This window comes from Phyllobates terribilis, unplaced genomic scaffold (assembly GCF_046119375.1).
Source record: "Phyllobates terribilis strain yellow unplaced genomic scaffold, ASM4611937v1 Scaffold_11__3_contigs__length_659146591, whole genome shotgun sequence".
In the NCBI taxonomy this organism is placed as follows: Eukaryota; Metazoa; Chordata; class Amphibia; order Anura; family Dendrobatidae; genus Phyllobates; species Phyllobates terribilis.
In genome coordinates, this window is record NW_027362771.1 from 409288060 (window position 1) to 409360148 (window position 72089).

The window sequence follows — 72089 nt, forward strand, 5'->3', positions numbered from 1 at the left end:
GAGTAAAGGCCCTGGACTGCATCACTGACTCCGTGTCGTTACTGCTGCTGCCCTGCACCATCACCCCCATCCTCCGCATACACTGCCCTGAGGCTATACTCCTCCCGTGGGGAGTTATGCTACGCTCTGCTGCACCCACAACACCAGACTCAGAGGTCTGCCCTGCAGCGGCGGTTCACTCTGACCGCAATCCACGGGTGGCGTAGTCGGACATTTAAACATCAAAACCACATAAATAGTTCCGCCACTGGTTTGACCACCCTGAGCCATGGAACCGGGTCGCTGCCACGAAGACTACAACCACCAGCATCCACCAAAAAGGGTCCGGCTCCGGGTGTCCCAAGGCCCAGGGGGTGCATCAGAACATTTTCATCACCTTTCACAATCACCAATGGGACAAGGCAGGGATGTCCTCTGTCCCCTCTCTTATACATCCTAGTGACGGAGCACCTGCTCTCATCAATTCGCCATAACCCCAATATTAGGTGGATTGAGGTGGGAGGCACCGAGTACAAGTGCTCTCTATTTGCTGATGATGTCCTAGTATATATCACTCAATCACATATATCCATCCCTGCTGTTATGGCTGAAATAGATCACTTTGTTACATGGTCAAATTTTAAAATCAATGCAGCGAAGTCTGAGGCCCTCGATGTCTCCCTCCCCAAATCCATATAGGATTCCATCCAGTCCAACTTTCCCTTTGCCTGGCCCTCACAGGGTATCAAATACTTAGGAATTCCTATTCATAGAGACCTCTCCCATCTATGTTATCTTAATTTTGGGCCCTTTATTGAACAACTCCATACAGACCACGGTTGGCAAGTTAGAACTGTAAGATTCACTACGTGAACCACTGGTGTTTTGTGGAAAAGCACATGTACACTGTGTTCCAAATTATTATGCAAAAAGTGTTTAGGAGTGATAAGGGAAGAATTTGTTTGTTTGTCAGTTAAACTCATTGATGGTGATGTGTGTCAGGGCTCTTTATATCACTGTAAGCAATTGCAGACACCTGTGCTAATTAGTTTGTCAGGTGTGTCCAATGAAAGGCAAGACTACTTAAGAAGGCTGTCTCACATTATTAAGCAGCCTACATTTTCTGCCAAAATGGGAAAGAAAAAGGATGTGTCGGCTGCTGAGAAGCAACAAATTGTGGAGTGTTTAGGTCAAGGCATGACTACAATCAACATTGTGCGATGATCAGGATGAAGTGTCTTGGCAATCAAGAAGTATGTAGCTGATTCACAGTACACACGTGTGCGTGCTGATAAGGGCAAATTGAGGACTCTTTCCTACAGGCAATTACGTCAGGTTAAAAGAGCAGCGGCAAAAAAGCCTTGTCATAGCAGCAGACAAGTTTTTGAAGCTGCTGGTGCCTCCAACGTCCCCCGAACAACAAGATGCAGGGTCCTTCAGAGGTTTGCAGCTGTGCATACGCCATCCTGTCGACCTCCTCTATCCACTTCACACAAGCAGAAACGGCTCCAGTGGGCCAAACATTACATGAAGACTGATTTCAAAACTGTTTTGTTCACGGATGAGTGCCGTGCAGCGCTCGATGGTCCAGATGGATGGAGTGGAGGATGGCTGGTTGATGGACACCCCACGCAAACACGGCTACAGCGCCAACAAGGAGGAGGTGGAGTAATGTTTTGGGCTGGAATCATGGGGAGAGAGATTGTCGGCCCCTTTAGGATCCCTGAAGGCGCTAAAGATGAACTCCATAATGTATGTGGATTTTCTCAAACAGCACTTCCTGCCATGGTTCAAGAAGAAGAACCGTGTATTTCACAGCAAGATCATTTTTTTGCATGATAATGCACCATCTTATGCTGCACATAAAACATCTGCATCTCTGGCTGATATGGGCATAAAAGGGGACAAACTTATGGTGTGACCCCCATGCTCCCCTGACCTCTACCCCATTCAGAACCTCTGGAGCATCATCAAAAGGAGTGTCTATGATGGCGGGAGGCAGTTCACATCTAAGCAACAGCTCTGGGAGGGTATTCTGTCCTCATGCAAAACAATTGAAGCAGAAACCATCCAAAACCTGACAAATTCAATGGACGAGAGAGTTCAGAAGCTCCTTTCGAACAAGGGGTCCTATGTGAAAATGTAACATCACCTAGAATAAAGTTTTGAGTTGAAAACTGTTTGATTTCAGTTTCTAATAACCTGCTAATGCTTATAATTTCAAAAATGACCATTTTTTTGGTCTTTATTAAAATGAAAAGGTTGATCGAAAAGTTTGGGGGATCTAAGAGTGTGGCAACCCAGTAGTCATGATTACTTCGAATTCTGACAATATGAGGGTCATGTTGCAGGTAGTGCAGCAAGAAGGCACTTATGTGTCTTGCGCATCTCGGAGCCCCAAAATTATTTTCCGGGCTAGATGCAGCTAAAAATTATTATTAATTTTAAATCTGGTGGAGCTTAGTATAGATGGCCTAATAGGATCAGTGCTGCACACTGCTACAAAACCCAAATTATTTTCCAGTCAAGATACAGATAAACATGATTAGTAATTTTAAATCTGGTGGAGCTTATTATAGATGGCCTAATAGAATCAGTGCTGCACACTGCTACAAAGCCCAAATTATTTTCCAGCCAAGATACAGATAAACATGATTAGTAATTTGAAAGCTTAAAACGGTTGGTAGGGTGATTTTAACCAATCATCAAGCTTTTACTCTCCCCAGGATGACACAGGGGTAGAAAAGTCGTTTCGGATCCATGATTTGTTCATCTTTATGAACGTGAGTCTGTCTACATTATCAGTGGAGAGCCGCGTGCGCTTATCTGTCAGCACACCACCAGCAGCGCTGAACACACGTTCAGACAGAACGCTGGCTGCGGGGCATGACAAGATCTCCAAGGCGTAAGTGGCTAGCTCCGGCCATTTATCCAGATTGGAAGCCCAAAAAGAGCAAGGGTCCAGTGACACAGTCATGGCTTCAATGTTTACTTGGAGATACTCCTGTACCATCGTCTCTAGGCGTTGACTATGTGTCAGACTTCTTGTCTCCTGTGGCCTTGCAAAGGATGGGCTAAAAAAGTGGTGAAATGATTCCGCAAAATTGATGTTACCAGCAGATACTGTGGTTCTGTTACGGTTTGAGTGCTGAACACTTGACGGTCCCACGGTTGGCAAGTTGGAACTGTGAGATTCACTACGTGCACCACTGGTGTTTTGTGGAAAAGCACATGTAAGATTCTGCAACAGTCTCTGCTGATACTCCTGCATGCGTGCATCCCTTTCTATGGCAGGAATAATTTCTGCAAATTTACTTTTGTACCGGGGATCTAACAGTGTGGCAACCCAGTAGTCAGGATTATCTCTAATTCTCACAATTCGAGGGTCATGTTGCAGGTAGTGCAGCAAGAAGGCACTCATGTGTGTTCCGCATCCAGGAGCACCAAGTCCCTGTTGTGTTGGTGGCGAGGTAACAATCATGCTTCCTTCCTCTGTCCTCTCCCCCCAACCTCGCACAACAGAAATGTGATCAAGGTCTCCCTCATCTTATGAGTCTTCCATCAGTTCGTCCTCCACTTCTTCCTGGGCTCCTGCACCTTCCTCACTAGTTTGGCTGCTACCATGCGCCCTGGTAAAACCATCTCCCCCACCCTCACATGCCTGCCGCCTTGGTGCTGCCGACCGTCTGGACCTTGCAGATGTTAGCCCTTCCGCATACAACTCCTCCTCCTCTACTTCCTCCACCTCCTCTTGTGCCACCACCTGACTCCGAATTCTGTTTAACATGTGCTCCAGCATGTAAATCACCGGAATAGTCATGCTGATAATGGCATCGTCAGCACTAAACATCTTCGTCGCCATTTCAAAACTGTGCAGAAGGGTGCATAGGTCCCTGATCTGAGACCACTCCTCCAGCGTGATTTGCCCCACCTCTGGATCTCGTTGGCCCAGGCTATACGTCAGAACGTATTGCACCAGGGCTTGTCGGTGCTGCCACAGTCGCTGCAACATGTGCAGAGTTGAATTCCACCGGGTAGGCACATCGCATTTTAGCCGGTGAAGTGGCAGGCCCAACGACTTCTGTAGAGATGTAAGTCGCTGAGCTGCGGGATGCGAACGGCGGAAGTGAGCACACAGCGACCGTGCCCTCTGCAGAAGGCCATCTATTCTGGGATAGTGGGCTAAAAATTGCTGGACAACCAGGTTCAACACGTGAGCCATACAAGGCACGTGTGTGACATTGCCCCGGCGAAGGGCCGCACCCAGGTTTGCAGCATTGTCGCACACGGCCTTCCCTGGTTTCAGGTCCAGTGGAGACAACCATTCATGAAATTGGTTCTCCAGAGCTGACCACAACTCCTCAGCTGTGTGACTCACATTTCCCAGACATTTCAAAGTAAAAACCGCCTGATGACGTTGAGCCCTACTGCCAGCATAGTAAGGAGGTGTGCAGGATCCCTTCTGCGCAGTTAGAAAGCTTGTGGCATGACCAGACAGGCTTTGGGTGCAGGTGGAAGACCGAGAGGAGGTTGAGGAGGCAGAAGCAGTGGAGGAACTTTGACATAAAGAGGATTGACGCACAACTCGTGGGGACGGCAATACTTGGACAGCAGCCCCTTGTCCTGCTGTCACCATAGTTACCCAGTGCCCAGTCAGCGACATGTAACGCCCCTGTCCATGCCTACTCGTCCAAGTGTCTGTGGTGAAATGCACCCTGTCACACACAGTGTTTCTCAAAGAAGCGGTGATGTTGTGTGCGACATGCTGGTGGAGCACAGGCACACCTTTTTTTGAGAAGTAGTGCCGACTGGGCATCTGGTACTGGGGCACTGAGACGGACATAAGGTCTCGAAAATCCTCTGTGTCCACCAGGCGGAAAGGCAGCATTTCTGTAGTCAAGAGCTTGCAGATGGTGAAATTCAACCTCTTAGCTTTCTCATGGCTAGGAGGAAATGGTCTTTTACTTGTCCACATCTGAGGGACCGAGGGCTGGCTATTGTGCTTAGACGGGGTTGATAAGGGTGTCCCCGGCAAACTGCCGGTCTGTGAGGAAGATGCAGGCGGACATGTTAGGTTGCCTTGATCCAAAGGTGGTGCTATTGATGTCGGACAGCGCTCAACACCAGCTGGTGTTACCACCTCCAAAGAAAATGATGACCTGCCAATCACGCTGGCTGTTGCGGGTAAAGAGGTGGCAGGTCTGCGCCCCAAAACAGGTGTGACTGCTGTCCCCCCAGTCACAGAGGATGAAGAGGCCGCGGATACACAAGATATGGCAGACGGTGGTTGGCCCGGCCGGCTAGGCCGCATTGTAGCACACTGAGCTTCCCACTGCAACTTATGCTTCATGTCCATGTGCCGGTTCATGCATGAAGTACTCAAACTATGTATTTTTTGGCCTCTACTTAGCTTTTGCTGACAAATGTTACAGATAACACGAGTTGGGTCATCTTTATCGATCTGAAAAAATGCCCAGGCTATGCAAGGCTTAGCACCCATGCGACCTGAAGAGCCACCACGACTTGTGGTGAGAGGCAGAGTTGTGTTAGAGGATGCAGTTGTTGACGTGCTTCCAGTACTACGTCTCTGTCCAGGAAGGCGCAACCTGACCTCGTCGTCACTAGCATCTTCCTCCACCTCCTCTGCTGACCTCATCTCTTGGCTGACTGTGGGTTGACAGTAAGTGGGATCTCCAACCTCATCATCATCACCCTGTGCGTTATCACACCCGTCGTCCTCAGAGCCAACCTGTTCCTGCCCTGACAAAAAACTAAAGTTGTCGCTCCAATCAGGTATTTGAGTCTCATCATCGTCTTCCTCATTGTCTCCATCAACAGGAGTTACAGTTTGGGAATGAGGGTCTACATTATGGTCAGAACCTTCTGCGTCTGGTCCTGGATCCGACTCATAAAGATTCTGGGCATCAGTGCAGATCATTTCCTCGTCTGGATTCACAGAAGCGCTGGAGTCGACCTCTGATTCCCAGGCTATAGTATGAGTAAACAGCTCTGCAGACTCAACCATCTGTTCTACCTCATACTCAGACGGGCAGCTGGAGATTTGGGAGCTGTGAGGAAGCAAGCGCGATTGGGGTGACACCTTTGAGGACTGGAGTATTTGTGATGTTGAAGTTGATGTGGAGGAGAGCCCACTTAAAGGAGCACTTGATATCCGTTGAAGCACCTGCTGTTTTTGTGCCTCATCTGGAATTTGTAGCGATTGGCGTGGCCGTAAGAAAGGGATCTTATCACATTGTCCGCTAAAAGAAGTAGACATTTTAGTTTGGCTGGAAGATGGTCTTTCTTCTGCAGATGTTACTGTTGCTTTAACACCTACCCCACGGACACAACCTTTTTTCCCCTTCCCAACACGCCTATTCCCCTTTCCACCAGCAGCAGGCCTTTTTCCACTCATTTTGGTGGTTAACTAATTCACAACTCTGGAGTTGTTTGCACAAAAAAACAATGGATGGGAACCGAGCAGAGCTGAGTGGCCAAACTGTGGTTTTAGGCCAAAACTATTGGCTGGGTTAGATGCAGAAAAAAATTATATTGAATTTGCAACCTGATGGAGGTCAGTATAGATGGACTAATAGAACAAGTCCCACACACAGCTAGAAGCCCAAATATTTTTTCAGAGGTAGATGCAGAAAAAAATTGTATTCAGTTTGCAACCTGATGGAGGTCAGTATAGATGGACTAATAGAACAAGTCCTACACACAGCTAGAAGCCCAAATATTTTTTCAGAGGTAGATGCAGAAAAAAAATATATTCAGTTTGCAACCTGATGGAGGTCAGTATAGATGGACTAATAGAGAAAGTCCCACACACTGCTAGAAGGCCAAATATTTTTTCAGAGCTAGATGCAGACAAAAAATTATTTTGAATTTGCAACCTGATGGAGGTCAGTATAGATGGACTAATAGAGAAAGTCCCACACACTGCTAGAAGGTCAAATATTTTTTCAGAGCTAAATGCAGACAAAAAATTATTTTTAATTTGCAACCTGATGGAGGTCAGTATAGATGGACTAATAGAGAAAGTCCCACACACTGCTAGAAGGCCAAATATTTTTTCAGAGCTAGATGCAGATAAAAATTATTTTTAATTTGCAACCTGATGGAGGTCAGTATAGATCGACTAATAGAGAAAGTCCCACACACTGCTAGAAGGACAAATATTTTTTCAGAGCTAGATGCAGACAAAAAATTATTTTGAATTTGCAGCGTGATGGAGGTCAGTATAGATGGACTAATAGAACAAGTCCCACACACTGCTAGAAGGCCAAATATTTTTTCAGAGCTAGATGCAGAAAAAAATTATATTCAGTTTGCAACCTGATGGAGGTCAGTATAGATGGACTAATACAACAAGTCCCACACACTGCTAGAAGCCCAAATATTTTTTCAGAGCTAGATGCAGAAAAAAATTATATTCAATTTGCAACCTGATGGAGGTCAGTATAGATGGACTAATAGAATGATGCTATGCCCAAAAGATTTTACTTCACTAGGTGCAGTAAAAAAATTGGTATTCTATACACAGGTGGTATATCTTGCAACACAGATAGGCTACTCCACTGACTAACACACTCTGCAATAGGCCAAAAAGGATTAGCTTTGCTAGATTCAGCCAAATGCTGTGAAAAAAACTTGCACAGCACTGGCACAGACCTGCCTGGCAAAAACTGATAGGGACTGATGTAACCTAGTCCTGAAAAGGACTGCAATTACAATTAGTCTTTACTCCCACAATCTATCTATTTAAGAGCACAGACCTGCCTGATAAAAGTCGTAGGAAATGCTGTAACCTAGTCCTTAAAAGGACTGCAATCACAACTATTCCCTACTCCCAAGCTATCTGTAGATTTGTGCGAAAATTGGCTTGAAATTAACAAGGTATAGCGCACACAGCAACAGCGGTGCCGTCTAACACGCAGCTGCAGCAGTGAGAAAATGGTGGCGACGGGGAAAATGGCTTGGTCTTATAGGGCAAGGACATGTGACATACACTGCCAATGACACATGCCCTTGCTTGTGTGAAAAAAAGCACTTCGCTCCGTGTGTGCGCTGCTGATAGGCTGACAGATTGCACCTCCCCACTGTAAATGCGGGAAAGAGAAAAAAAAATGGAGATCTTCATTATTCCTGCAGAGATCCATCCCCTGCCCCTCCCCCCACCCCGCTGTACACTCAAACTGCGTATTAACATTAATTTTCATCATTACTGAGAAAAAATCCAGTTATGATTTTGGTGCACGAACAGTTATCGAACATAACCTCGAACAGCCGAATTTTTCTCAAATCGTTCGTGTTCGCCGAACGGCTCGAACACCGCCCAAAACAGCTCGAATTTGAGATTGGCGAACAGTTCGAGTCGAACAACGCTCATCTCTACTCATGATCCAAAGCATACCACATCATCTGTAAAACACGGTGGAGGCAGTGTGATGGCTTGGGCATGCATGGCTGCCAGTGGCACTGGGTCACTAGTGTTTATTGATGATGTGACACAGGACAGAAGCAGCCGAATGAATTCTGATGTATTCAGCGCCATACTGTGTGCTCAGATCCAGCCAAATGCAGCCAAACTGATTGGTCGTTGTTTCATACTACAGATGGACAATGACCCAAAACATAAAGCCAAAGCAACCCAGGAGTTTATTAAAGCAAAGAAGTGGATTATTCTTGAATGGCCAAGTCAGTCACCTGATCTCAACCAAATTGAGCATGCATTTCACTTGTTAAAGACTAAACTTCAGACAGAAAGGCCCACAAACAAACAGCAACTGAAAACCACCACAGTGAAGGCCTGACAGAGCATCAAAAAGGAGGAAACACAGCGTCTGGTGATGTCCATGAGTTCAAGACTTCAGGCAGTCTTTGCCAACAAAGGGTTTTCAACCAAGTACTAGAAATGAACATTTTATTTACAATTATTTAATCTGTCCATTTACTTTTGGTCCCTTTAAAAACAGGGTGGCACATGTTAAGGAGCTGAAACTCCTAAACCCTTCATCCAATTTTAATGTGGATACCCTCAAATGAAAGCTGAAAGTCTGAACTTCAACTGCATCTGAATTGTTTTCTTTAAAATTCATTGTGGTAATGTCTAGAACCAAAATTAGAAAAATGTTGTCTCTGTCCAAATATATATGGACCTAACTGTAAATAAACTATTAAACACTTCACTTTTTAAAGCATTCTGACATTGCAGCATTTTTTCCACACCTGCCTAAAACTTTTGCACAGTACTGTATATAATCAGCTTTGTTCTGATACCATATTCATGTACTGAGTATTTTTTCCATGTAGCTGAAGGATGGGTCCCATTTCTCTTAGTACTTCAGTCCAACCCGTTAAGACTTTATAAGGCACACAGGGTTATATCATTCATGAATCAACTTTCAGTGGGGAAAAAAAGCATTTGATACACTGCTGATTTTGCAAGTGTCCCCACCTAGCCTGGTGTCCTTAGACAGCTCTTTGGTCTTGGCCATTGTGGAGCAGTTCGTTTGAGATTGTTAGAACCCTCCTGTTTGTTTTTGTTGTTATCTTGTGTTTTGCGGTCACGTGACCATCTTGCTATATATTCCAGCTCCGCCCTTCTGGCCTTGCTGGACTTCAGTGTTGTTTTGACTGTCTCTCTAGCCAGGTGCTTTTGTGCCTATCTATCTCTAGTTTGCTTGGTCCTCTGGACCTCTAGTACTTTTGCCACTTTATCTTTTACTCTGCAACAACTTCTGTTAGGAGTCCTTAGTTCTGTCCCAGTCCTTAGTTCTTTTAGGGACCCCTCCCTTTCTCTATAGGTCTCCGTTCAGACTAGCCAAGGACGAAGGCGGGTCTGTTCACAAGGAACAGGTCGCCCGCTACAACGTAGGGACTCAGCTTAGTCTTACTGTAGGGACAGCTCTCCCCTTCTTTCCCTAGTTTATGTTGCAGATCATTACAGTAAGTCCAGCCCAAACAAAAATAAAAAAACTTTAAGGAAAGAAATCCGGGAATCAGTATGGTTTCTGTTCAAGATTTGGCTCAACGCCTGCAGGGATTGTCTCTGGAGGTGTCCGAGCTCCGGCAACACGTGAGTAGCTGTTCTGGAGTGCATTTTGTCGAACCCAAGGTAGGACTCCCTGATATTTTTTATGGTAAACAACAAGATTTTTTTTCCTTTAAAAATGCTTGTTTATTATATTTTCGTTTGAGACCAAGGTCCTCTGGGAATGAATCACAGCGCATTGGGTTTATCATGTCACTTTTGCGCAAGGAACCACAGGGGTGGGCCTTTTCTCTCCAACCTAATGATCCATGTTTTAGGTCAGAGGAGGATTTTTTTTCTGCCATGGGGCTATTGTATGATGATCCTGATCGAGTCTCATCTGATGAGGCAGAACTGAGGCGTTTGAATCAGGGGTCAGGTGATGTTGAAAATTATTGTACACACTTCAGAAGGTGATCCTCAGAAGTGAAATGGAATGATTCGGCGTTAAAATGTTTTTTTCTTGCTGGTCTAAGTGAAAGGGTTAAGGATCTGCTGATTGCATTTCCTGCACCAGAGTCCTTGCAATAAGCCATGCCATTAGCTATACGTGTGGACAGGAGACTGCGTGCCAGGGTTAATGATGAAAAAATTCCTGCAATGGCAGCTCCTAGTCCCCAGAGGGTCTGCTCGGACGGCGGAGAACCGATGGAGGTTGAAGCGATGTCACTCCGCTCTCAGGAAAGAGACCGCAGGTTTTCCAAGGGATTGTGTTTTTATTGTGGTAAACCTGACCATTTGATTAAGAACTGTGAGCTTCGTTTAAGTAAAGAAAAAAAAAAGATCAGTTACGCCCGTATTGCTTGTTTGAACTCTAAGGGAGTATTTCTTTCAGGGAGTACCTCTTTGCAGGAAGATTTGATTGAATTTCAGGTATTTGTGGATTGTGGTTCAACTCTTAATGTGATTGATAAGGGGTTTTTGGAAAAACTTAAATTGGAATCCAAACCTTTGTCATCACCTATTTCTGTGATTGCAATTGATAACACTCCTTTGAAATGTTAAGTCGCTGACCGATCTCACCAGGAAAGGTGCGAATAAGGTCCAGTGGACTACTGAGGCCATTGAAGCTTTTGTGTATCTCAAGGAGAGGTTCAGTTCTGCCCCTATCCTTATGCAAAACCTACAAAAGACAAAAAATATATCTCATACCCTACCATCATTATATATAAATGTAAAGCAAAGTTCCATATTAAATATAGGGTACTTAGTGAACTATTTTTGATCAAAAAAAGTATACAAGCCGTCCCACCAGCGACAAGGTGACCCTAAATTGGGACGATACCTACACTGTCTATATTAAAAACCTTACTGTATATCAAAGTTGAAGTAATGCATATAAAAGGGTAGACAAATAGGACCGGGTCCCAACTTCTAACCACCTAGGCCCGTGGTAAGCTACATATATACTAATCAGCTCAACAAAGGGGATGCCACACCCTTAATTTGCACAGAATGCAAACAAGACAAAAAAACAAGCAATGTGAACTGAGGTCTAAGATGGTACACATGCAAGAAATAGGAGCATGTTCACAGTAGCAAAAAGAAGCAAAACCTACAAAAGACAAAAAATATATCTCATACCCTACCATCATTATATATAAATATAAAGCAAAGTTGGGATGGTACCTACATTTTCTATATTGTCTTTGATATACAGTAAGGTTTTTAATATAGACAGTGTAGGTACCGTCCCAATTTAGGGTCACCTTGTCGCTGGTGGGACGGCTTGTATACTTTTTTGGATCAAAAATAGTTCACTAAGTACCCTATATTTAATATGCAACTTTGCTTTACATTTATATATAATGATGGTAGGGTATGAGATATATTTTTTGTCTTTTGTAGGTTTTGCTTCTTTTTGCTAGTGTGAACATGCTCCTATTTCTTGCATGTGTACCATCTTAGACCTCAGTTCACATTGCTTGGTTTTTTGTCTTGTTTGCATTCTGTGCAAATTAAGGGTGTGGCATCCCCTTTGTTGAGCTGATTAGTATATATGTAGCTTACCACGGGCCTAGGTAGTCTGAAGTTGGGACCCGGTCCTATTTGTCTACCCTTTTATATGCATTACTTCAACTTTGATATACAGTAAGGTTTTTAATATAGACCGTGTAGGTACCGTCCCAATTTAGGGTCACCTTGTCGCTGGTGGGACGGCTTGTATACTTTTTTTGATCAAAAATAGTTCACTAAGTAACCTATATTTAATATGCAACTTTGCTTTACATTTATATATAATGATGGTATGCTATGAGATATATTTTTTGTCTTTTGTAGGTCTTGCTTCTTTTTGCTAGTGTGAACATGCTCCTATTTCTTGCATGTGTACCCTATCCTTATGCAGCCTGATGAGACCAAGCCTTTTTTGGTCGAGGTTGATGCTTCTTTGGTGGGGGTTGGTGCAGTTTTGTCTCAGGAGAACAAGGATGGAGTACATCCCTGTGCTTTTTTTTCGAAAAAATTTTCAGAAACCGAACTTAATTACGATGTTGGTAATCGGGAATTGCTGGCTATTAAACTTGCGTTTGAACATTGGCGTCATTTCTTGGAAGGTGCTAAATTTCCTGTTCAGGTTTTCACAGATCATAAGAATTTGATCTATCTGGATGCTGCCAAACGCTTGAATGCCCGTCAAGCTAGGTGGGCACTTTTTTTTTTTATCGGTTTAATTTTTTTGTTACCTATATCCCTGGTACTAAGAATGTTAAAGCCGATGCTTTATCTCGCAGCTTTTCTCCCACGGTTGGTACCGAGGAGGAGGAGAGCATTTTACAGGAAGGAGTTGTGGTAGCAGCATTGGAATCCATTTTGGAAGATGGGATTCTGAAAGCCCAAGAGGATACCCCATCTAACACTCCTCATGGGAGGTTGTTTGTGCCTAGAACCTCTAGGAGAGATTTGTTTGTGGAGTATCATGAGTCTCAGTTAGCAGGTCATCCAGGAATTTCTGAGACTAAGAGACTTATCAGTCGCAGTTTTTGGTGGCCTGGGTGGCAGAAGGAAGTCATCAAGTGGGTGCGTCAATGTACGGTGTGTGCTAGGTAAAAGGCTTCCCATACCCCTGCTGCGGGGTTGCTTTGCCCTCTGGAGGTTCCTAGTGCGCCTTGGACGCATCTGGCAATGGATTTTATTACTGACCTTCCTGTGTCCGAGGGTTTCACTGTCATCTGGGTGGTTGTGGACCGTTTTAGCAAGATGTGTCATTTGGTTCCATTCATTAAGCTACCCTGCGCTAAGACACTCGCTAAGGCGTTTGTTAAGGAAATTGTCAGGCTCCATGGCGTTCCCACCGACATTGTTTCTGATAGAGGACCTCAGTTTGTGGCTCGCTTTGGGCGTGCTTTTTGTGACAGGTTGGGAGTCCATTTTTCATTTTCGTCTGGTTATCATCCTGAGTCTAATGGACAGACTGAAAGAAAGAACAAGGATGTTGAACAGTTTTTGCGTTGTTTTGTGGCAGACAATCAAGAGGGGTGGTCAGAGTTTCCGCCACTCGCAGAATTTGCTCTCAACAACCATACATCCTCCTCTGCTGGGTGTTCTCCTTTTTTTGTTGTACTGGGAGGCATCCATCTTTTCGTTCGTTCTCCAAATTGGGGTTGGCGGTGCCGGAGGGGGAGAATTTTTCCGGTGATTTGGAGAGAGTTTGGACTAATGTACGTTGTAACCTTCAAGAGGCTAACAAAAAGTCCAAGAAGTATTTTAACAGGAAAAGTAAAGAGGTTTTGTTTACTGTGGGTGACATGGTTTGGTTGTCCTCAAAGAATCTGCGGTTGAGGATTCCCTCTAAAAAATTGGGTCCGAAGTTTGTGGGGCCATTTAAGGTGGTTAACCAGTCTGCTGTTAGGTTGGAGGTTCCCTCCTCCTGGTAGATTAATCCTGTGTTTCATGTTTCCTTGTTAAAAAAGGCTGATGTATCGGATAGGGAAACCACTGTCACAGTTCCTCCGGTGGTGGAAGACGGCGAATATGAAATTTCTCGTATCTTGAATTCCAGAGAGCATAGAGGGAGATTGCAGTATCTCGTCGCTTGGAAAGGTTTTGGTCCCGAGGAGAACTCCTGGGTTAAGGCGGATGATGTCTCTGCCCCTAGACTTGTCAGAGCTTTCCACAGGAGACATCCGGATAGGCCTGGGCCTGGAGGATCCGGAGGATCCTCATAAAAGAGGGGGTACTGTTAGAGCCCTCCTGTTTGTTTTTGTTTCTATCTTGTGTTTTGCGGTCACGTGACCATCTTCCTATATATTCCAGCTCCGCCCTTCTGGCCTTGCTGGACTTCAGTGTTGTTTTGACTGTCTCTCTAGCCAGGTGATTTTGTGCCTATCTATCTCTAGTTTGCTTGGTCCTCTGGACCTCTAGTACTTTTGTCAGTTTATCTTTTGCTCTACAACAACTTCTGTTAGGAGGTGTCCCATTTTTGTCCCAGTCCTTAGTTCTTTTAGGGACCTCTCTATAGGTCTCTGTTCAGACTAGCCGAGGACGAAGGCGGGTCTGTTCACAAGGAACAGGTCGCCCGCTACAACGTAGGGACTCAGCTTAGTCTTACTGTAGGGACAGCTCTCCCCTTCTTTCCCTAGTTTATGTTGCAGATCATTACAGAGATTGAGTGTGTGAACAGTTGTCTTTTATACAGGTAATGAGTTCAAACAGGTGGAATTAATACAGGTAATGAGTGCAGAGTAGGAGGGCTTCTTACAGGTCTGTGAGAGCCAGAATTCTTGCTGGTTGGTAGGTGATGAAATACTTATTTCATGCATTAAAATGCAATTTAAAAATTTAAAAATCATACAATATGATTTTTGTTTAGATTCAGTTGAAGTGTACCTACTTTAAAAATTACAGACCTCTCCATTCTTTGTAGGTTGGAAAACTTGCAAAATTGGCAGTGTATCAAATACTTATTTTCCCCACTGTATGTACTTCCTTTGAAATGAGCCTTCAGGGTTGCGATATCCATGAGGATATGTAAAAACTTTTCCTACAATAATTTTACTCTGACTGTAGGAAATCCTTATATACTCTTAATTTTAGTTTTTACGTTTTTGTTGGCATTGTTTATTACAGACAATCGGTCCACTTATGGCCACAGTTACTTTGTTTCTATCCTAACATTCAAATTTGTTTTTAAATTCAGACACGATTAGATTCCAATTGCATTATGAAATCTAATAAAAGCAGAAAAATGTAAGGCTTCTAGATTAGGAAGTAATAAATGATTTATGACAGCTATTATTAGATCTTACCAATATCTGTACAAAACTGGCATTTCTTCTCCAGTCAATACAGTCACAGGATTAAGAGAGAAATACAGATTTTACTTAGGAATCTTAGGTCTTTCAGCCTCACCTGTCAGAAGTCCAAGTTCCATGATTTATCTAGCTGGTCAGAGGTTATAGTACATCGAAATGTAATTTCTTCCTCACCCAGGCTTCATTCTTCTTTAGCAACTTAAAATGTCATAACCAATATTCTGCATGCAACAAATGCGTCTTTCTGGAGTAATATTGAATAGTCAGTCCTTCTTTTGGAGACAGATCTACCAATCAAGACAGAGAATTGTTGTATTCAGTTGAGAAATGTAAAAGCTAAGAGGTAATAATATATGTAATACAATATAAAAAATTTTTTTATTGATACCAAGTGGGATATAAAAAATGTTATGCTCAAAAATATATCTATATTCTAAGAGTAACTTTCCACAGATTTCTGAATTTACCATTTTTACAGAATTAGGACTATTCATGGGGAACACAAACTAAGAAGTATTTAACTATTTAGTATTTTGCATCTCAGTTTATGCAAATATTAATTTATTATAGTAAATTCACCAATAAATCCAGTTAAAATGGGTTTTCATATGCAGTCCTTTTCTAGTAAAAGGAAACAAATGTTTCAGGGGACATAAATGAAAGTAAGATTACCAGTTTTTGTCATGTAGAATTAAATACGTGAAAAATCAGAACATTTAGACAAAAAAAAAATGTAGATATAATTCTTATATTTCATTGAAGCCAGACATTAAGCCAAACGGATAGTTGTCTTGGATTATAAATACACTGAAGGGTAACAATGCTTTGAACTTTTGATTTTCAGGCTCCATATCTCACCATCCAATACTGCTTGGAACATGAGACTACCATCATTTTATAGATAATCATCTTGGTTATCTCATACATAAATTTGACTTACAACTATTTAGCATATGATTAGTTATGCAAGAGTCTTGTCATGTCACTGCATTATTTCTGTTTGCCCCTGGTGGTGGAAAAATCTTTTTCTTCCTATATACTAAAATAAACTATTAAAAATTGAAAATATTGTTACCCTTTTGCTTTTTAGTGTATATTTTTTAAAATGTTGAGATATATAGGCGTTTGTTCTGTGTACTTAGGGTGTCTCATAAAAATCCAAAGAATATAGAGAAAAAAAGAGAGACCAAACTTTAAAGGGAATTTGTTACCAGGTTTGTGATATTCCATCTGAGAACAGCATGATGCAGCATGATGCAGGGATGGAGACCCTGATTCCAGTGATGTATCACTTACTGCGCTGTTGGCTGCAGTTTTACTATATTTTACCTGAAGTAGATCCACATAGAGCTAGATTCTGCAAAGCTGTAAGCAAACTCTCATCAGTCACATAAAGTTCCTGTTACTATATGAGACAGATGAGTAATAAGGTGTGTGTAACTTTAAGACCATACAGAGATTATTCTGAGATTATTTTTAGCCTGGATGCTCCAGACTTAATTATTTCTACTTGCATGGTTGTTTGTCTTCTGAGAAACAAGGCTTGTGTCACCTTGAGGATATACTTGAGATGCCTTTAATATCATGTTTTAAAAATCAACCTGGTAAAGTTCCCCAGGTATTATTCTCTGATCCTAAATTGACTACCCACATCAAAACAATATGAATATGTGGATATATGGTGGTCATTAGCCTGAATAGAATGGATCAGGAACTTAGGGGTTAACTATCTCCCACAGCATTATGAATAATGCGTTCCACGTTGGAACGCTTTGGAGCTTCATTTTCCGGCATATACATGTCTATATTGCGCAACGGGAAGTGACCACCGAGACCATGTGACCGGAAATGACGTTACGAGTATGCGTTCCATGATGAAACGCAAGCATCAGGAGATAGAGATGGGAGATTGAACATGTGATCGGAAGTCACATGATCAGAGGTGCGCTCCAAGGTGGAACATAATAAAGGGGTGGCGGAGAAACTGGAAATGATGTCACCTGCCATACACACATTGCAAGCATGGTGGCGGGGAAGATTAAGGGGAAACTACTGCGTTTTAAGGTAATTACAACTGATCTGAATAGACATTTGACACACATGCTGGTGATAATATTGCATATAAGTAGCCCCAGGCAGTGGTTGATAATAGAAGCACTAAAACAGATACTGGACTGGTGTATAGGAGATTCCTTCTTTGTTATCCCCTATGGACTAATCAAGACATGCATGCTATACCCCTGAGGAACCTATGGTGGAGGAAACGCGTCGGGAGGCGCATAGGGAATATCAGGATATGGAATAACTACTAAGGGTCAGCTGTGGACTGCCCCTGTAAGGGCGGGAGTTTATGGAGTATAGGGTCAGACAGCATGAAAACTATCCTTGTTTGAAGCCATTCACAAGAAACTTCTGTCTCCCTTATCTGTGAAAGTATCAGCTAATAAGGTGAGATCTTTCCATTTTTATGAGTCACCAAAATTGAGCTGGCATAAATGTAATTTACTTGTCTCACAGATGGTATTCTAATTTTGATATGCACGCTCGTGAGAACAGATACACGTGCAATATTTAAGGAATGTCTTTTGTGTGATGATGTGTAGCGTTGTATTTGAATACATAGACCTAATAGTTTAATCTGTCCTTCTGACCACTGTTGAGGTGGACATTTAAATGAATCAATGTTATCCCATTCCCCATTGTTAATGTGGTACCTTTTTGCAGGACGGGCATATGTATGGACCACTGTTTGTATATATCTACACACCTGTGTGATTATTTTTGTTGATTAGTTTATGATCTAAAACCGGACACCTCTGATTTTGATATTTGTGAAGGAGATACTTGATAGAAGTTTATAGCTCAGTCTGTATTTCTTATTGTAGTGATTAGATTGACAGTATTGTTTGCTAGCAACCTTCAATATAAGGGTGAGTGGATTTACAAGGATTCATCACCCTTTTCTTTGTCTGTCTAGGTTTTCACAGATTTTTAATGAGTATTATAATTAAAGGTTGTTTATAAATTCTCACATAATTGCTATGATAATTAACTCCAGTTTCCTCCCACACTCCAAAGACATACTGATAGGGAATTTAGATTGTGAACCCCAATGGGGACAGTGATGATGATGTCTGTAAAGTGCCGTGGAATATGATGGTGCTATATAAGCAAAGCATAATAAATTAACAAAAAATAAACAATGCAAACACATGGAGAACAGACAAGCTTCATGCAGATGTTTCCCTAGTTTGGATTTCAACCTAGAACCCCAGTCCTGTAAAACAACAGTGCTGACCACTCGCATCATCGGGGTTACTTTTTAAGACTATATACAATACAGGGTGTCAGTATTGTACATAGTCTTAAAAAGTAACCTCAATGGTGTTGTGTAATCAAGATGGCCTTGATTCATTATGAGGTGCGTGGCTCCTAATGACTTTGGGGCATAATTCAGCTACTGTGCGCCAGCATAAGAAATAAGCTCACATTTCTGTAGAAATTTATGCCACTTTCATGGTGTAAATGATGATGAGCTTTCCAGCTGCTCTCGGAAATACCCCCTCCAGTGAATCTCCACCCACTTAGAAAAAATTGCTGAAGATGGGACTGGTGCAAAATTTTAAAAGATGTGCATTTTTAACACAACTACAAGTTGCTTAAAAAGTTCATGCAATTCAAATAGTTTTACGCCAGAATTCTGCAGGTTGCAGTAACCATTTATATACAGTAGAATACCAAACTTTTGCAGTAAATAGTACAAGAGTTTAAACAATTGGAAGTTTAACTCCCCTAGGTAGACTAAAAAAAATTTGTAAAAGTTAATAAAAACATTTTTAAAAAGTAATAAAAATGTAATCATCCCCATTTCTCAAAAGCAAAAAACTATATTTGATATTACTGTGTCCAAAAAAGTCAAAAAAAAGTCAGATCTATGAAATTATAAAACAAATTAATCTGTACAGGAAGGTCAAGTGCACACATTGAGTATTTGGTCAGTATTTTACATCAGTATTTCTAAGCCAAAATCAGGAGAGGAACAATCAGAGGAAAAGTATATAGAAACATGTTCAACACTTCTGCATTTTTCACCCACTCTTGGCTCCTGGTTTTGTCTTACAAATACTGAGGTAAAAAACTCACCAAATACTGAATGTGTAAAAGTGGCCTAACCATTATACAGAAACAAGATATCAAAATCATCTCATGTACCCAAAACTAGATGAAAAGCATTCAAAACCTCAGTTTGTACACCAAAATGGTACCAATAGAATATACAGCTCACCACACAAAAAATATGTTGGCAACACAATCCACATTTTCTGTAAAGTTGGAATAAAAAACAAATGTGTGTGTATATATGTATGTGTATATATATTATACAGTGGGGAAAATAAATATTTGACATACTGCCAATTTTGCAAGTTTTCCCACCTACAATGAATGGAGAGGTCTGTAATTTTTATCGTAGGTATACTTCAAATGTGAGAGACAGAATCTTAAAATAAAAAAAAAACTGAAAATCACATTGTATGATTTTTACATAATTAAGTTGCATTTTATTGCATGAAAAAAGTATTTGATCACATACCAACCAGAAAGAATTCTGGCTCTCACAGACCTGTTAGTTTTTCTTTAAGAAACCCTCCTACTCTGCACTCATTACCTGTATTAATTGCACCTGTTTGAACTCGTTACCTGTCTAAAAGACACCTGTTCACACAATCAATCAATCAATCATACAACAAACTCTCCACCATGGCCAAGACAAAAGAGCTGTCTAAGGACACCAGGGACAAAATTGTAGACCTTCACAAGGCTGGGATGAGCTAAAGGACGATAGGCAAGCAGCTTGGTGAGAAGGCAACAACTGTTGGCACAATTATTAGAAAATGGAAGAAACCTAAGATGACTGTCAATCTTCCTTAGTTTTTGGCTCCATGTCTCGTGGGGTAAGGATGATTCTGAGAAAGGTAAGGAATTAGCCCAGAACTACATAAGACCTGCTCGGTGACGTGTAGAGAATGTTAAAACATTCTCTCTCACCCATTATTCTGGCATTTGGCAAATATTAAAAATTTTTGGTAATCCTAATTGACCTAAAGCGGGAAAGGTTTATTCTGATTTCATGTCAGATATTGACATTGTCTTTTTATATAATGTATGTAAACTTCTGGTTTAAATTGTATATAGATATCTATATAGATATATAGAAATATAGCTATAAATACAGTTCTGGCAAAAATTAAGAGACCACTGCAAAATTTTCATTTTCTCTGATTTTTCTCTTTATAGGTATATTTTTTAGTAAAATGTACATTGTTGTTTTATTCTATAAACTACTGACAACATGTCTCTGAAATTCAAAGCTAAAAATTTTGTATTTATTTGCAGCAAATGAGAAATCGTCAAAAGACTAAAAAAGAAACAGTGCTTTCAGACCTCAAATAATGCAAAGAAAACAAGTTCTTATTCATTATTTCACTTTCTGACTCCGGAGGGTGTGGACATGCCTGTCTGCCTCTGTGCTAGATCGTGGAGACAATACGGCGCCGGACTACTGGCAGCCCATTGCAGCAGCAGAAGCTTCTACTTTATTTCAGTTACAGTTTTGTTACAGTTATTTTATTTTATTACCTTCTTTGGATTGCAACGTTCCTGTATACTCGTCTATTGGGGATGGAAGATAAAACACTTCCCACACTATCAACTGCTGCTGGGCACACAGCACGAGATCTGCACCTGGATCTTCTTCCACCACTTACAAGTCTCCTGCTGGTACAAACACTCTGGGGCACGCAATACGGACCATCTCAGCTAATGCTACTGAAGGATGCATGCTGCTACCCACAGCCTGTGACAGGGATACAGCCATATGTGAGCGGTGGAGGTCACTGCATACGATCTGCCATGGAGAGGACTGGTGTGACGGGTGGAAACAATGACGGGATGGTGGACCCTAGGTCTGTGGCTAAACGAGCAGTGTATTCTAGGGATCGTCTTCTGGAACTGCGCAGGATAAAGTCTTCTCCAGCAGTGGCAATACTGAATGTTCCACGGGAAATAAGGAGACCTTTCAGAGGCTGCAGAGCAGGCAAGAAGATCAAGTCCTGGAGGAGAAGGTTTAAACTAGTGGTCCCATCCATTATCATGGGTAACGTACGATCGCTGGGAAATAAGTCGGATGAACTGCTGGCTCTGAGTAAGACCCAGAAGGAGTTTAGGGAATGCAGTCTCATGTGCTTTACAGAAACCTGGCTGCATGAGGAGGTCCCAGATTCATGTGTCTCGGTACCAGGGTTTCAAATGGTTCGGGCTGATAAGAGAGTTAGATGCGGCAAGAAAAAAGGTGGAGGAGTGATACTCTACATTAACAACAGATGGTGCAATCAGGGGCATGTAACTGTTAAGGAGAAACATTGCTGTCCAAATATTGAACTGTTAGCAGTGGGCCTCAGGCCTTACTATCTGCCTAGAGAATTCACTCTTGTTATTGTAGTTGTGATGTATATACCACCATGTGCGAACCCAGAGGCTGCTGGGGATGTGTTGTCAGGGGTGATGGCCCGGCTTCAGACTAAACACCCAAACTCTCTAACTGTAATTTCTGGGGATTTCAATCGAGTAAAGATCTCATCTGCAATACCAAAGTTCTATCAATATGTCAAATGTCCTACACGGGACAACAACACACTGGATCTCCTCTTTGCTAATGTTAAGAATGCTTATTCATCGGCTGCATTACCCCCCCTGGGGAAATCTGACCACAACCTCATACTATTGTCTCCTGCTTACCAACCAGACGTCCGCAAACAACCAGTGACAATTAAAAAGATAAGGAAGTGGTGTCCAGCAGCAGAGGAGGCATTACAAGACTGCTTTAATTGTACAGACTGGGAGGTGTTGTGTACCATGAAAGAGAATTGTGATGTTAATGAGATTACTGGCAGAGTTACTGATTACATCAACTTCTGTATGGACATTGTAGTACCTGTTCAAGAGATTCGGTGTTATGCAAACAATAAGCCATGGATTACAAAAGAGTTGAAACATTTACTAAACATGAAAAAACTGGCTTTTAAAAGGAAGGACAAGGAGTCATTGAAAATTATACAGCGAGACCTAAAGGGGAAAATTAAGATTGCCCGTGAGGCATTCAGAGTTAAATTAGAAAATCAATTTGCACAAAAAAGCTCCAGAGAGGTGTGGGCTGGAATGAAGCTAGTGACTGGGTTTAAGGCAAGGTCGGAGCAGGGGGGTGGTGGACTTAAGGCCCTGTCACACATAACGAGATCGCTAGCGAGATCGTTACTACGTCACAGTTTTGAGATCGCTGGAGAGATCGTTCGGGAGCCGTCAAACATGTAAACTTGCCAACGATTTCGGCCGCCCCAGCGATCTAACTAACGATCTCGTTGGTCGCTGGGACGCTGTCACACAGCAGCTATTTCAACGATCCACACTCAACGATACACACTTTGAGGGACTGTACTGTGACAGAAAGGCGTACATAAAATTACCTTTCCGCGCCCACTCATCTTCGATTGGTGGACGCTACTGCGTTCTGATTGGCCGGGGGTTTTTAAAAAGGCGACGTTGGGGCAATTCCGCTCCCTTGTTCCTATCTGCGCTTTGCTTTCGGATCGTAGCAGTGTTCTCCGGGCAAGTTTCGTCCATCTGGGATTTGTTGAAGCCTTGTCAGCGTCCTGATTTTTGGATCCTAGTTGCGATCTACTGCTGTGATTCCATTCATTTGTGGATTTTCTTCAGCTGTGACTGAACATTGACTTTTGGGTTTTTCAGGCACTGTATTGCTTTGTTTCCACGGTAAGTTATTTTAGTGGATTTTTATCACACTCAATAAGTATATATTTGCTTATATATTGGAGGCCATTTTTAGTCAGCAAATGGTGTGTAGTACTTTTTACTTTGTTTGAAAATGTTTCATGTATGCTCACTGTATTGCTATCCTTTTCAGATGGCTTTCAAAAGTGAAGAGTTTGTGAGGGAAATGATTGACCTCTACCGCTCCCTGCCGTGCCTTTGGCAAATAAAATCAACAGACTACTGCAATAGAGAGAAAAAGAGGGAGGCCTACCAGCAATTGATTTCCCTCTTTAAAAGGCATGGCCCCAACGAGAAGGTGGATGAAGAGCTGGTGAAGAGAAAGATCCAGGGTCTACGTACCGTATATAAGAAAGAACTCAACCGGGTGGAGAAATCAAAGAAGTCAGGTACCGGCACAGATGAGGTTTATGTGCCGACATTATGGTATTATGATTTGCTTGCCTTCACCCGTGACCAGGAGCTACCTCGGCGAATGGTGTGTACGATACGGCAGACCCCGGAAGAAGACCCCGACATACGGACTGACTCCCCTGTTGAAGATGTAAGTACCTTCTTTGCTTCCCTGTAAATAGCATTTATACTTTCACTGTACATGCCCTAGTTTAGCCGCCCCTCATATTTGTTTTTTAGTGCACGTGTACCCATGCTGGTCATAACATACCTGCTGGATGTTGTAACCAAATCTTAACTTTATTTTTGTGTTCCCACAGCACCATTGGCAAGATGACGACATCTCGGCTACGGAACGTGGTATGGAGGAGGCGAGTGTTATGTCAAGGAATGAGGAACCTATGGCATCGGTGAATGAAGACCCTATGGCCTCTACAAGTGAAGACCTTGTGCCTCGGCGACAGAGAAAATCAAGGAAAAGAAAGGCCAGCTTGCCGCCATCGCCAGATCTAGTATCTCTGGCGAACAAGATTCTACTTCTGCAGACCCAGGCCAAGCGGGACAGCTTTGCAACATATGCTGGCGAGAGACTACAGAGGCTGGATGACCGACAGAGGGCGCATGCAGAAAGGGTCATGTTTGAGACTTTAAATAAAGCGGCAGCCGGTGAACTTAATGAAACGTCTACTGTACATACTCTGATTGACCCTGGCCATTTTCAACAACATTCTTGGACCCATAGGCCGGACCCACTTCACAGCACACCAGTGCAGAGGATCCGGCGTCCACAAAGCCTTGCCCCCCCCCCACAGTATCCCATGTGTTCTGATTCTTTTGTTTCCCCCAGGCACGGATACACAAATACAGGTAATCGATATGAAGAACTGTAGTGATGTTTCATTTCAATTTTTTTTTATCATTTTGTAAATATTGTTAATTTAATACTTATTTAAATTGTTAAAATTGTTTATATTTTTGTTTGTTTATAAAAACAAGGTTTATTGTCCTCTTTTTTAACTTTACCCCTGCCCTCTGATCTCACCCTGATTGAAATAAAAATGTTTTTTGGTTGCCTTATTTTCTGCTTTACCTCTTCCCGAGGGTGGGACCCCTCACCCCTGCCCTCCGATCCCTTCCCAATCTCCGTTCCCTCCCCTCCATTCTCTACCGTCTATTCCCATCCCTGCTCTCCGCTGGTGATCACCTCCTCCCCTTCTCCTCCTCCGGCTCCAGGCTTTATCACCTGTCTTCTGTCTTTTCCCTGTGTCCTCTGGTCTTCTTCACAGCTGGTTTTCTTCCCCTCCTCTTCCTACTTCCCTTCTTTTAGTCTTTGGGGTCATAGTCATGGTGCACGGTATGGCAATGATCTGCCATACCATGCACTATGAGTCTGACTCAGATTATAGGTTGTATATATTAGATTCTTGATAGGGCGTTGATCCAGGGAACTAGTCTGATTGCCGTATGTGGAGTCAGGAAGGAATTTTTTTTCCCAAAACGGAGCATGGGTTTTTTTTGCCTTCCTCTGGATCAACATGTTAGGTCTTCCTTATAGTTTTCATACTATGTTCCTATTCTTTCCTCTTCTCTCTTCTTCTTGAATTAGCTGGCATCTGTGAAAGCCGACTTCAGACGGCTTTCCTGCCCCCACACAACTTCAGCTAATAATATCAATAAGTAGGCGGCAATGAAAGCCGACTTCAGACGGCTTTCCTGCCCCTACACTACTTCAGCTGATAACATCAATTAGTAGACAGCTATTAAAGCCGACTTCAGACGGCTTTCCTGCCCCCACACAACTTCAGCTGATAATATCAATAAGTAGGCGGCAATGAAAGCCGACTTCAGACGGCTTTCCTGCCCCTACACTACTTCAGCTGATAACATCAATTAGTAGACAGCTATTAAAGCCGACTTCAGACGGCTTTCATGCCCCCACACAACTTCAGCTGATAACATCAATTTGCAGGCGGCTATTAAAGCCGACTTCAGACGGCTTTCCTGCCCCTACACAACTTCAGCTGATAACATCAATAAGCAGGAGGGTGTGAAAGCCGACTTTGGAGTGGGCTTTACTGCCCCTGCACTGCTTGTTTTAGGCAGTATCACACAGGATAGGATTAGATACACAACCCGTCAGGCAGTATCACACAGGATAGGATTAGATACACAACCCGTCAGGCAGTATCACACAGGATAGGATTAAATACACAACCCTTTAGGCCGTATCATACAGGATAGGATTAGATACACAACCCGTCAGGCAGTATCACACAGGATAGGATTAGATACACAACTCTTTAGGCAGTATCACACAGGATAGGATTAGATACACAACCCTTTAGGCAGTATCATACAGGATAGGATTAGATACACAACCCGTCAGGCAGTATCACACAGGATAGGATTAGATACACAACTCTTTAGGCAGTATCACACAGGATAGGATTAGATACACAACCCTTTAGGCAGTATCATACAGGATAGGATTAGATACACAACCCGTCAGGCAGTATCACACAGGATAGGATTAGATACACAACTCTTTAGGCAGTATCACACAGGATAGGATTAGATACACAACCCTTTAGGCAGTATCACACAGGATAGGATTAGATACACAACCCGTCAGGCAGTATCACACAGGATAGGATTAGATACACAACCCTTTAGGCAGTATCACACAGGATAGGATTAGATACACAACCCGTCAGGCAGTATCACACAGGATAGGATTAGATACACAACCCGTCAGGCAGTATCACACAGGATAGGATTAGATACACAACCCTTTAGGCAGTATCACACAGGATAGGATTAGATACACAACCCGTCAGGCAGTATCACACAGGATAGGATTAGATACACAACCCGTCAGGCAGTATCACACAGGATAGGATTAGATGTAACAAAGTGTAGACAATAGTGGATATAAACTAATTTTTTTTTATAAAAATATAAAAAATATAACCAACCAAATAATATCAACTACATAACAAAAAATAAGTTATTGGCTGCCGTGACGGTCATGGGCTGCCACAAATCTTGCCAGCATCACTCCGTGCTGGTGGATCTCTTCACTCAGTCTCCGTTGTGACGCCAGGAGATCTTGTAGTGTTGGGATTTCTACGGAGGTAATAGTTAAACTTAAAAGTCCAATAATTCTGTACATTCATCAAATTAAGGCTATGTGCCCACGATGCACCACTCCCGGGTACCATCCGCACATTAGAACGCGCTAATTACGCAAGTACAGATGCAGTATTGCGGAATTGGCGCATTATAATGCAAGTCAATGGCGGCGCAAAAAAACCACCTTATGCAAAATAATTGGTAGTGCTGCGTTTTTTTCCGCAATGATAATGTGCAGCGGAAATTTCCGCAGCATGTGCACAGCACATGCGGATTATCATTGGGGAACATGGCAGACCTTCTACCATGCGCTTTTAATGCGTTTCCACAGCAGCAAAAACACCTTAAAAAACGCATCGTGGGCACACAGCCTATCAGGTACATGTTTGGTATTTAACACTTACGGTTTTCAGGTTGCTCGGATGATGACGAGCTTAAGGACCACCCGGATCCCCTGGCACCACCGGCTAGAGAAAGACACAACACTTAATAGTACATGACAGCCCTATACTTTCCAAGTTGTATGGACCGTATTTTATGTCAAAGCATTACCGAAAGATGAAGCTGCACCTATATCACGGAGTGATGCTGGCGAGCTGGCAGAGGAATGCTGCTGGGGCTCCAGGGCTGGAGGTGACTCCCTTGGGGGCTCTGGGGCTGCAGGCGCTGGAAAACAAATAACATTAGATACCTAAGGTGATTGCAGTTGTAACTAATGTGCTGCCATATATTGTGTTAACATATTTTAAAACCACTCACCACGGCGGGGCAGGGTCCGTGACCGGATGCTGACAATTCGGTCGGCAGACCTATATTTCAGGTCCGCCAGCTTTTTACGGATTTGGGGTGCAGAGCGCTGCACCTCAAATCTGCGGACCAGGCCCCGACCGATCCTCTGCAGCACCGCCTGTTTATGGAGCACTGGATGCTCAGAGTGCACATGGCACTCATAATCAAGTGCATCCAGGTGCTCCACAAGGTAGCACACCTCAGCATCACCCCAAGGAGATGCCCTGACCCTGGATGCCATAATGCTCTTAATAAGCTAGGCCGCAACTACGTCGTTAGACCCGCCCACGACGCATGAACGTCGGTAACCACGCCCACGACGCATGAACGTCGCCAATAAACCCGCGGTTTATTAGAGAACCCTATTATGACTTGAATTATTAGCGTGTCGGACTAGAGACGCTGTATTGATAATGCGACGTCTGTAGAACGCAGCAGTGTCTCTATTGTGACGGTCACACAGGAATACTGGTGTTTAGGTGGTTTTATGTAGAAATATGTATCTATATTTTTATGTAGGTATGCATACTTCTGTGTCTGTGAGTATGTGTGTGTATATCTGGTTATCTGTATATAAGTGTGGATATGGGTGTAGATTTTTATGTATCTGAATATGTATGTGTATATGGATGTGTATATGGATGTATACAGACGAGTACAACAGTGGCGTACCACCATTGGTGGCAGGCCACATAACTGCTATGGGGCCCGTGGCCGTAGGGGGCCCGTGAGCCAGCGGACCCCATAGCAGTCTCCCCCATTCTGGAGTAGTAAGTATGTATTTATATATTTTTGTAAATCAGTCAGTACTGATAATACTGGAGGACTGGGGCTGCCTTTTACCCTATGGGGGGCTGCATTATACTGTGTGCTCTCCCATCCTGGTATACAGGGCTGCGGAGTCGATAAGCCAAACCGACTCCTCAATTTCCATTACTCAATTTCCATCACATTTTTATGGGGCTATGAAAGAGTAATTTAGGAGTTCAGAAAGGAAGAAAGGCTGGAAGGTTGTGGGATCTGCTCTTCTGTGTCCCCAACAATTATTATTTTTTTTTTTTTTGTGGGGGGGGTCCCAATTATAACTTCTGCTATGAGCTCCCATGATTCCTATGTCCGCCCCTGGAGTACACGTATGTGTATACGGGCCCTTACTATTGAAACAATGATAAACAAATCTTTTGCAAAGTTAAACACAGTTTATTACACAAATCAATACAAAACTGAAAGTAGTGTATAATTGTCAGTAGTTGCCCACTATAAGTTCTGATGTTGCCAAGTAACAGCACCAGGACCGTTAAAATACTGGCAGTAGTTGTCGCGGCTGGTTTTCGCATCCTGGGTGTTTCTGCCATATCCCACTGGTTGAAGGCCTGCAATTACAGGATTGTTTGCACGCCATTCACCGAGCTCCACTTCCCCATTGGCTAGGTCCACAGAGTCCACGAAGCCAGGCGGACAGTACGTAATTGCATCACGTCGACGAAGAAAGTTGTGAAGTGTGCAACAGGCCAAAACAACAGAGTCTATTGATGTAAGCTTCATGTTAATTGGCGTGTGAAAAACTCTGAAGCGGTTGGCCATGATACCGAAGGCATTTTCGACAACACGACGTGCCCTTGACAAACGATAATTGAAAATTCTTCTTTCCTGGGTAAGACTTTTTTGGGGGAACGGTTTAATAAGATTGGGATGAAGTGGGAAGGCTTCATCGCCGACAAAAACAAAATTAAGGTTACCTGTAGTCTCTGAGTTGGGAGGCAAGTGTAGGTCACAGTTGTCCAATCGCTCTCCAAAAAGTGTGTGCTCTAAAACACCACCATCAGAAACCCTGCCGTTCATGCCAACATCTACATTTATAAATTCGTAATTGGCATTAACAAGGGCCATCATGATGATGCTGAAATAGCCCTTATAATTATAAAAATAGGATCCGCTATTTGGTGGCTGAGTGATTCGGACATGTTTCCCGTCCAAAGCCCCACCACAGTTAGGGAACTGCCACAGCTGCTCAAAATCAGAGGCAATCTTTTTCCATTCCTCCTCCGTGTTGGGAAACTGTATGTAACTACGTAGACTGTGGTAAATTGCATTACATGTCTCCGGGATTAGAACACTGAGCATGGGCCTGGAAATGGCTGCAGAAAAATGCAAGTCTTGGAATGAGCGTCCGGTGGCCAGGAATCTCAGTGTGACTGCCAATCTTTCATCTGCCGGAATGGCAGCACGCATCGCTGTATCCTTCCGTTGAATACGTGGCGTAACTCGTTCCAATAACTCTTTAAAAGATTCCTCTGACATCCTCAGATAGTTGCGGAAATCATGAGGATTCTTCTCCTGAAGCTCTCTTACAAGTTGCATGTGGGACAATTCAGACCTCTTCTGCAGCCACTCTCTGGTCCACATGCGACGCTTTCGTTTGGAACGCCTCTGTAGCTCTCGTGCCTCATCTTGACGCCGAGCTTCCTCAACCAGCAATGCAGCAACCACAATAGCACACTGCCCGTCGTCCATGATGTGCAAACTGCAAACATAACATGAAAAGATGAGAACACTTTCAACAAAACAATTAACACAAGTATTGAAACTGTATATAAAAAATATCATGGAAAACCATATTCCATTCTGTTAGTGAGCATGACAGAAAATGCGCTATGTGGGTGCATGTGCACGAGACCCCTAAAATATCTGCCCATGCAAAAGCATACATATATATATATACAAATAGAAGCCAAGCCCTCCCTCCCTGAAAAGCAAAGATAACAGATAATTAGTAAATGTGATAAAAGAATAAAAATGGAAACGCATCTGAGACCTCAAACAATACCTACCTTACTAAAGATGTCTGATATGTTCAAAGCGGAGTCACAGCTGGAGAACGCTGCAATGATCCGCAAAAATCAGCACTAGTCCAATGAACGGATATTAGCAGCCCGGAGAACTCTGGTAGGATCTGCAATAAAGCACGAGGTCAGAAACAAAGGACGGAATCGCTATTCTGTTGCCTTCTTTATGCGCGTCCGGAAATGAGAACGCCGTAGCGACCACCAATCGGGGACGAGGGGCGCGGAATAGTCCAATTTATACACGCCTACGTGTCTCAGTTCTGAATCGCTGGACGAGGTCGTTGGCTAGGTGTCAAATACAGCGATGCACACTGCCCAGCGGGAGTGCAACGACCCAGGAATGGTCCAGGGAGCTTTGTAACGATCAACGATCTCGCAGCAGGGGCCTGATCGTTGCTACCGGTCAAACGTAGCGAGATCGCTAGCGATGTCGCTGTTGCGTCACAAAACCCGTGACGTATCAACGATCTCGCTAGCGATCTCGTTATGTGTGACAGGGCCTTTAGAATGGCTAATGAAATGAATGAGTTCTTCAATAGATTCAGCAATAAAGGTGCGGTAGCAGCAGGGAAGGGGGAGGAGGCCGGGGAACAACTAGCTAAATTAACAGGGGGTGAAATAGATCATTTCTCGGTCTCCAAAAATGACGTGAGGGACCAGTTTAGTAAGCTGGCCATTGGCAAAGCAGCAGGGCCTGACTGTCTCAGTCCACGTGTCCTCAGAGTGTGTGCAAATGAGTTGTGTACTGTCTTCCAGCATCTCTTTAACCAGAGCTTACAATCAAAGAGAGTACCAGTGCTATGGAAGACTTCCTGCCTGGTGCCAGTTCCCAAGACTACCTTCCCAGCTTCCCCGGGGGACTATAGACCGGTGGCCTTAACATCGCATGCGATGAAGTCCTTGGAGAGAATAGTACTTGCTCACTTGTGTCCGAGGGTGATGGCGCATACTGATGCTCTTCAGTTTGCGTACCGGCAGGGACTGGGGGTGGACGATGCTGTAGCGTATCTGCTACAAACAGTACATTCCTTTTTGGACAATGATGGAACCACTGTGCGTGCTTTGTTCTTTGATTTCTCTAGTGCGTTCAACACATTACAGCCACTCTTACTGCATGGAAAGTTGATTAAAATGGCGGTGGATGAGGGACTTGTGAATTGGATAATTGACTACCTGTCCGATAGGCCACAGTTTGTTAGGTGGGGGACGGCTACATCAGATAGTGTACTGAGCAGTGTCGGAGCCCCGCAGGGAACAGTGCTGTCGCCATTCCTCTTTACATTGTACACAGCTGACTTTCAGTATAAATCAGACAGTTGTCACCTCCAAAAGTACTCGGATGACTCTGTGATAGTTGGCGGTATTGGGAAGGACCAGGATGAAGAGGAATATAGAAGGGTGGTTGCGGACTTTGTAGTATGGTGCCAGGCTAACCATCTAGAACTAAATGTTAAGAAAACCAGGGAGTTGGTGATGAGATATGGAAGGTGCAAGAAGGTATGCCTACTTGTTACCATTGACGGTCAGGATGTGGAGATGGTGGACAGTTTCAAATATTTGGGGGTTTACCTGGATAGCAAGCTAGACTGGAAGTGCCACATGGAGAAGGTCTACAAGAAGGGGATGAGTAGATTGTACTTCCTAAGGAAGTTAAGGTCTTTTAATGTGTGTGGCAAAATGCTTGAGGTGTTCTACCAATCCATTGTGGCTAGTGCCACCTTTGCGGCAATAATTTGCTGGGGTAACAGTGTGCGTGTTGCTGACGCCAACAAGCTCAACAAACTTATAAAGAAGGCTAGCGCGACGGTGGGCCTACAGCTTGGGACTTTTGAAGAGGTGGTAGAGGATAGGATTAAGAACAAGTGCAGAGCTATAATGGGCAACAACACACACCCGCTTTATGAACTGTTTGCGAAACAGAAGAGCACATTCAGCAATCGCCTAATACAACTAAGGTGTAAAAAGGAAAAATACAGGAGATCGTTTGTTCCAACAGCTATGGGGGTGTTTAACAAATGTCTGAAAAGCAATGTCTAAAGCATTCCAAATGTTATGTTATCATATGTGTCATGTTCGAGATCTGTGTTCTGCTGCTGTGATACCGCAATTTCCTCCGGGATAAATAAAGTATATCTTATCTTATCTTATCTTAAGAAACAACAATACTCATGTTTTAACTCAGGAAGAGTTCAGAAATCAATATTTGGTGGCATAACCATGATTTTTAATCACAGCTTTCATGCATCTTGGCATGCTTTCCACCAGTCTTTCACACTGCTTTTGGGTGACCTTATGCCACTCCTGGCACAAAAATTTAAGCAGTTATTCTTTGTTTGATGGCTTGTGACTATCCATCTTCCTCTTGATTACATTGCAGAGATTTTCAATGGAGTTCAGGTCTGGAGATTGGGCTGGCCATGACAGGGTTTTGATGTGGTGCTCCTTCATCCACACATTGATTGACCTACCTGTGTGGCATGGGGCATTGTCCTGCTGGAAAATCCAGACCTCAGGGTTGGGGAACATTGCCTGAGCAGAAGGAAGCAAGTGTTTTTCAAGGAAAACCTTGTATGCGGCTTGATTCATACATCCTTCGCAAAGATTAACCTGCCCAATTCCAGCCTTTCTGAAGCATCCCCAGATCATCACCGATCCTCCACAAAATTTCACAGTGGGTGCAAGACACTGTGGCTTGTATGCCTCTATAGCAGTGATGGGCGAGCACTAAAATGTTTGGTTGCTCGATGCTTGGGTCGAGCAAATTGGAATGCTCGGATGCTCGACCCGAGCAACGAGCCCAATGTAAGTCTATGGGAAACTCGAGCATTTTTCAGGCGGCTCCCATAGGCGGTCTGCAGAGGACCTAAAAATTGCCCAAATCGATGGTAACAGTATGGGGAAGACCCCTTGAAGCATTTCTGACTCCCAGGTCACTGCTGTCAACAACGTTGTCAGAGGTATTACGCCACTTTTACGGACTCACAATAAAACATACAAAAACTAAACCAAAATGGATTTTCCTGTGAAATATGTTAAGGAACATCCTTTCCAGGGTAATGACTTGTATATAAGGCAAAATAAATAACCAAAAACAAAAATACTCCTCCACGCCTTGGGCTATATTCACACTTAGCGTTTTTGATGTGTTTTTGCCCTTTTGCATTGCTTTCAACCAAGACAAATGCATTCACTAGGAAATGTCATTTTAACATTTTACAACCTTATCTGGCCTTGTGTAGTGTGACACATCATCAGACACATGCATACAGGGCTGAAAAGACATGGTAACAGCATTAGGAAGACCCCTGGAAGCATCTCTGACTCCCAGGTCACTGCCTAAAAGTGTGCCCATCATAAGTGATCCTTGGCGCTTTCGAAGATGCCTCCCACCATGCACCTGTCATTTCAGACTTGCAACAATCACCGTCCATGTCCTTGTCCCAGTGCAGCGTACAGTTGTCCCTACCCCATTCCTTGGAATGCAAGCGCAAGTATGCAGCCAGCCACCCATCCACAGGCTGCAATACTATACTGACAAAGTTTTGACAGCTGCTTTCACTTGAAATGTGGCCTTTTAGGCACGTGGAGGCAGAAGCTGTCCACAACCTTATGATGGCGGCGACCAGGTATCAATACTCTGTCCCCAGCCGCCACTATTTGTTCCGGTATCCTCTCCGCCTTCTACAAGCACGGGTCCCACAACATTACCAGTGACCACTCCAGTGCACTTACTGGGAAGGACTGCCTAACGACAAACATGTGGTCAAGTGAATGTGCCCAGGGACGGTACGGAGTCAGTCCACAGCTTTTTGTGCTGAGAGTTGTATTTCACCACAGCCATATTATTTAGCTTGGTGAAAGGACTTGGGAAACCATATCTACTCCAGCTGTCATTTCTCCCAGGAAGTCCTCTAAAGCTGCTTGCACTTGAAATGTGGCCTTTTAGGCTCGTGGAGGCGGAAGCTTTTCACAACCTCATGCCGGCGATGGCCGGGTGTCCATACTCTGTCCCCAGCCGCCACTATTTCTCTTGGTATCGTCTCCACCTTCCACAGCACGAGTCCCACAACATTACCGTGCCCTCCCCAGTGTACTAACTGGGAAGGACCGCCTAACCACAAACACGTGGTCAAGTAAAGGTGGCCAGGGACGGTACAGAGCCAGTCCACCTTAAAAATGCAGCCATAGAGTGTCCGGGAACCTTCCCACACACTTTTCTTAGCCAGGGGTGCTTCTCAGCAGGGTTGGACGGGCCCACCTGAGAATCCTCGGGTGGGCCCTGGCTTCTCCATCAGGAGAGCTCATGATAGGCGCAAACTTTGCAGCTGCTATGGGGCTCTTGAGCGGGGGTGAAAGGTGGGCCCTTAGAATGAAATTCTCTGGTGGGCCCAATGTTTTTCAGTCAACTCTCAGTGAGAGTTGTATTTCACCACAGCCATATTCTTTAGCTCGGTGAAAGGACTGGCATAGAGGGAAACCGTATCTACTCTGGATGTCATTTCTCCCAGGAAGTCCTCTAATGCAGCTTGTTGCAGAAGCAATAGCAGCCCGTCCAACACCAGCTTGCACTTGTCGGTGGTGCTTCGACACACAAATATCTTTCTCTGCGCCTTTAACTTCATGACTACAGAGTTAGGCAATGGCCTGATCTGCAATGCGGATTGAAAAAAACATGCATAAGCACGTCCAATCTACATTAAAAAAGCAGTCATAGTGTCTGGGAACCTTCCCACACACTTTTCTTAGCCAGGGCTGCTTTTCGGCAGGGTTGGATGGGCCCACCAGAGAACCGGAGACTCCTCTGGTGGGCCCTGGCTTCTCTGTCAGGAGAGTTCATAGTGCCGAGCTGAGGCCATGATGATGATAGAGGCCACCATCTGCTTAGTTTTCTGTTACTTGGAATGCAAGCGCAAGTATGCAGCCAGCCACTCACCCACCCACAGGCCACAAAAATAAACTGCCAGATTTCTGGGCAGCTGCTTGCACTTGAAATGTGGCCTTTTATGGTCATGGAGGTGGAAGCTGTCCACAACCTCATGGCAGCGGCGGCCGGTTGTCCATACTCCGTCCCCAGCCGCCACTATTTCTCCCGGTATTGTCTCCGCCTTCCACAAGCGCAGGTCCCTGAACATTACTGCTGGTACTTTTCTGTGGGAATCTGCTTGCCTCCTACCAGCCTGTAATATTTCCAGTAAACTATGGTATGACGCCATGGTATTAGCACTGCTCCCAGTACCAGTAGCGAAGCCATCCCCAATTTCCTTCTCAGGAATTTTATTTGGTAGACTGAGTGGCTGCCCAAATACATTCGTTTCTCACAAAGGAGCTGAAGATAGAGTGGCAGTAGGTGCAAGTTTCTCCAGCCTGTTAGATATCACAGGGTGAACAGCAGCACATTGGATGAGTGGTTAGCACTGAAGCCTTGCAGCGCTGGGAACCTGGGTCAAAATCCCAGCAAGGACAACATCTGCAAGGATTTTGTATGTTCTCCCCGTGTTTGCATGGGTTTCCACCTCAGTAAAAAAGCAGCCATAGAGTGTCCGGGAACCTTCCCACACACTTTTCTTAGCCAGGACTGCTTCTTGGCAGGGTTGGACGGTCCCACCAGAGAATCCTCTGGCGTTGCCTGGCTCCTACATCAGGAGAGTTCATGATAGCGCTAACTTTGCAGCTGCTATGGGGCTCTTGAGCAGGGGAGAAAGATCAGCCCTCAGAATCAAATCCTCTGGTGGGCCCAATGTTTTTCAATCTGAAACAGCTTCTCAGTGGGAGTTGTATTTCACCACAGCCATATTCTTTAGCTCGGTGAAAGGACTGGCATAGAGAGAAACCTTATCTACTCTGGCTGTCATTTCTCCGTCACCAGGTTCCGCCCATTGTCACACATGACCATGCCTGGCTGTATGTTTAGTGGTGAGAGCCACAGATCAGGCTGCTGTGTTACAGCTTTCAACAACTCTGCAGTTCTGGGCGGTTTGTCACCTAAGCATTAAGCATGTTATCTTCAGCACACCCTGTTGCCGCTTGGCCAAGGCAGTGCTGCAGTGCTTTCATTTATTGACTGATGTGGTCATTTCGGAGATGGAGGAGGAGGTGCAGGAGCTGAACAATGTGATTACATTGCGGTTACATTGGCGACTCATTTTTTTATACTAAAGAAAGATCCTACTGTTGGTTTATTTTTCTATGTTATTTTTTAAGACAAATGCATTCACCGGGAAATGTCATTTTAACATTTTACAACCTTATCTGGCCATGTGGTGTGTGACACATCATCAGACACATCCTGTTTCATTTATGATGGAGGGACTCTGAAAGTCACAAAGCCTATTTTTATAGGCATCAGGCGGCCCTTACTATTCTTAAAAGGCCAGCAGTCGGCACTCGCTATTGTTAGAGAGCCATCAGCCGGCTATGCTTTTTTGTTCCATTATTAACAAGTGGGTCTCCTATACTGTTATTGCATATGCATGACTGCAAGGGCTGCCAAAAATTCAGACGCAACCCAATACCCCTTTGAAGAGACATAGAGGAGGGTCTCAGTAAAAAAAAATGTTCCCATTATAAAGGAGCGGGTCTCCTATAGTGGTAATGCCCATGCTTTGACTGCAAGGGTTACCAAAATTTGGGAATAACCCCACTAACAATTTAAAGACACATAGAGCAGGACCACAGTAGTAACATGTTTCCATTAAAATGGAGCTGTTGTGCTATATAGTTACAATGGGGAAAAAAAGTATTTAGTCAGCCACCAATTGTGCAAGTTCTCCCACTTAAAAAGATGAGAGAGTCCTGTAATTGACATCATAGGTAGACCTCAACTATGAGAGACAAAATGAGAAAACAAATCCTGAAAATCACATTGTCTGATTTGGAAAGACATTTTTTTCAAATATTGGTGGAAAATAAGTACTTGGTCAATTACAAACAAGCAAGATTTCTGGCTCTCACAGACCTGTAACTTCTTCTTTAAGAGGCTCATCTGTCCTCCACTCATTACCTGTAGTACTGGCACCTGTTTGAACTTCTTAGCAGTATAAAAGACACCTGTCCACAACCTCAAACAGTCACACTCCAAACTCCACTATGGTGAAGACCAAAGAGCAGTCGAAGGACACCAGAAACAAAATTGTAGCCCTGCACCAGGCTGGGAAGACTGAATCTGCAATAGGCAAGCAGCTTAGTGTGAAGAAATAAACTGTGGGAGCTATAATTAGAAAATGGAAGACGTGCAAGACCACTGATAATCTCCCTCGATCTGGGGCTCCACACAAGAGCTCACCTCATGGGGTCAAAATGATCTCAAGAATGGTGAGCAAAAATCCCAGAACCACACGGGCAGACCTAGTGAATGACCTGCAGAGAGCTGGGACCAACGTTACACAGCTTACCATCAGTAACACACTACGCCTCCAGGGACTCAGATCCTGCAGTGCCAGACGTGTCCCCCTGCTTAAGTCATTACATGTCTGGGCCCGTCTGAAGTTTGCTAGAGAGCATTTGGATGATCCAGAAGAGTATTGGGAGAATGTCATATAGTCAGATGAAACTAAAGTAGAACTATTTGGTAGAAACACAACTCATCAAATTTGGAGGAGAAAGAATGAGGAGTTGCATTCAAAGAACTCCATACCTACTGTGAAGCATGGGAGTAGCAACATCATGCTTTGGGGATGTTTCTCTGCCAAGGGACCAGGATGACTGTATAAATGAAAGAATGAAGGGGACCATGTATTGTGAGATTTTGAGTGCAAACCTCCTTCCATCAGCAAGAGCATTGAAGATGAAATGTGGCTGGGTCTTTCAGCATGACAATGATCCCAAGCACACCGCCAAGGCAACAAATGAGTTGCTTTGTAAGAAGCATTTCAAGGTCCTGGAATGTGGCCTAGCCAGTCTCCAGATCTAAACCCTATAGAAAACTATTGGGGGGAGTTGAAAGTCCGTGTTGCCCAGCAACAGCTCCAAACATCACTACTCTAGAGGAGATCTGCATGGAGGAATGGGCCAACGTAGCAGCAACAGTGTGTGCCAACCTTGTGAAGACTTAAAGAAAACGTTTGACCTCTGTCATTGCCAACAAAGGATATATAACAAAGTATTGAGATGAACTTTAGGAAAATCTCCACTAAGAATTTAAAGACACATAGAGCAGGGCCACAGTAATGACATATTTGCATTACAAAGGAGCGGGTATGCTACACAGTTATATTGTATGCAGTGAGTCCAACGGCTGACAAAATTTAGGAAAAACCCCACTAACAATTTAAAGACACATAGAGCAGGGCCACAGTAACAACAAATTCCAATTAGAAAGGAGAGGGTCTCCCATACTGTTTACCTATGCAGTGAAGCAACGGCTGCCAAAAATTTGGAGGATCTTCAATACCCCTTGGAAGAGACGTATAGGGCCTCATGAAAATTTTTTCCCATTATTAGGAAGTGGGTCTCCCATAGTGTTGGCCTATGCAGTGAATGCAAGGGTTGCCCAAAATTGTGAGGCACTCCAATGCCCATTGGAAGAGACGTAGAGAGCCTCATGAAAAAATGTTCCCATTATTAGGAAGTGGGTCTCCCATAGTGTTGGCCTATGCAGTGAATGCAAGGACTGCCAAAAAATTGGGAGGCACTCCAAAGTCCCTTGGAAAAGGAGTGGAGGAGGGCCTTATAAAAAAAGGTTCCTATTAGAAAGCAGCGGGTCTCCTATACCTGTAATGCCCATGCACTAAGTGTATGGGCTGACAAACATTTACCCCTGGTGGGTATACATGAACATACTGTATAAAAAAAAAATTTTATGGGCATCATAAAGACCCTTTAAAAAAATTATGTGGGTGTTGCATCACGTACCACGGTCACCCTGGTGATATGGTGGTGGAGGATGAGGATGAGGAGAAGGAGGAGGACAAGAGCAAATAGACAAAATCAGGAAGCGTATACCCATGTGTGGCTGTGAAAAGGTGCATAGGAATACACCTCCCAAAAAAAGACACTGGATTTGAGTTTGTTTCACTGCTATCATTCGGTCGTGTTGAGAAGTCTGGCCCAATCGAGCCCTTGATCATTTTTATAAGAGTCAGCCTGTCAGCATTTTCAGTTGACAGGCAGATGCGCTTATCAGTTATAATTAAACCAGCGGCACTAAAAACCCGCTCTGATAAAACGCTAGCGGCAGGGCAGGCCAGGACCTCTAAGGCGTAGAGAGACAGTTCAGTCCACATATCCAGCTTGGATACCCAATAATTATAAGGCACAGAGGAATCACGGAGGACGTTGGTACGGTCGGCAAGGTACTCCCTCGGCATCTTCCCAAACTTTGCACTCCTTGTGAGAGTACCCTGCGCCTCAGGGCCTGTGCGATGGGAGGGGCTGAGAAAATTCTCCCAGAACTTTGATAGTGTTCCCCTGCCTTTGCTGGATTGGAGTTGTGTCTCTCTCGCATGTAATCCTTGGTTGTCCTATGAACTATGACCTCTGCCGGCAGCATTTTTAGATAGGAATTTTTTAAATAGTTCCGCAACAAGGGCCTTCTGGTACTGCCCCTTTTCTGTAGACCTGTCTGCTTCAGGAATAAGAGATATAAAGTTCTCCTTGTAGCGTGTTTCTAGAAGTGTCACCAACCAGTAATGGCTGTCACCCAAAATTTTGAGAACGCGATGGTCATGGGAAAGGCAACGTAACATAAACTCAGCCATGTGTGCCAGACTGCTAACAGGCAAGACTTCCATGTCCTCACCAAGAGGACAACTGACCAAACTCTTCTCCTCCTCCTCCCTGTTCTCAGGCCATCCACGCTGACCAGACGGTATGACAGTTGTGCAGGTAGTACCGTGTATAGCGCATGAAACTAGCTCCTGTTCTTCCTCCTCCTCCTCCTCTTACTCATTGTCACCCAATCCAAGTTAGGATGAGATGAGGCTGGGCTGTGTGTTATCACCCTGTATTGTTCCTTGCTCCATCTCATCGTGCTCCGCATGCAATGCATCCTCTTTGATTGTGAGCAGAGAGCGTTTCAGAAGACAGAGAAGCAGGATGGTGAGGCTAATTATGGCGTCATCGCCGCTCACCATCTTGGTGGAGTCCTCAAAGTTTTGGAGGATGGTACATATGTCTGACATCCATGTCCACTCCTGAGGTCTTATGTGTGGAGTCTGAACTGAATACCAACAGCCTTATTGATGCTGGTACCCAACTTCCCTCTTCTGTTCACAAATCCTTCCCAACATCTGCAGTGTAGAGTTCCAACGCATGGGGACATCACACACCAGTCTGTGAGCCGGAAGCTGCAAACACTGTTGAAACACGGCAAGGGCAGCAGAAGCTGTAGGTGACTTTCTAAAATGGGCACACTGGCGGCATACTTTAGCAAGCACATACGGCAGCTCCGGGTAGGATTAGCGAAATCGCTGAACCACGAGGTTAAGCACATGGGCCAGGCATGATATGTGTGTGAGCTCGCCTCGCCTCAGAGTCGCCACCAGGTTCCGGTCATTGTCACACACAACCATGCCTGGCTGTAAGTTCAGCGGTGTAAGCCACAGATCTGCCTGCTCTTTCAGAGCTGTCCACAACTCTTCAGCATTGTGTGGTTTGTCACCTAAGCATATTAGCTTCAGCACAACCTGTTGCCGCTTGGCCGAGGCAGTGCTGCAGTTCTTCCAGCTTGTGACTGATGTGGTCACTTTGGAGATGGAGGCTGAAGAGGAGGAGGAGGCTGAGGAGGATGAGGTGCAGTAGCTGCATACTGAGGGGGCAACCCTGATTGACCTAGGGCCTCCAATCCTTGGTGTCGGGAGGACGTGTTCCATCCCAAGGTCCGACTGGGTCCCGGATTCTACTATGTTAACCCAGTGTGCTGTCAACAAGATGTACTGTCCCTGCCCACAAGCACTTGTCCACGTGTCCATGGTTAGGTGGACTTTCCCAGTAACTGCGTTGTTGAGGGCACGATTAATATTTTGGGACATGTGCTTGAGTAATGCGGGGACGGCACATCAGGAGAAATAGTGGCGGCTGGGGACCGAGTACCGAGGAACGGCCGCCGCCATCAGGTTGCGGAATGCTTCCATCTCCACGAGCCTAAAAGGCAACATTTCAAGTGCAAGCAGTCGTGGGAATTTAGTAGTATGGCCTGCGGGTCGTTGGATGTATATTTGCGCTTGCGTTCCAAGGACTGGGGTAGGGACAACTGAATGCCGCGCTGGGACAAGGACGTGGACTTGCTTCTGGTTGCTGCTACTTGAGAGTGTGCAATGATAGGTGCAGGGTAGGAGGCATCTTCGCATGCACCATGGACAGGGGATTGGCTTGCATGCACAACAGCAGAAGAAGCAGTGGTGCCTCCGCGGACACTGTTCCTGGACCTTGGGGTTCGGCCCACAAAGTCCGGTGCTTTGCTGCTATGTGCCTGATCATGCTGGTGGTGGTCAGGCTGGTAGTTTTGCCATCCCTGCTGATGCTGGCCTGGCAGGTGGTGCAAGTGGACTTTTTGGGGTTATCGGCAGAGTCTTTAAAACCCCTTCAGGACCCAGCCTATTTTGACCCTAAAGACCTTGGCATTTTTGTCAATTCTGACCAGTGTCACTTTACGAAGTAAAAACTCTGGAACACTTCAATGGATCATAGCGATTCTGAGATCGTTTTTTCGTGACATATTGGGCTTCATGTTAGTATTAAATTTAGGTCGATAATATTTGCGTTTATTTGTGAAAAAATCAAAAATATGGGAAAAATTTTGAAAATTTCACAATTTTCAAATTTTGAATTTTTATTCTGCTAAACCAGAGAGTGATGTGACACAAAATAGTTAATAAATAAAATTTCCACATGTCTACTTTACATCAGCACAATTTTTGAAAAAAAAAAAATTTTGGTAGGAAGTTTGAAGGGTTCAAAGTTCATCAGCAATTTATCTTTTTTCCAGCAAAATTTACAAAACCATTTTTTTAGTGACCACATCACATTTGAAGTCCCTTTGAGGGGTGTGCATGACAGAAAACACCCAAAAGTGACACCATTCCAAAAACTGCACCCCTCAAGCTACTCAAAACTACATTCTAGAAGATTATTAACCCTTCAGGTGCATCACAGGAACTAAAGCAACATGGAAGAAAAAAATGAACATTTTAATTTTTCAAACAAAAATTTTCTTTTAGCCTAAATTTTTTAATTTTCCCATGGGTAACAGGATAAAATGCATCTTAAAATTTGTTGAGCAATTTCTCCTGAGTACCCTGATACCTCATATGTGGTCATAAACCACTGTTTGGGCGCACGGCAGGGCTCAGAAGGGAAGGAGCGCCATTTCACTTTTTGAATGGAAAATTAGCTCCAAAAGTCAAATTGCGCTCCTTCCCTTCTGAGCCCTGCCATGCGCCCAAACAGTGGTTTATGACCACATATGAGGTATCAGTGTACTCAGGAGAAATTGCCCAACAAATTTTAGGATGCATTTTATCCTGTTACCCATGGGAAAATTAAAAAAAATGGGCTAAAAGAAAATTTTTGTGAAAAAAAAAGTACTTTTTGTTTTCACAGATCAATTTGTGAAGCACCTGGGGGTTTAAAGTGCTGACTATGCATCTAGATAAGTTCCCTGTGGGGTCTAGTTTCCAAAATGGGGTCACTTGTGGGGGAGCTACAATGTTTAGGCACAACAGGGGCTCTCCAAACGCAACATGGTGTCCACTAACAATTTGAGCGATTTTCCATTCAATTTGTTAGCGGACACCATGTCGGGTTTGGAGAGCCCCTGATGTGCCTAAATAGTGGAGCTCCCCCACAAGTGACCCCATTTTGGAAACTAGACCCCCCAAGGCACCTATCTAGATGCATAGTGAGCACTTGGAACCCCCAGGTGCTTCACAAATTAATCCGTAAAAATAAAGTGTTTTTTTTTCCACTTTTTCATTTTTACGCATCAATTTGTGAAGCACCTGGGGGTTCCAAGTGCTCACTATGCATCTAGATAGGTGCCTTGGGGGGTCTAGTTTCCAAAATCGGGTCACTTGTGGGGGAGCTCCACTGTTTAGGCATATCAGGGGCTCTTCAAACGCAACATGGTTCCAATTTGTTAGCGGACACCATGTCGTGTTTGGCGAACCCGTGTGCCTAAACATTGGAGCTCCCCCACAAGTGACCCCATTTTGGAAACTAGACCCCCCAGGGAACTTATCTAGATGCATAGTGAGCACCCCCATGTGCTTCACAAATTGTGTAGTGTATGTCAGGTTGGTGTGCGGTTTGGTATAGTGTAGTGTATACACCACTCACACACAACCTCACATACACTACAACACACACACCAACCTGACATAGCCTCCTCAGCTGAGTACACCCTAGACTGGGATGAGCGGGACGGGCGGGACATTTTGTGTGCTGTGTGCGTGTGTAAAAAAAAAAAAAAAAAGTCTGAAATCGGACAAGGGGGGAAATAATTACTGGCAGTGACAGCGGCGGCGGATCGCTGGCGGCGGTGGATCGCTGGCGGCGGGGGTCGCTGGCGGGTCTCTGGCAGGTCTCTGGCAGGTCTCTGGGGTCGACGTTAGATGTGGTTAATCAAACTTCTCAGCTTCCACGGAGGGGAAAGCTGGGCAGTTTGATTAGCCATAGTGAAGATCCTCCTCCACATCTGATTGGAGGGCTAGCGTCACATGGACACTAGCCCCAATCAGATCTGGGGGGGGACAGAGGTGACACTCCCCCCAACCAATGGCTGATGCTATAAGCATCAGGCCATGTCCAGATTTAAATATTTCACCAATTTTCATTGGTGAAATATTTCATTCATTCCGATTGGCAGTTTCACTAAAAGTGAAAATGAAACTGCCAATCGGAGGGGTCCCAGGCACGGGGGGGTTAATCCACCCCCCGTGGGGTCAACTTCAGGATGTCCAGTTGCAGTAGCAACTGTGACACCTGAGCGACCCCGCTCGCAGGCGTTGCAGGGGCGCGATCCCTCCATGTCACAGACGCTGTGACACTGGTCGGGAACAAACTGATTTCCATGTCACAGATGCTGTGACATGGGACGGGAAGGGGTTAAATAACAACCAGACTTGGGAAGACCTAACAATTGTACTGGCAACTTCCTTTGTGTTGCTCTTAAGGGGAACAGTTGCCTGCCTTCTGTCTGCGGCCACCACACTGCTTCTTCCTGCCTGTCGGGGTGCTCTACCATCCTCCTCCTGTGTGCTGCTCTCTTCGCTCTGAATGTCCTCCTGCCAGGTTGGGTCAGTTACTATATCATCCACCACTTCGTCTTACACTTCCGCACCCTGGTCCTCCTCCTGACTTTCTGGCAATTGTGTCCCATCATCATCCACCTCATGTGACCCTTTCCCACCATTGCATTCATGTGACCGTGGCTGCACAAATATTTGGGCATCGCTACATGCGATCTCCTCTTGCCCCGCTTCAAGTGGACCGGGCGAGAGGCCAGAATCTATAAATGGAAAAGTGAACAGCTCTTCGGAGTGTCCAAGTGTGGGATCAGTTGTCTCTGGACACTCGGCATGGTGGGAGAAAGGAGGTTCAGGGTGAGGAATATGCAGTCCAGACTCATGGCTACTGAGACTTGACCGTGTGGAAGACAAGGTGGAGGTGGCTAAGTGACTGGAAGCATTATCTGCTATCCAACCAATAACCTTTTCACACTGCTCTGTGTTCAATAGTGGTGTTCTGCGGATTATTGGGACAGTAAGGTCGAGCGAGAAGATGTGGGTGTTTGTTGTGGCACAATTTCAGCTTGCCCACAGCCTCGGCCTCTGCATGCACCATCACGTCCAGTTCCCCGTCCCTTGCCATGTGCCTTGCCAATTGTAAATGGAGGACAATATCTTCCATGCTCACTACAAATGGCTGAATTTGGAGCGAACTTATATGTGATCTGTGTGACGGAGAAAACACAGTTTTAAATACCCGGCCTGTAGGTAACTATTTTGAACAGCAAACTGGTATCAATAGCTTCACTGACACACTGAGACAAATTTTCATTGGAGGCCAGAAATGGCAGTATTTCAGCGCAATTATATGTGATCCGTGTGACGGACAAACTACAGTTTTAAATGGCTGGATTTTTAGCACTGTAATATGAAAACGACCTGGCTGTATTCTGCAGAGCCAAAAAGCAAATGGCGCAGAAAAACGGTGTTCCCTGGATTGCTTTCTAAGCAAATAATGAGCATTAAGATCCCCAAAAAAATTAATCCTGACCCCTGAGACCTGGGCCTATTTGTATAAATATCTAACAGCAGCAGACAAAACTGGAATTGAGCCTCTTGTGCTATATGCACTGCAGTCTGCTATATACCCTACCTGCCTGCCTATATACACAGCCTGCCTGATATCTCTGCAGCTGGATTAGTCCTCAGAAGTACTGTTTGTTGAGATGAATATGTGTCTCTAATATAGTTTGGTACACCTACACTAACTAATAAACAACCAAATCTCTCCCTAGCTCAGCAGCACCTCTCCCTACACTGTCTGATTTCGGAGTGACTGTGATGAGCATGGCGGCGCCAGGTCTGATATAGACCTGATGACACTGTGCGGCCAGCCAATCACTGTAATGCCACAATCAACATGACTGCAGCATTAGAGTGAGTGGCAGACAATCCCTGCATGTTCATTGGCTCTGTAAAGGGCGCCAAACATGCAGGGAGGGGACCCGAGCTTCTGCCGAGCAACCCTGAAAATACTCGGCGAGCACCAAGCATCTCGAGCAGTGAGATGCTCGGGCGGGCACCGAGCAGTATCGAGCATGCTCGCTCATCACTACTCTCCAGTCTCCGTCTAACCATTAGACGACCAGGTGTTGGGCAAAGCTGAAAATTAGACTCATCAGAGATGATTACCTTACTCCAGTCCTCTATGGTCCAATCCCTATAGTTTTTGGCAAACTTCAACCTGGCTCTCCTTTGCTTCTCATTAATTAAAGATTTTTTTTCTAGCTTTACATGACTTGAGGCCTGCCTCTAGGAGCCTGTTATGAACTGTTCTTGCCGTGCACTTCACCCCAGCTGCCATTTGCCATTCCTTTTGTAGGTCACTTGATGTCATCCTGCGGTTGCTGAGTGACATTCGAATAAGATGACGGTCATCCCGGTCAGTGGAGAGTCGCTTTCGCCCTCTGCCGGTCTGTAGCTTTGTTGTCCCCAATGTCTGCTGCTGGACCTTGTTGTAATGGACTGCCGTCTTCGAAATTTTAAGGATGGAGGCAACATGATGCTCACTGTATCCTTATGCTAGTAAAGCCGGAATAGAGCCCTTCTTTTACTCACTCAAGACTTTTCTTTTCAACTCCTTTGGCATGGTTAAAAGTTATTTTTTCATTCAAATTACTTTTGGGCGATTCCTAGCACTTGTTTTGCCATCCATCTATTGCAAGAGCATTATGAAGACCACAGCAGTGTTTTTTATACTTTCCCTCATTACATAAGATTTGGTTCAGGTGATCACCTAATCAGAAGCACATTAAGAAGAATGAGGTGTACTTTGATTCGAATTCAACTGACACTGGAATGGAATGGCTGTCAGACATGTACAATAGAGATGGTGATTTTTAGAAAACTGTGCAGTGGTCTCGTTCTTTTTTGCCAGAGCCGTACATATATATTTAAAAATTTAGCCTTGAATATCATGCTGTTACAATGTTGTTAAATGTTGTAAAAATTAAAGCCCAAAAACAATGGCATTTTTTTCACTATTTCACCCCACTTGGAATTTTTTCTACCATCAAACGGTATAATGAATGTTGTCATTCAGAATGAGTTCTTCAAGAAAAAAGTCTTCATATAGTTGTCAGTGGATAATAAAATAAAGTTATGGCTATTCTGTCCCCATGGCTCTGCAGTAAATATATGGCGCTGTGAGATGCTGTTTCCAGACTATCTCTTCACATTACTTACAAGGGCGATGGTCGCAGGTAGCTTTAACTCAGTTGCAGGCAGGCACGTTGTGAAGATTTAGAAAAAGCTTTATTTTCCTTGCAGAAATCTTGTAAGAGTGCATAAATCAGCAGCAGGTAAAAATAACTTTTCCTAAGACAGGCTGTGAGCACATGAGCTTCTAATGGTGGTAAGATGGAGAATGAGGAGAAGCAGGAAGAAGAAGGGAGGGGTTAGTTGCATCACAGCCACATGAGAGGGAGACAGGGAGAGAGAAAGGACAAACTTAAGGAAAGTAAACATTACAGCAATGAAATAAGACAGTAATACATATCAACTGTAAAAGTCCAATATAGTCTGTAAATTTCCCAATCATGGGACATAACAATGGCTGTTGAAATAAGGGGAGGTAAAAATTAAAACACAAAAATAAAAAATTGGATATGGCAAGAAGGGTTTAAATAAAGTAATTTATATCACAGGCAAGTCCCTATATTTATATGCTGGGTCTATCAACTAATATTTAATCTGTATTTTTTAAGAATTATTGTACAGATTTCATTTATTCTGTGCATATTTTTCTGAAAATCATACTTTTAGCAGTGTTAAAGCCATTACAAGAATGCCATACAATGATGTGCTTTCTAAAAACACAAGAACCACAGTAAAGGCTCAATAGGATTGTGACACCTTTCAAGGACAATAACCTTTCTGACCTTGCATCACAGAATGAAGAATGTTAATGAAATAAGATATACAACAGATAAGTCAGAATAGGATTGCTAATATAAAATGTTCAACATGATACAACTATAGTACCAGGTGTTGAATGGAGAATTTTCCTCATTCATTCTATTATATACAGAAAATACAAGTTACCACCAGTCCCTCATATTAGAGGATCTTGCCCAGAGCGACCTACTCCATTGTATCAGAATGTACAGAATCCAATGCCATTTTCACTGCCATTTACAAAGGCATTTTCAGCTGTGTGCTTCAACAATTTACATTTTCAATCTATTTTTCTATTTCAATGTATATAGATCTGTGTTGAAGAGTCAGAGGTTTTATTACTTTTTCCTACCAGTGTAAAGATAAGTCATAATTTAAAAATCTTGTAAAAATTGATGCTTTTATTTTTGTGTAACTAGAACCTCTACTTCTTGAAGTGACCTAAGATCATCAATATATGATAATGAACCAGATTTCTGCTGAATTTACTACCTTCAACTGTCTATACATACTGTACTGCCATCGCCGTTAAACGCTTCCCAGTCAATGAAACCAGAGGCCGAGCTAAAATCTCATATACAAAGACAACAAAAATCAATTCTAATCCTGAGGGGTCTGGATGGATAAATCAGAAGGTCACAAGTCATGTTTGGTACTTAAGTCACCATACTTTAAACATGCTAGAAATATACCTCTGAAATTCTTTTAACATCTTCCTCCACTCGACTCACAGTGTATGGTATCAGGAGGCCATATAGCATATTAATCTATTGACCTAACCTCTCCATTTGCAAAGGGTTACATTGAATTACAACATCTCAGTGGATAAATCTGGTAGGTGTTCATAAAGCAATCCAGAGCAAAGTTCATAAAACGAGGCCATGAAAAGTTATGGTCAATAAGATGAATACGGTGCCCTATAAAAGCATAACATATCTTCTAGATTTATCTACTTTCTAGAGAAGGTAATGGCTACTAAGAACTGTCACCTTAGGTATTGATAGATCATGACTGCAGAAAATCAATAAATCCTAATGGAATGGAACTAAAATACTTGATCTAAAATGAAAGGTCAAAATGCTAAATAAACAAAGGTTAACAAAGACTAGAGATTTAAGATATCTGAAATTGTTTTTTACTACATATTACATTGACTCAGAAAACAAAGTGCAGCAAAACCATTAAGGCTATGTTCACATATCCAGTAATCATCAGTTAAAATGGATCCAGCAGCAATCCATTGACAAAAAAGTGGTGCAGACACAAGTTTTTGTTCGGCTAAAAAAAATTATTTCAACTGGATCCGCTTTTTTAACATTGAAGTGTATGAAAAATGGATGCGTTAAATAGCAGTCCATTTTCTTCCATTTAAAACTGATAAAGTAAGCAAAAAATAGATCCTTTTCAAATGGAAAAAAAACAGATGGCTATTTAACGGATCCAATGTTTAAAAAATGGATCCAGTTGAAATCAGTTTTTTTAGCCAGACAAAAGAATTGTGTCTGCACAACTTTGTTGTCAACTGATTTCTGCTGGATCAGTTCTAATTGATGATTACCGGACATGTGACCTTACCCTCAAGATCCACTTCTGTATTCTTAGGCTATCTCTGGTCTTCTAAGCCCCAAAGCATTGCTTATTTTTAGACAAATACATTTATGAACATACAGTATGTGCAGTAATCATCTCTTGGAAGTGGATCCAGCAGCAATCAGTTATCTTAGGCTAAGTTAACATGTCCAGTAATCATCCATTTGAAATGGATTCAGTATGCAAGTAAATGGATTTTTTTCAAATGAAAGAAAAAAAAATGGATCTGATTTCACAGTGATCCACAGAGAACACGTGATGCACAAAGTGCTTGATATTAGAGAATGTCAAGTCATCAATAAATAAAATGATTTGATCACATGAATAAAGTGCAGTGCAAAGAACTCCTTAGTCCCAGTGACCAAATATAATGATATACCATAATGGGTAAAAGGAGAAACACTTCAACCCAAATGGATCACATAAGTAAAGTGCGATGCAGCATTACAGTACTTTTTCCTTGTACCCATTATGGTATGTCATTATATTTGGTCACTTGGACTGAGGAGTTTTCTGCACTGCACTTTATTCATGTGATCAAATAATTGTATTTATTGATTACTTAGCATTTTCTCATCAAGCACGTTGTGCATCATGTGTTCTCTGTGGATCACTGGGTCATATCTTGCACTCCACCTCAAGCATATGAGTGATCATTTTTTTATTACAAAAGGTTTTCTGATGATTTTGTTTTATGGTATTAATTATTTATATACTGTATGCACTTTATTTACGTGGCCTATATATTTTATTTACAACGCTCACAAGTGTTATCCTACTAGTACTGCATAATATAGAGCCTAGAAAAATTGGAGTGGGACACCCAACAGGTCAAAGATAGGACAAAAATGATGTATTAAAAAAGACACTTTAATTTAGCAGAAACATTAAAAAGTATATATATGTATAGCAATAATAGAAAAGGTCGTACAGGGTAGGAAATACACAAACAGCAGATACGGCAGTTTATAAGTGGGTCCCCCGGGAACAGGGTAAAATAATCCCATCAATAGATAAGTAGTTCATGGAGCAAATAGAATGGTATCTACACAATGTAAACAACTATAGGGCATGTGTGCAAGCTCAGAATCTAAATGGGAGGAGTACGATGAGATATAAAGGATGGCCATTGCTCAGAGTGGAAGAAAAAATGACCAGAACAGAGAAAACGGTACAGAGTCAGGGACTCACCCATGGGGACTAAAGTGACCACGTCGCCGTACTGCAGCCCCGATGCGCGTTTCTCTTGGCTTCCTCGGGGGGCTGTGGTTGTGGATAGGGTGGGCGCCTTTAAATATCCTCCCAGATGGATCGCTGATTGATGCAGCGCATGCGGAGTGGCAGCGTCCCCCCGCACCGCGTCACGTCCGGCCAGTTTCCCGGGGTACCGCGGGCAGCAACGTACTGCGGTGACGTCACTACCCACAATCCCCACGTACGGAAGCCCGACGGGACGCGGCCAAAGGAGGACGGCACTGCGCATGCGCGGCTCAGCGGCTGCCATAACAGATGAGGGCAAGGGTGAGGGCAGAAATACCTCCTAAACAAAGAAGGTACTAGCTATCAAAAGACGAGGTGCAGGTAGAATAAATGCCCCATTCGTGCTACAAGTATAGTAATGTCACTATAAATATATATTAGAGAGTAGATATAAGTAAATATGTATTTTTATGAGTCAAACAGTGACAATATTGCACATACATAGCACGATAGTAACTACGACAGCTAGAAAGAGAAATGAAGGCAAGCATGTTCAAATGTCTAGAGCAATACATAAATTGCCAAATTAAAAACAAGTACAAAGTATATAGAAGTCCAATACATGCCCAATTACTGATATTAAAAAGAACAAATTTATCAAGGGGCAAAGAAAATGGTAAGTAGCAATAAGTCGACTCATAGGAATTATTTGTGGCGTTGAATATTCATAATCACTGTAAATGCCCATCCCATATGAGTCCAAAAGCATCCTAGATGGTATGGAGGTATAGATGATGGCGCCTGGATATGAAAGAATAATAGGGGAAACAGAGGAAAAATTAGACAATAAGAAAAATAAATAAAAATCCACATTAAAAACAAAGGAGAAGAGATCCTACATGAATGAAGAAAAACTATTGTGTTCATTAAGACCACCAGGGGTCACTGTGTCCAGTACAGCAATCCAGCGGCACTCCAGCTGCGCCAAAATGCGTTTATAGTTACCTCCCCTGGTGCCTAAATGTACCATGTCAATACCAATGAATTTGAGGAGTGAAGGATCGCAATTATGGCGCAGTCTGAAATGTCGCGGGATGGTCTTGAGTATTGATACGTTCAGCACATCCCTTGCTGCCACCACATCCCTAACGTGTTCCCTAACACGAACCCGAAATTCACGGGACGTAAGTCCCACGTAATTCAAATTACATGGGCAAGTGGCCATATAAACAACATGTGTAGAACTACAGGAGATGTGGTGAGTGATTTTAAATTCCCTGCCCTGATTGGCAGAGAATGACTTGGCCCTGACAATGTTACGGCAGGCCATGCATGATCCGCAGGGATAGCATCCCCATCGCGATTTAGTCACCCCAAATGGGGTGGGAGTAGGGGCGACATAATGGCTCCTGACCAATGAGTCCTTCAAACTTTTCCCCCTTCGGGCCATCATTAATGGTCTGTCAGGCAAGATCCTGCTAAGCACTGGTTCCATTTTAAGGATAGACCAATGCCTCTCAAGAATCCCTCGAATAGTCTGCCAGTGGCTGTTGTACGTCAATATGAATCTTATCGGGGGGTCTCTTTCATACGGTCTACCAACATTGGTCAGAAGGAGATCACGTGGAGTCCCCTTTGCACATCTGTAGCCTCTCTTAATGCTATGTGCACTGTAGCCCCGTTCCTGAAATCTTTGATGGAGGTCCCGAGACTGAGCCTCAAACGTCGCATCGGTGGAACAAATGCGTTTGGCTCTAAGATACTGTCCAACAGGAATGGCCCCAATAGTGGCCGGTGTATGGGCTGATGTTGCATGCAAGAGTGCGTTGACCGATGTTTTCTTGCGAAAAACATCCGTCTGTAACAGGCCATCCTGCTGGATAGTAAAACCAATGTCCAAAAAGTCAATGTGGCTAGGGTCCCATGTATACGTGAGTCTGATATTAATTTCATTGATATTCAGAGAGGTAATGAAGTTCTGAAGTTCAGTCTCGGAGACCTGCCAGATGATAAAAATATCATCTATGTATCTGTACCAGCACTGCGCATGGGAGGCGGCGCAAGCGCCATCCCCGAAAACCTCCCTCTCCCAAAAGCCGAGGAAAAGGTAGCATAGGATGGCGCGCACGCCGCGCCCATCGCAGTGCCACGTTTCTGAAGAAAAAAACGATCTTTAAATTTGAAAAAGTTGTGAGTAAGTATGAACTCCAATAGTTCCAGGACCAGTGCACGGAGAGAGACATCCTGACTGATGGTCTCAAGAAAAAAACTCACTGCACGTAATCCATCTGTGTGACCATTGCTGGTATACAATGATTCGACGTCAACAGCCACCAACAGACTACCCGGATCAAGATACACACCCTCAATTTTACCAAGGACGTCTCCAGTGTCCCTGACATAGGAGGGAAGTGTCTCCACAAGTGGATGCAAATAGTGCTCAATGAATTTGCAAATGGGGTCACATAGTCCTCCAATGCCAGAGACAATGGGACGTCCCGGTGGGTCCAACAGATTTTTGTGGACCTTAGGGAGTAAATAAAAAGTGGGAATTACTGGATGTTTAGTACAAAGGCCATCAAAGACTTTTTTGGGGATGATACCCTGTTCATATGCTCGCTCCAAGATGTCAGAGAGGTCGGCGCTGAAGGATATCATGGGATTATCCGTAAGGTGCTATAAGACGCACGGTCCCTGAGGAGTTTGAAGGCTTCCTTCTCATACTTCGTGACCGGCCAGATCACAACATTTCCCCCCTTGTCCGCAGGTTTGAAAACCACATCTTTAAAAGATTGTAGTTCATTTAAAGCTTCTTTCTGTTCAGTCGTAAGGTTGTGATATTTGGGTCCCCCGGATAAGGCCCTGAGGTCCCTACTGACCAGTTTATTAAATATCTCTACCTGTGGGCAGAGGGAGAAGGGGGGAAACGTGGAAGATCTGGCCAGGACAGTACACGCGATGGGGATGCTATCCCTGCGGATCATGCATGGCCTGCCGTAACATTGTCAGGGCCAAGTCATTCTCTGCGAATCAGGGCAGGGAATTTAAAATCACTCACCACATCTCCTGGAGTTCTACACATGTTGTTTATATGGCCACTTGCCCATGTAATTTGAATTACGTGGGACTTACGTCCCGTGAATTTCGGGTTCGTGTTAGGGAACACGTTAGGGATGTGGTGGCAGCAAGGGATGTGCTGAACGTATCAATACTCAAGACCATCCCGCGACATTTCAGACAGCGCCATAATTGCGATCCTTCACTCCTCAAATTCATTGGTATTGACATGGTACATTTAGGCACCAGGGGAGGTAACTATAAACGCATTTTGGCGCAGCTGGAGTGCCGCTGGATTGCGGTACTGGACACAGTGACCCCTGGTGGTCTTAATGAACACAATAGTTTTTCTTCATTCTTGTAGGTTCTCTTCTCCTTTGTTTTTAATGTGGATTTTTATTTATTTTTCTTATTGTCTAATTTTTCCTCTGTTTCCCCTATTATTCTTTCATATCCAGGCGCCATCATCTATACCTCCATACCATCTAGGATGCTTTTGGACTCATATGGGATGGGCATTTACAGTGATTATGAATATTCAACTCCACAAATAATTCCTATGAGTCGACTTATTGCTACTTACCATTTTCTTTGCCCCTTGATAAATTTATTCTTTTTAATATCAGTAATTGGGCATGTATTGGACTTCTATATACTTTGTACTTGTTTTTAATGTGGCAATTTATGTATTGCTCTAGACATTTGAACATGCTTGCCTTCGTTTCTCTTTCTAGCTGTCGTAGTTACTATCGTGCTATGTATGTGCAATATTGTCCCTGTTTGACTCATAAATATACATATTTACTTATATCTACTCTCTAATATATATTTATAGTGACATTACTATACTTGTAGCACGAATGGGGCATTTATTCTACCTGCACCTCGTCTTTTGATAGCTAGTACCTTCTTTGTTTAAGAGGTATTTCTGCCCTCACCCTTGCCCTCATCTGTTATGGCCGCCGCTGAGCCACGCATGCGCAGTGCCATCCTCCTTTGGCCGCGTCCCGTCGGGCTTCCGTACGTGGGGATTGTAGGTAGTGACGTCACCGCAGTACGTCACTGCCCGCGGTCCCCCGGGAAACTGGCCGGACGTGACGCGGTGCGGGGGGACGCTGCCGCTCCGCATGCGCTGCATCAATCAGCGATCCACCTGGGAGGATATTTAAAGGCGCCCACCCTATCCACAACCACAGCCCCCCGAGGAAGCCACGCGAAACGCGCGTCGGGGCTGCAGTACGGCGACGAGGTCACTTTAGTCCCCATGGGTGAGTCCCTGACTCTGTACCGTTTTTTCTGTTCTGGTCATTTTTTCTTCCACTCTGAGCAATGGCCATCCTTTATATCTCACTGTACTCCTCCCATTTAGATTCTGAGCTTGCACACATGCCCTATAGTTGTTTACATTGTGTAGATACCATTCTATTTGCTCCATGAACTACTTATCTATTGATGGGATTATTTTACCCTGTTCCCGGGGGACCCACTTATAAACTGCAGTATCTGCTGTTTGTGTATTTCCTACCCTGTACGACCTTTTCTATTATTGCTATACATATATATTTTTTAATGTTTCTACTAAATAAAAGTGTCTTTTTAAATACATCATTTTTGTCCTATCTTTGACCTGTTGGGTGTCCCACTCCAATTTTTCTAGGCTCTATGTTTGACTAAGGAGTACCCTGCTTATTGATTATCATTATGTACCATGGTGTTCGGTTCATTTTTTTGTCATAGTACTGCATAATTCATACCTCATGTAGTGACCACTTATTTGTATGAATGGATCATGGTATGTCTAATTTATTTCTCTGCACTTTATTGATAAGTTTACTATTTGTCAGCCATACTGCACAATACTTTTGTATAGGACTATGTACTTTTCATTCTGTTTACTTATCAGCTATATTTGACTTGCATGAATATTTTTTAAGGCACTCCCTTTTTGTCGGATTCTGTCTGGGAGAGATTGTTGCAATTATGTTTCTGAGTAATTTAGCATACTCTGCATTTGTTTTTCCTTTTACTATACATGTATGTTTATTGTCTCTTGTTTGGATTAATAAAGATTCCTTTGATTTGATTGATAATCTTCCGTTTCTTATAGGTTTTTGTTCAGAAATGGATCCAGCAGCAATCAGTTATCTTAACATGTGGACTCAGCCTTACATTTTCTAGTTATACTAGATACATCAAATTACTGTTTAAAGTTTAAAGAGAACCTGCCAGCATAATTTTGTACTGTAAGATAAAGACATGTCTGTAATGGTGCTGGTAAATAATTACATTGATACCTTTGGAGAAAAAATCTACTTTGTGGTTCTTCTTTAATCACCATTTGAAGTTTTCTGCTAATTTGATTTCGGTGCACAGAGGCCGGACTGTGCACTGGGTCTTCTCCTTCTGTCTGGGATTCCCTGGCTCCTCCGTCTGCCTTCGGTCTGTGAATGACAGGTCACTGCTGAGATTTCAAACAGGAGGTAGGTCATTCAAAGACCGTAGGCAGGTGGAGAGGCCGGGAAATCACAGACAGGGAGGAGAAGACCCAGTGCACAGTCCGGCCCCTGTGCACCGAAATCTAATTAGCAGAAAACTTCAAATGGTGATTAAAGAAGAACCACAGAGCGGATTTCTTCACCAAAGTTATCAGTCTAATTAATATTACAGCACCATTACAGACATGCCTTTATTTTATAGTACAAAATCATGCTGACAGGTTCTCTTTAATAAGTAGCAGTTAAATTCAGTATAAATAAAGGTTTTAGATATTGAACTGCCACCTACTTAATGCAATTGGCCTGTCTGTATACATAAAAACATCATCTAGCTGTAGGAAGCTGGGAATGCTTTGACTGTGAGGAACAGTTACTAGCTTCAGAGCAGCTTCCCTATGGCTCTGTTGCACCTAGCTGAGAGAAACAAAGCTCATAAGTCTTCTCACTATAATCTATACACTCAAGTAGTCTAGCATTGACGCTTGCCTTCGATCCTCTTAGCAGAACGACACATAGGTTGTCAATATCTTGGTCCTCTGTGCTACCTTCTTCAATCCTTTTTGGACTAGGAAAATAAAAAAATCACATAGAAATGCTGTGAAAGTTCAGAAATCTTTCTTATTATCTGGAAATACATTAAAGAGACCAACTCAGCTGTGTATTGAGTCATAAAGGGGTACTCCAGGGAGATAAAAAGAATTTATACTGTCCAAGCCCTCATAAACTATAGAGATGAGATGCCCAGTACACTTTAATTATCTTTATAACATATGTAATTCGGTGTGACAGCAGCTGCTCCTCACTGCTCCCCCCTCCCATCTGGTACTTTACTGCACACAGGAGTGTGCAGCTCACCTCCATGAGTAACGCCCAGTCTGAAAGAAGGGGGTGTGGTGAGGGTATAGCCTGCTACCTGCTAGTAGTACTGCAGTGAAGGAGACATTATCAAGGGGCTGGCTGCTGCTACTAAAAGCCAGGGGTAGGACACACCGCCTCACCTCAGCCTACAGATAGGGAGACATTATCAGGGGGCTGGTGTGACAGCAGCTGCTCTTCGCTGCACTGCTCATCCCTCTTGTCTGGGACATTACAGCAGTAATGCTGTTACTATTAGCCATTCTACTGATAATAGCTGTTTCTCTGTAGAGAACAGGGGGTGAGGCCACACCCCCTCTTCTCAGACTGGCTGTTACTCACAGCAGGGAGCTTCACACTAGTGTGTAATATAATGTCCCAGAGAGGAGGGAGGAGCAGGTAGGAGCAGCTCTTGTCACATGGAATTACAAGTGTTATAAAGATATTTAAAGTGCACTGAGCAACTAATCTTTATAGTTTGAGGGAAGGGACAGTACAATTTTTTTTATCTCCCTGGAGTACTCCTCTAAGGCCAATACTTCATGGGAAGAAATATACAAATTCGATATCTCCCGTAAGGAAAGTAAAATATCTCACCTTTGGATTTTGCTACCCATAAGTTAATTTCTCAACCTTTATTAAAATGATTAGGGATGTTATCTAAGCCTGAACCACGTTTATGTAGAGCAGGGTTTGGCTAGCTTAATGAGATGCCCTGGACATAGTTTTGAAGGTTACCCTAGAAAGTTGGCTGTGTAAATGACATACAATATATTCATGAAATTGCATCATGAAAAACAATATTTCTCTACAACATTAGACTGAGTCAACCCTTTAGGAAGATGCACGTACACAATATACTTTACTTCATATGTGTCTTCCTAACCCATTTATTTATTTTATTGAGCCCCAGCACACGCTAAGGCAAAGGTCTCAGATTGCTACTTGCTCTTTTGAGGAAAGGAGCAGTCAGTATCAATATACTGGTTACAGTGTGTGCTGCAAGCTATTAGACAATGTACATAGTATACATGGAAAAACATAGGCCGTCATTTAACTATATAGACTCTGACATTTTATTGATTTGACCCTTCACCCCTGCCTGAAGTATTGCTTTGGTTAACACAACTAGGAAATGCTACTGTGCATAATACCACTAATCCTACTGTGTAGCATAGGCATAAGCTGATCTCACAGGGTGCTGTACATTTCTATAATACGACTTTCTGCTAAATATTTTATTAAAAAAAAAACTATTTTGCTTCTAAAAGTAATCAGTAATTTTAAGCTATAACCCTAAAATCTTATTTTACCAGCGGTAGATGTAGATTGTTATTACGCTATGAGATTACACATTCTCACAGTGAGATAGCCTTGAAATAAAGAATAGAATACGATCTAGGTATAGCACGAATAGAAACAAGGTATGTGACACTCTGATAAATCTACAGTAAATATAAATTGCAATCTGTGAGATTAGGTTACCTTGTTACAACTCGTAGGATGAGTATATTTCAAGGCACGGCCAGGGGTGCAGGCAATAACACAACAATCTACATAATGCACAAATTCATATTACATTATCGCAGTGTGAAACAATAGTTGGAGATAATTCTACCCCCAGAAGAGCTCTGATACTGTCCTGACTGATAAATTGTGTAATAATGTCTGAAGCAGCATCCTAAACACACCAGAGAACACAACCGACGCATTGTCACAGCGTATGGATAAATCAGACATAGCCTGTAGGTTATTTATGTAATGACGAGTTTACTCTGACTATATTTCATATTAATAATTTCAAATGTATTCACTTACATTTACTAACAGCTTCATAGATTCAGCACTTTTGAGATTGCTGGAATGAAATGGAAACTCATTACAAGAAGGGAAAAGCCTAGAAAATGATGGGAATTTAACAACACAGTGTGCAAAAATTATTTTCTTAAAGTGAATTTGTCAGAGAGATTTCACACCCCAAACTATCTATATGAGGATGTAGTTCTTTCAGATGCAAGTTCAACAATATGTTTGCATGGCTAGTCCACTAATCCGTTACAGAGAAATCAGTGTTTACATTAATATGAAAATGAAGCTGAAGAGCTATTAGTAGATCTGAAGCCTCTGTCACTCCAGCTCTATTCCCTGCCCGGTGCTGCCTACTCCTCCTTGACTGATAACTTCTTTACCTAAAGTCACACAGCATAGAAACTGTTTGTGAAGAGGAGGCTATGCTGGGAGAGGGATATGGCTGGAATGACAGAGACTTCAGATCTACCATAGTCATTTGCGAATCAACTCAAACACTGATTTCTCAGTAATGCAGGAACAAACTGGAGAATACAAAACAATATTACTGGATTTGTCTTTGAAAGCGCTACATGAACAAATAAATAGTTTGGGTAGAAATCCTGGTAAGATTTCCTTTAAAGGGTTTTTCCTAGAACCACCTTAGTTCAGCCTTAGTCCACCCTGCTCTAAAAAAAGAAGGCACTTTTACATTTATTTACTTTATTGCAATGCCTTCCATTTCTTGATCATACTGCAGGTCATGTGATGAAATCCCCCGAACTTTTCTTGTCTTCTGGTGAAATCCGTCCATTGCTCTGCTCGTCCACTCTTCCAGCTGCCTTAAAGGGAATCTGTTAGTAGGATCAAGTCTCCTAAGCTATCTATATGGCAATGCAAGACATAGGAGGCTGAATAAAATGATACCTTGATATCTGCAATCCGATGTCTTATTGCTGAGAAATTTAAGTTTTTGTTCATAAGTAAATGAGCTCTTAAGTTCTAATGGCTGGGCATAGATCTCCATGAGAATCTTCATCCAGAGATTATTTTAAATTAAATGGGATGTTTAACCAAAGTGACACATGTAATGACTGACAGTCTGCTCTCCTACTCTACATGTCTCATACTGGTAACTCCCATTTTTATTTAAAATAAGCTCTGGTGACAGATTCTCAGGGAGATCTATGTCCGGCCAATAAATCTTAACAACTTATTTACATTAACAAAAATGTGGATTTCTCAGGAATAAGACATCGGATCACAGATATCAAGCTATCCTTTTATTCAACTTTTTTATGACCTGCATGCCCATATAGACAGCTTAGGAGGGTTGATCCTACTGACAGACCCCCTTTAATGCATACATCGTCATAGATACCAGCACTGCTGTACATGGTCATACTTAGGCCGGTTTCACATGTTCAATATTCACCGCCCAAATGAAAACAGCAATGTCCAGATCAGCCGTGTGTCTGACCTGAAATAAATAGCCTCATATTTGCCTATGCCTCATATATGTGTAGACCGCGTACCGAGGAGGTCTTTCACAGAATACAGCCGACCGTGGACAGAGGATACTAGAATCAATTTGTTGGGGTAACACCTTTTTACTAAGGACTGGAACTGGGTTGCCCCGGCAATGCAAGAAAGGAACAGCAGTAAACCTCACACACACCTAGCTCAAGGCAGCTAGGACCCTTGCGCTACACAACCGGCAGGGCTAGGATGTACTAACAACAGAACTATAATTTGCCTACCCAATGGTTCCGCCTAATGCAGTAACCGTGCGTTACCCAGATAAATGATAAGAACAGATGGGTTCACAAGAGGGCTCGTACAGTGGTGTAGCGCAACAGTTAACAAACTTAACAAATCTCTATGTTTACAATCCTGTTATTCTAACTATACACAATCTCCCTACAGTGGGGAGTCTCTAACTAAGGTTTGCCCAAAACCTGCCCACAACCAATGTCTTTGAGAACTGGTGTTTGGCGCCAAACAAACCCTGCTATTTGCATGTACCAACAGGATCCTATGGTGGAATCTGAGCTCAGGTCTTACTGGCTGGTAACTGTTCTCTGAAGAAGCTGGAGTCTGAGGAGAGGGTCCTGAACTAGTCTCAGGAGTGCCGTTTTCAGTCTGTAAGGTCAGCAGAGGGTCCTCCTTGTCACTCAGATGCACTGGGGAGGAATCCACCTCTGTATCCAACAACAGTTGTCCCTTTAAGGTAGTACCTTCTCTCTGCCCAGAGCCACAGGCAAAGCTCCTCGTTCAGGCAAAGTTTTATTAGACTCTCTGCATGCTGCACACACCAACTCTTAGGATGCAGCTCCACCATGTCTCTCCTCTCTCCACTCCTGCTTCTCTTTTTGCTGACTCACACCAACAAGTTCTCCAAAGAGTTCCTTTCTTTTAGAGGCAACAGGGGCCTCTGGTGGCCGGAGGCTGGTAAAGCAGCAATGTCCACACTACTCCCTCTCACATATCTCTTTGCCTATGTTTTTTTTGGGGCAGAATACCTGCAGTCAGTTCAATCCTTACAGAACAGTGAACGTCGAACAAGTGAACCGGCCTTACGATGAGCAGAACTGTTAAAGTTATCAAAACTGTCTAAAATAAAAATTGGCTTTTTTGCCTATATCAGCCAATCACAGCACAGCATTCATTTTACAGGAGAAGATGAAATTAAACCTGAACTCTGATTAGTTGTGATAGGCAGGAAAGGCAGTTTTTCTTTCCATTTTTTTGTGTATGCTTGCTCAGTTGAATGTCTTTGATGCATCTGCATAGAATGCACATACGCAAAGAGTGTACTGCGTATATGGAATGGTGGGGTGGGCTGCTTGCTAAACAGAAGACATATGTAGTGGTTGTTGCCGGAGATGGTTAAATACTAGTACCAGCCATTATTAAGAGGTCTTAGGCAGAGAATTTGTTACGCTCGCGCCCGGACTGACTGGTGTGAGCTTGATTAGTGATCCCACTGTACCATGAACCAAGGAGCGCCTGGAGGGACGTAACTAAGTATCAACTCGGTCTGACCAAGGTCGCACGGCGGCTCAGTCGACTCCGTGAACCAGGGAGGAACCGAGCAGAGGGACCAGGTGCCACTCCAGGTCAGACCCCGGTCACAGCTGTTGACGCACACCGGGAAATGCAGGAACAGGCAGTTTACACTGGCATATTGACAGGTGGGCACTGATAGGCACGGCTGGTATGCAGACAGATGAATATTGACAGGCACAGCTGGTATGCATGCAGGCGGGTACTGGCAGGTAGGAACGCAGGCAAGATAGGGACCAGTACAGACTAGGACACAGGAACAGAGCCGCAGGTGCGGAGGACAGCAGAGCAGAGTGAAACCGCAGATGCAGTGAACAAGCAGAGCAGAACCGCCGGAGCGGTGAGCAAACAGAGCAGGGCGAAACCACAGATGCGGTGAACAAGCAGAGCAGAGCAAAATCGCAGGTGCGTTGAGCAAGCAGAGCGTAGCAAAACCGCAGGTGCGGCGAACAAAGAAAGTGGGCAAAACTGCTGGTGCGGTGAACAAGCAGAGCAGAGCAAAACCGCAGGTGCGGCGAACAAGCAGAGCGGAGCGGAACCGCAGATGCGGTGAACAAGCAGAGCAGAACTGCCAGAGCGGTGAGCAAACAGAGCAGGGCGAAACTGCATATGCGGTGAACAAGCAGAGCGGAGCAAAACCGTAAGTGCGGTGAACAAGCAGAGTGGAGCAAAACCGCAGGTGGGGTGAACAAGCTGAGCAGAGCAAAACCGCCGAAGCGGTGAACAAGCAGAGCGGAGCGGAACCGCAGGTGCGGTGAACAAGCAGAGCAAAACCGCCGGAGCGGTGAACAAGCAGAGTGGAGCGGAACAACAGGTGCGGAGAACAAGCACAGCGGAACCGCAGGTGCGGTGAACAAGCAGAGTGGAACCGCGGGTGCAGTGAACAAGCAGAACAGAGAAGAAGGTGCAGGCAGACAGGACAGGGCTCTGTTCACATGGAACAGACTGGAAAATACAGGAAGATGGTTAGAACACAGGAGGTATATACGGAGGAAGGGAAAAGGGACAAGCAGAGCCAGATACACACAAGGTACTTACAATGAAGTAGCGAGTGGACACAAAACTCACAAACAGAAGTACAGAGACAACGAATTGGAGTTAGGTGCAGGTTCAGACACTGCAGGAAAAGGGAAGATTCGGACATAGAGACAAACAGGTAACGGGCTAGGACACTGTTCAGACAGGAACTGAACCGAGAACAAGATACAGGAACGAGCCTGGGTACTCAGCCCCCAGGGTGGCGGACAGACTAGAGTCAGGACAGGACCTGGCAACTAACAGTTGCACAGAACACAGACTGTAAGAAAGTGTTGCTCAGGCACCTCCCACTGGGTGGAGGGGGTTTAAGTATCCAGTGACTCACAGCAATAGGCTGGGGACGCATTAGGAGTGCGCACACTGTAGCTTTAAGAATCAGAAATCAACAGCACCGACGCCCTAAGCCAGCAGACAAAAGACATACAAACAGCAGGTACTGGAGAAAAAGTGTGCAGCCTGGCCTGGAAGGTAAGATTGCGGTCTTGCATGGAGGGAGATGGTAAGCCATGCAAGCACGCCGCCAGGGATGTTACAGAATTTATGAAAAGAATGCCTCCTTCCACCAATATTGATAGCAATTCTGTATCAGCTTATATGCATAGGGGCGATCAATTAATGTAGAGCAATGTTGAGGAGATGGATGAGGTTAAGAAACGTGAAGAAGAAGGCAAAGAAGGCAAACAGAGGTATTCTTATGAATGAGTTATAGCTAAAAGTATAATGTCCTACGCAGATGTAAAATCAAATATCTTTTCCTTTATGGTAGTTGAACTGCTTCCTTCCAAAGTACATGTGAATATACCCAGGGGAGGACATTTCATTAATGCAACCTGTGCAGTCGCACAGGAGCCCATGAGGTAAGGGGGCCACTTCCACCTTCAAATCAGGTGCTATTGTGCATTATGATGAGTTATTAGACTACAAAAGGCCCATATATTGTTTTTGCACAGGGGCCCTTTTCAGTCCGTGTCTGCCAGTGAATATACCATTGCCAGGAATAGACTGTAAACTGCCACCAGTGCTATTTTTTTCAGGTAAAGACCCAAAGGAATGAAGATTTCTATAAGTATGAATTGGACTTGATGAAATATATAATAATTTAATAAAAGTTAACTTTTCCTTGACAAGTTTATTGCATGACAGTATGAGGAATCAGATCTATGAGAACATTTATTCTGTTTGTAATGCTACACCGAGCATCATTCGCCAGCAGCCACAAGGGCACAGAGGAAACCCAATATAAATACAAAACAAATGGCTTCATTAAGTTTAATTGCTGGCAAGAATAACAGTCAAATAACTAATGGAGCCGAAGAAAGAGAAGCTTGTATGGTTGTGACATTATTGGCCAGAGAATGATAAGGATGAAGAAATATACTCAAAAAGCAACTAAGGCAATCCTGTATGTCACTTGTTGTGATTTTCGTTCATCACAATTGTTTGCCATTTATTCTGTAGACCAAATAGATACGCAAACATTACTTTAAAGTGTCATGAAATTATGAAATTCAAAATATGTTCTTGTAACAACGGATGTTATCTAATCACAGTTCAGATGAATGTTTAATGAGTTCACGGGACACTCAGGATGCTGGGTCATGTGGTATAGGAGGCCAAAGTGTTATATGCAAATATCTTCTTTAGAGAGGAAGAAGACTAGAACTCTAGTGCCACCTATTGAGGGGATAGTAGCAATACTTAAAGTCAGTACTGATCCTTTAACAAGCCCTGCCACATGAACTATACCCCCTGTCAAAGGCCATTCACTTAGTGATGAAGGGTAGACACTCCAAAACACGTGTCTGCAAATGGAGTTTCTAGCTTGGCTTTTTTTCTTAGTCATGTGGCAAGGCTCGTTAAAGGGTCAGTATTGACTTTTAGGGTTACTACCCTCAATAAGTATCACAGAGGGTATTTGTATATTTAATTTCTAAGAGAAGCATTGCATGGCTTATAATCCTGATGCCAGTTTGCATTACTCAGCTTGCCAGTACTGGTATGTCATGTCTTCTAATAGGAGATCCTAACGTGCCGCATTGCATTTCTATAGGCACACAATTTCATATATTTGAAGACGACACAAAACTTATGAATATTCTTTATAATGTACACTAACAAATAAATTATTTTCTATAATACACACCTGGACTGCCTGCTGCAGAATATCATAAATTATACATTTCTGTCCACTATTGACTGTTTTTTATGAAACACCCTTATCTCTTTCAAATAAAGGGTGTTTCACAGGCCCAGTTTTAGACAAACTGGGCACACTGGGGCCTTAAATGCTGACATGGTGAACAACCTCCCATCTGCTCTATAGTCTTTCACAAAAAAAAGTCCCATTAAAATGGCTGATTAATCCTCTCAGCACATAACATGCTGGAGAAGACTTCTTGGTTTTACATCACTGAAGCTATTAGCCTCAGTGAAACATACAGTGGGTACAGAAAGTATTCAGACCCCTTTAAATTTTTCACTCTTTGTTTCATTGCAGCCATTTGGTAGATTCTAAAAAGTTCATTTTTTCTCATTAATTTATATTGATATTTCAGTTTTTCTTTTTTAATAAATTTGCAAAAATTTCTAGATTTCTGTTTTTTTTTTTAGTCAAGATGGCGTGCAGAGTGTACTTTAATGAGAAAAAAATGAACTTTTTAGAGTTTACCAAATGGCTGCAATGAAACAAAGAGTGAAAAATTTAAAGGGGTCTGAATACTTTCTGTACCCACTGTATTTATAGAACAGAAAGTTGTGTCAAACACCAAAGGAAAACCAATTATGTAGGAAGTGGAACAAGGTGTATAGCAGGCACCAAACATCCAAGATAAATATCAATTTGAGAGAATGTTTATATAGCAAACAAATTTTATTGATACCACAAACAAACACTAATCTATTAAAACATAATTAAAAACAAGAAAATGGAAAAAAAAAATACAAAAAATTATCCCCTTATAATAAGGCATAGATATATATGTCAATATACAAAATTCAAGCACAAAAACTTGATATATATGTCAATGTACAAAATTCAGACACAAAAACTAACTCCCGCAATTAGATGATATATACTGTGTGGTATAAGGGTAGAGAAATCGCATATCAAATAAAGGCTAATTCTATATATATGGATGATGTGTTTATCACTACCAAGTAGAGTGATTTACATATAAGAATGTCTATGCCAAGGTTTTTATTAAATACATGTCAAAAAGAAGTGACCCATGCAATAAATTCATGCGATAATAACTAGTGTTGAGCCACCCCCGTAGTGTTCGAGTTCGGTTCGGTTCGTCGAACACCCGTATGTTCGACGAACTGTTCGTCGAACTGTTCGACGAACACCGTTAAAACCAATGGCAGGCAAACAAAAACACATAGCAACACATAGAAAACACTTCAAAGGTGTCCAAAAGCTGACAAACTGCTCAGAAGACACAACTAAGACATGGAAAAGTGACAAGTACATATAGTCATGCGAAAAGAAAAGAGGTGGAGGAGTAAAAGGAGGGGTAGACTCAGATATAGGCATGTCATGCCCTTCTAAAACCAAAAAAGTGCGAAGCCGACACGGCCAGTCCGTTCCTACCCGTGCGACCTCCGTGTCGCCGTGTTTGTGCCAGAGCTGCGGTGGACCCTGACGGCCAGCCCCCCTCTCCCAATACTGGTGCCTGTCTGCTGGTGGGTCGAGCGAGCCCCCCTGCGGTGGAGGCAGGTCTAAGATTTTTAATTTAAATTGTCTCTCTAATTTGAATGAGTACACTTTAAATCCTTTTACAAGGATCTATTGGAGGGCAAGTCTGATGCCAGCAGCTGTGGGAATTCCAGCTCCAGTAGCGTCCACTAAAGGTGCTGCAGTTAAAAAGCTTTTATAAGGATCGAGCTTGGCGGTCCACTGCAAGGCGTCCTACCGCCAGTCCCAGCCCCTGTGCCTTGGAGTGCCTTCCGATGCTCTTCACTGAGTATCCCGGGAGCCCGAACCATTTCCTTTGAAAAAAATTACAGGTGGTGTAGCTTGCTTAACAGCTGGGATAATCCGCTAACTAGCAGACACTGCTACTAGGCACAAAGTATTTCCTGGGCTAGATGCAGTTAAAAATTTGTAATTAGATACTCTCGTTGGATGCTGAGAAAGCATTCCATAGAGTCTTCTGGCACGTCATATATTATTCTCTTAAAAAGCTTGGGGTAGGGGTCTAGGGGACCCTTTTATAGACAAAATCACGGCCCTGTATCGCAATACTTCACCTAGGCTGAAGATAAATTGAACTGTAGCACCCCGAGGGCTCGGTTGCTACAGAGGTATTGCACCTCACCCAGAGGTGTGATATCTCACTCTCAGGTAAGGATGGAGTGTGGATCAGGACCCTGACACCTGCATGCATTACACCACATTGCCGTGGGGCAGGGCGACCAATATGCCCCTGAGATGGGCACGACAGTCCCTGTCCCTGGCTGGAGTGGGGGGAGGGAACACCGAGGAAGGGGAACCCTGTAGTGCAGGAGCAGGGAGGAAGCAGTTCCTGGGTGCATTGAGAAGGGAGTATAAAAGGTGGGCACCATCTTAGTTCAGTGCAGAGAAGTCTGAGCAGAAGTGACAGGGAGCAGGGGCTCTGCATGAGCTCTGCTCCGGAGGCCGGCCTAGTAACAGAGGCCCAGGCCTGGAAGAGGGAGAAGGAAGAGGAGCGGAGAAGGCTCCAGGAACGAGGAACGAAGGGATCCCAGGGGTGTGGACGGGCGAGTCGCCACCGCACGCCCGAATCCACCTGCGTGGAGGGGTCAGGCCAAAGGGGGAGACATGTCACCGAAACTAGTGGAGGCGGGAAATGACCCTCAGCTAGAAACCGGAGGCTGTGACATTTTATGTGGCGCAGCCCCTCGCTACACCCGCTAGGAAGTCACCACATAGGGTCAGGGAAACTGGCGCCAAGTTTACCAAGAGGAGGCCCGAGGCAGCCGGACAGAAGCGTGGTCACTGGTGGGGTAAGAAAGGCCAGAGAAAGGACACACAAAGGGGGTCCTGTGAAGCGCTCCAAAGTTATCTGGGAGTTGGCCGAGCCCCTCACCTGGTGAGCACAGTACGACGTGGGCAGCCGTTACCTGCAGAAGTGGTCTGGATAATAAGAACTGTGAGTAAAGGCCCTGGACTGCATCACTGACTCCGTGTCGTTACTGCTGCTGCCCTGCACCATCACCCCCATCCTCCGCATACACTGCCCTGAGGCTATACTCCTCCCGTGGGGAGTTATACTATGCTCTGCTGCACCCACAACACCAGCCTCAGTGGTCTGCCCTGCAGCGGCGGTTCACTCTGACCGCAAGCCATGGGTGGCGTAGTCGGACATTTAAGCATCAAAACCACATAAATAGTTCCGCCACTGGTTTGACCGCCCTGAGCCACGGAACCGGGTCGCCGCCACGGAGACTACAACCCCCAGCATCCACCAAAAAGGGTCCGGCCCCGGGTGTCCCAAGGCCCAGGGGGCGCGTCAGAACATTTTCATCACCTTTCATAATCACCAATGGGACAAGGCAGGGATGTCCTCTGTCCCCTCTCTTATACATCCTAGTGACGGAGCACCTGCTCTCAACAATTCGCCATAACCCCAATATTAGGTGGATTGAGGTGGGAGGCACCGAGTACAAGTGCTCTGCATTTGCTGATGATGTCCTAGTATATATCACTCAATCACATATATCCATCCCTGCTGTTATGGCTGAAATAGATCACTTTGTTACATGGTCAAATTTTAAAATCAATGCAACGAAGTCTGAGGCCCTCGATGTTTCCCTCCCCAAATCCATACAGGATTCCATCCAGTCCAACTTTCCCTTTGCTTGGCCCTCACAGGGTATCAAATACTTAGGAATTCGTAATCATAGAGACCTCTCCCGTGTATGTTATCTTAATTTTGGGCCCTTTATTGAACAACTCCATACAGACCACGGTTGGCAAGTTAGAACTGTAAGATTCACTACGTGAACCACTGGTGTTTTGTGGAAAGCACATGTACACTGTGTTCCAAATTATTATGCAAAAAGTGTTTAGGAGTGATAAGGTAAGAATTTTTTTGCTTGTCAGTTAAACTTATTGATGGTGATGTGTGTCAGGGCTCTTTATATCACTGTAAGCAATTGCAGATACCTGTGCTAATTAGTTTGGCAGGTGTGTCCAATGAAAGGCAAGACTAATTAAGAAGGCTGTCCCACATTATTAAGCAGCCTACATTTTCTGCCAAAATGGGAAAGAAAAAGGATGTGTCGGCTGCTGAGAAGCAACAAATTGTGGAGTGTTTAGGTCAAGGCATGACTACAATCAACATTGCCAAGACACTTCATCCTGATCATCGCACAATCAAGAAGTATGTAGCTGATTCACAGTACACACGTGTGCGTGCTGATAAGGGAAAATTGAGGACTCTTTCCTACAGGCAATTACGTCAGGTTAAAAGAGCAGCGGCAAAAAAGCCTTGTCATAGCAGTAGACAAGTTTTTGAAGCTGCTGGTGCCTCCAACGTCCCCCGAACAACAAGATGCAGGGTCTTTCAGAGGTTTGCAGCTGTGCGTAAGCCATCCTGTCGACCTCCTCTATCCACTGTACACAAGCAGAAACGGCTCCAGTGGGCCAAACAATACATGAAGACTGACTTCAAAACTGTTTTGTTCACCGATGAGTGCAGTGCAACGCTCGATGGTGCAGATGGATGGAGTGGAGTATGGCTGGTTGATGGACACCCCATGCAAACACGGCTACGGCACCAACATGGAGGAGGTGGAGTAATGTTTTGGGCTGGAATCATGGGGAGAGAGATTGTCGGCCCCTTTAAGATCCCTGAAGGGGTAAAGATGAACTCCATAATGTATGTACAGTTTCTCAAACAGCACTTCCTGCCATGGTTCAAGAAGAAGAACCGTGTATTCCATAGCAAGATCATTTTCATGCATGATAATGCACCGTCTCATGCTGCACATAACACATCTGCATCTCTGACTGATATGGGCATAAAAGGGGACAAACTTATGGTGTGACCCCAATGCTCCCCTGACCTCAACCCCATTGAGAACCTCTGGAGCATCATCAAAAGGAGTGTCTATGATGGCAGGAGGCAGTTCACATCAAAGCAACAGCTCTGGGAGGGTATTCTGTCCTCATGCAAAACAATTGAAGCAGAAACCATCCAAAACCTGACAAATTCAATGGACAAGAGAGTTCAGAAGCTCCTTTCGAACAAGGGGTCCTATGTGCAAATGTAACATCACCTAGAATAAAGTTTTGAGTTGAAAACTGTTTGATTTAAATTTCTAATGACCTGCTAATGCTTATAATTTCAAAAATGACCATTGTTTTGTTCATTATTAAAATGAAAAGGTTGATCGAAGAGTGTGGGGGATCTAAGAGTGTGGCAACCCAGTAGTCAGGATTATTTCGAATTCTGACAATCTGAGGGTCATGTTGCAGGTAGTGCAGCAAGAAGGCACTCATGTGTCTTGCACATCTAGGAGCCCCAAAATTATTTTCCGGGCTAGATGCAGCTAAAAATTATTATTAATTTGAAAGCTGGTGGAGCTTAGTATAGATGGCCTAATAGAATCAGTACTGCACACTGCTACAAGGCCCAAATTATTTTCCAGCCAAGATACAGATAAACATGGTTAGTAATTTGAAAGCTTAAAATGGTTGGTGAGGTGATTTTAACAAATCAAGCTTTTAGTCTCCCCAGGATGACACAGGGGTAGAAAAGTCGTTTCGGATCCATGATTTGTTCTTCTTTAGGAACGTGAGTCTGTCTACATTATCAGTGGAGAGCCGCGTGCGCTTATCTGTCAGCACACCACCAGCAGCGCTGAACACACGTTCAGACAGAACGCTTTGGTGTTGCTTTAACACCTACCCCACGGACACAACCTTTTTTTCCCTTCCCAACACGCCTATTCCCCTTTCCACCAGCAGCAGGCCTTTTTCCACTCATTTTGGTGGTTAACTAATTCACAACTCTGGAGTTGTTTGCACAAAAAACATTGGATGAGAACCGAGCAGAGCTGAGTGGCCAAACTGTGGTGTTAGCCCAAAATTATTGGCTGGGTTAGATGCAGATAAAAATTATTTTGAATTTGCAACCTGGTGGAGGTTAGTATAGATGGACTAATAGAACAAGTCCCACACACTGCTACAAGCCGAAATATTTTTTCAGAGCTAGATGCAGAAAAAAATTATATTGAATTTGCAACCTGGTGGAGGTTAGTATAGATGGACTAATAGAACAAGTCCCACACACTGCTACAAGCCGAAATATTTTTTCAGAGCTCGATACAGATAAAAATTATATTGAATTTGCAACCTGGTGGATGTTAGTATAGATGGACTAATAGAACAAGTCCCACACACTGCTACAAGCCGAAATATTTTTTCAGAGCTAGATGCAGATAAAAATTATATTGAATTTGCAACCTGGTGGAGGTTAGTATAGATGGACTAATAGAACAAGTCCCACACACTGCTACAAGCCGAAATATTTTTCAGAGCTAGATGCAGAAAAAAATTATATTGAATTTGCAACCTGGTGGAGGTTAGTATAGATGGACTAATAGAACAAGTCCCACACACTGCTAAAAGCCGAAATATTTCTTCTGAGCTAGATGCAGAAAAAAATTATATTGAATTTGCAACCTGGTGGAGGTTAGTATAGATGGACTAATATAACAAGTCCCACACACTGCTACAAGCCGAAATATTTCTTCTGAGCTAGATGCAGAAATTTTTTTTATTGAATTTGCAACCTGGTGGAGGTTAGTATACATGGACTAATAGAACAAGTCCCACACACTGCTACAAGCCAAAATATGTTTTCAGAGCTAGATGCAAATAAAAATTATATTGAATTTGCAACCTGGTGGAGGTTAGTATAGATGGACTAATAGAACATGTCCCACACACTGCTACAAGCCGAAATATTTTTTCAGAGCTAGATGCAGATAAAAATTATATTGAATTTGCAACCTGGTGGAGATTAGTATAGATGGACTAATAGAACAAGTCCCACACACTGCTACAAGCCGAAATATTTTTTCAGAGCTAGATGCAGAAAAAAATTATATTGAATTTGCAA

General features: G+C 43.6%; 1 protein-coding gene across 3 annotated transcripts; it reads left to right on the forward strand.

Annotated features, from left to right (window-relative positions):
* Window positions 1–15445: 15445 nt before the first annotated feature.
* On the forward strand, window positions 15446–24734 carry LOC141165206 (uncharacterized). Of its 3 annotated transcripts, none has more exons than XM_073650834.1 (3): window positions 15446–15610; window positions 23246–23656; window positions 23826–24555. In XM_073650834.1, exons 2-3 carry the CDS (start codon window positions 23246–23248, stop codon window positions 24393–24395), a joined length of 981 nt encoding a protein of 326 aa, XP_073506935.1. In that variant the 5' UTR covers window positions 15446–15610; the 3' UTR covers window positions 24396–24555. The 3 variants fall into 3 exon arrangements, 2 of the variants coding, with proteins under 2 accessions (XP_073506935.1, XP_073506937.1); XR_012251094.1 differs by lacking the exon at window positions 15446–15610 and adding an exon at window positions 21104–23094 and having other exon boundaries at window positions 23826–24734; XM_073650836.1 differs by lacking the exon at window positions 15446–15610 and adding an exon at window positions 21156–23094.
* The last annotated feature ends 47355 nt before the right edge of the window (window positions 24735–72089 follow it).

Coding starts and splice junctions, on each gene's coding strand:
- LOC141165206 (XM_073650834.1), top strand. CDS start 23,246: ATGGCTTTCAAAAGTGAAGAGTTTGTGAGGGAAATGATTGACCTCTAC. Junction 23,657..23,825: donor CTGACTCCCCTGTTGAAGAT/GTAAGTACCTTC, acceptor GTGTTCCCACAG/CACCATTGGCAAGATGACGA.